At 43.8% G+C, this 59000-nt stretch overlaps 1 protein-coding gene across 1 annotated transcript; it reads right to left on the bottom strand.

Moving 5' to 3' along the window:
• Positions 1 to 20768: 20768 nt before the first annotated feature.
• LOC130317323 (kinesin-like protein KIF14) lies at positions 20769 to 57035 on the bottom strand (the record flags this gene model as incomplete). The annotated part of the gene is made up of 14 exons (XM_056552831.1): positions 20769 to 21496; positions 22805 to 22952; positions 23458 to 23538; positions 24625 to 24759; positions 25867 to 26025; positions 26506 to 26690; positions 30635 to 30817; positions 31693 to 31748; positions 43158 to 43243; positions 43348 to 43483; positions 51791 to 51884; positions 53662 to 53770; positions 53842 to 53940; positions 56888 to 57035. Coding segments are annotated over 14 exons (2023 nt in total), but the record flags the coding sequence as incomplete, so codon positions are not given.
• Between the last annotated feature and the right edge of the window lie 1965 nt (positions 57036 to 59000).

Below are 59000 nucleotides of genomic sequence, written 5' to 3'. Positions count from 1 at the left end.
ATGATGCATGTACAGTGTGTGTATGATGCATGTACAGTATGATGCATGTACAGTGTGTGTATGATGCATGTACAGTATGTAATGTGTAGTGTGTATGATGCATGTACAGTATGTAATGTGTACAGTGTGTTGTGTGTGTATGATGCTTGTACAGTATGTAATGTATACAGTGTGTTGTGTGTGTGTATGAAGCATGCATGTACAGTATGTAATGTATACAGTGTGCTGTGTGTGTATGAAGAATGCATGTGCAGTATGTAATGTATACAGTATGTGTGTATGAAGCATGCATGTGCAGTATGCAATGTATACAGTATGTGTGTGTATGAAGCATGCATGTACAGTATGTAATGTGTACAGTGTGTTGTGTGTGTGTATATAATGCATGCAGTGGCAGATCCAGGGGGGGCAATTGGCCCGTCCCGTGCGTGCGCCCATTGGAAAGCAGCGCGGAGGAGCGGAGCAGCGAACAGGACATGCGCTGGCCAGCATGGTAAGTGACCAGTGGCACATCAGCTTCAGTGCTCCGACCACCGCTCCTCCAGTCCCGGGACCTACTGCTATGGTGGCCGGACAAAAGGAGCAGTGGTCAGAACACTGAAGTAGGGCAGTAAACAGGCATACAGCCTCTAGCCATACGCTGTATGTCTGTGGAGGAACATACTACATCTAATGTGGGGGGGACTATACTGCACCTAATGTGGGGTAAACTATACTGGCAACCTAATGGGGAGAACTATACTGCCAACCTAATGTGGAGAACTATACTGCACTTAATGTGGAGAACTATACTGCACCAAATGTGGGGAGAACTATACTGCACCAAATGTGGGGAGAACTATACTGCACCAAATGTGGGGAGAACTTTACTGCACCTAATGTGGGGAGAACTTTACTGCACCTAATGTGGGGAGAACTATACTGCACCTAAAGTGGGGAGAACTGTACTGCACCTAATGTGGGGAGAACTATACTGCACCTAATGTGGGGAGAACTATACTGCACCTAATGTGGGGAGAACTATACTGCACCAAATGTGGGGGAATATACTGCACCAAATGTGGGGAGAACTGTACTGCACCTAATGTGGGGAGAACTATAATGCACCAAATGTGGGGAGAACTATACTGCACCTAATGTGGGGAGAACCATACTGCACCTAATGTGGGGTAAACTATACTGCACCTAATATGGGGAGAACTATACTGCACCTAATGTGGGGGACTATACTGCACCTAATGTGGGGAGAATTATACTGCATCTAATGTGGAGGAACTGTACTGCACCTAATGTGGGGAACTATACTGCACCTAATGTGGAGGGAACTCTTCTGCACCTAATGTGGGGGGAACTCTGCTGCACCTAATGTGGGGGGAACTGTGCCGCACCTAACGTGGGGGGAACTGTGCTGCACCTAATTTGGGGGCCTCGTATAGACGTTCGCTCACGTCGCGCTCCCAGCATTCAAGGGCCGGCGTTACTACGTCCTGACGCCAGCCCTAGAGCGTGACATGCGTGAAAGATCAAGGGGGGGGGGCTCCATGTCCATTTTGCTTAGGGCCCCCAAATTCCTTCAAACGGCCCTGCATAGACATAAGACTTTCTTTACATAAAGACTGTTTCTTTACTTAACCCCCAATGGAATAGGCAATTGAGTATAAAGCTGCTACAATTGTATTTACCACAATACTTGAATGCAATGATATATTGGAGAATACTGTGACTTTTACACACAGTATAATTCATCACATATGAAGGATATGGAAAATTTACCCGAACGTGTGAGAAATTGGGGGGGGGGGAGGGAGGGAGAGGGCATGGGTAGGAATCTGTTGCCTAATAAATCTTGCTTGCTGCTGTACTGGAAGGCCCCTATCTCCCAGCAACCAGATGCCTTCTCCTTTACAGTGCAACAAAAGCGGAGGAGATCCAGTAAACACAAGCACTTCTCTTACAATGGAGATGATCAGAATCACACTGCAATGTTACCAAGCCCTTTAACACACATATATACTGTACATGAGGCTAATTCAGATTCATAAGTGTTAGGCTCATTAGCTGCTGCAGCACAGACTGGCCCAGGAAATGGATTTAGTTTTACTAGAAGTGGGAAGATAATTTTCATATAAAAGATTCATAAAACATACAACTGCAGAACAAAAAGTCTGTAAACAGATAATAACAAGTTTTTTAATGTTTCCTGAAAGCCTCCGACTGCAGATGGTTAGTCATCCCTTTACTTTGTAAGGTTTATATATACAAAATATACTGTATTTTTTAGCTTGGATCGTATTCTAGTAGAATTACAAAATAAAAAATAAAAAAGGGGAGGGAAGCAGATTTTATTTTTCATATTGTGGTGTCCTGGCACCGGATTGCGTCCGTTGCCTTGTGGTGAGGTCCCCAAAGTCAGAGTCCCTAGGTATAGGTGGGGTCCTCATCCTTAGTTAGCCCCTTGTCACCCCTTTTGTAATTAAAATTATTTAAATATAATGTATATATTTATATAGAAGTGTACTTACCTAGTTAGTGTCGCAGGACCTGCAGGTCATGTGATCGGGTGAAACTCTATGGTTTATGGTTCAAGGACCTTTGGGAGGAAGTCAGGTGATCACCCACCATGCTTGGTAACAGTGGACAACAGCTGATTGGACCAATCCAAAATGGCTCAGCCCCTGCCCATATAAGGGAGCTCCAGCCATTAATCTATCTCTTGTTCCTGGGCTGCCAAGCAAGCAGCATCTCTTTCCTCGTGGGCTGTTAGAGAAGGATCGGCTCTGCTGTCATGTGTGAGTTTAGACCCGAGCCTTGCGGCGACGGCTGATCATTACAAAACCGTGAGTGTATCAATCCCTAAGCACTCTGCAAGATCACCAAACCATATCTAACCCCTAAATCCAGACGGATCTTCGCAAATTACCCTGAATTCTGAGACTTATAACAAAAGTCAAGGTCCGCAAAAACTGTCAGTCACTGAAGTGTATGGAGACTGTTTGAATGAGACTGTTACTGTTCATTGGATGTACCGCAAGCCTTTAAGTAAAGTTTACCCAAGTTCAACTACCTTGTGGACCTTCAGTCATTATTTGCATGCACCTATCGTTACTGGGAAGGGCGGGGATAGGCCGGAGAAATTACCTCAGCATACTAGCCCTCAGCCTGGCGTCACGAACAATAGGGTTAACCTTAACCCCTGATATACTAAAGCAAAACCCTGACCACAATACCCCTACCCCAGAGGCCTACCACAATATCTAATTTGTTCCTTCAATGTATAAAGGCCAAACACAGCAGGCGCTATGCAACAGGCCTTGGAAAACAGCAGTGACTGTAAGGTGGGCAATTATGTTTTTATTACGCCAAAGCACACTATACCCACACTTGGTATGCACAATAGAAAGAGGGATTGCATGCACCTTTCCAGCCACCGCACTCGAATCCGGGATCCCCCGAGACCACCTTATCCACGGCTGCACTACCGGTGCCCGCTCCAAAAAGACAAGTCCACAGAGAATATTGGTAGGAAGAAAATAGCAGGCGGCACTCCAGGTCTTTGTGTAAATAAAACCGCTTTTTTATTGCTATTCAGTAGGTCACAGCAGAGAGGAACACACCAACAGTTTCACGTTCCATAGAATGCTACATAGAGGCCTTGAGAAAGTGTTCTATGTAACGTGAAACTGTTGGTGTATTCCTCTCTGCTGTGACCTACTGAATAGCAATAAAGAAGCGGTTTTATTTGCACAAAGACCTGGAGTGCCGCCTGCTATTTCCTTCCTACCAATATACCCACACTTGGGTTTAAACGTTGCATAGTATGCCTTAATGGAATAAAGGATGTCACATTGCATTTGCATTTAAAAAAATTAAATGAGTGTTACTACAATTTCTATTTTGGACCCCTTGGACATGGGATGGTAAATGTGACTTGCTACTTGTAGTACTAAAAGAGCACTCATGGGAATTTCGCCACCTGTGTTGAATAGGGTACTAAAGGGAGTGCTATGCGTTGTTAAAGGGGTACTCCGACTGGATAACATCTTATCCCCTATCCAAATGATAGGGGATAAGATGTCTAATCATGGGGGTCCTGCAACTGGGGACCACCATGAGCTCCGCTGCAGCACCCTAGTCACGTAACAAACTCAGCTTCATGTCAGATGACTGGCGACTACAGCCGCCAAACCCCCTCCATTCATGTCTATGGGAGGGCAGCACCTCGTATAATTCTGTGAGGTATTGGTCTGAGGGGTGAGTCTTGGTCTCTCTGAGACTTTGGTTCATGCATATCACCCCAAGATGCCTGGGGTACAAGATGATCCTGTGTTGCAAGCCAGCAGTATTGCACCTGGTATCCACAAGCCAGTAGCAAAAAGGAAATATTAGGGAAAAACTACTGCTCCGGCGCTACCACTATGGAATAAATAAATGAACACTTTAAAGAGCACCTATCACCATCTAAACTTTCCCTATTACCCCCCTCCCTATCTGTCCCTGACTAAGTCTATACCTGCATTTATTTTGCTTTAAAACCTAAAAATACCTTTTTGCTATACTCTTCAGTAGCTCAGTTCAGAGCACTGTGAGGGGAGGTTGTCATAGCAACAGCAAGTTCTGCAGAGAGGAGATAAGCACAGCATATGCATATATAATTAGCCATGTGGAAAGTGGAGAGAGAGAGAGGGAGGAACAGAGAAAAAGAGTAGAGGGAATGTCCATACAGCCCTAGCTGCTGTGCTCTACAGGAATAAGGCACAAGGTGGGTCAGGAGCACTCCCTGCTTGTGTACAAGCTCAGCGCTCCCTCCTGCCTGTCTGATTGACAGGCGGGGGAGCTGCGCTGAGCTCATGTCTCCTGAATGTAGAGTGATTTCAGACTCACGCCCTGAGTCCGAAATGCTTGCGGCCAGGACTGCTAGGGAGACCCCTAGTGGAGGAGTTTTTAAAGTAAAAAAAACAAAAAAAAAACATGAAAGCAGTGACCATTTTTAAATAAAATCAGTTGAAAAGTTGTTCAGTAGGGCTTTATCTATATATATATATATATATATATATATATATATATATATATATATATATATATATATATATATATATATATATATATATTATATATAAAACTCAACGTGTGTGTGTGTATGTATGTGTGTGTGTATGTTCAAACATCACGTCCAAACGGCTAAAGATATTAACATAAAACTTGGCACACATGTTACTTATATGTCAACAACAAACATAGGATAGGTGATTTAACCCTTACTCACCCCCATTTGCCAGGGGCGGGGTTTGTTTAAAGTTCCATTCAAGTCAATGGGAAATATATGTTACTGCATAACTTCCAAATGGCTGCAGATATTTCGATAATACTTGGTCACATGTTACTTATATGTCCACTAAAATATAGGTTAGTTAATTTAACCCTTAACTACCCCCATTAGTGAGGGTCGGGGTTTTTGTTTAAAGTCCCATGCAGATCAATGGGAAATGTATGTTCCCACAACTTCTGTACAGCTGGAGATATTTCAATAACTGGTACACATATTACGGCCGGGATAGGAGGGCCGGGATAGGAGGGCCGGGATATGATGATGAGATAGGAGGTCGGGATATGACAACAATATATGAGGACGGGATATGAAGTCAAAAGCTTCCTCCTTTGTTTATTTTCCTCCCCAACAAGGATTAGGAAGGAAAAACTGGGCAACGCCGGGTACTCAGCTAGTCTTTAATATATAAAAAGTTTGTTTCATGAGAGGTACACTTTAAGGATTGAACACTGAAAATAGTGGCAGGGTCTACTTAACCCCTTAAGGGTTTTTCCATTTTTAGCACTTTTGTTTTTTCCTCCTTGCCTTTAAAAAAAAAAATCAGAATTCTTTCAATTTTGCACCTAAAAATCCATATGATGTCTTATTTTTTGCACCACCAATTCTACTCTGAAATGACGTCAGTCATTCTACCCAAAAATCTACTGCAAAACTGAAAAATTGAAGAAAAAACATAATTTTGTAACTTAGGGGCTTCCGTTTCTACGTAGTAAATTTTTCGATAAAAATGACTCTTTATTCTGTAGGTCCATACGAATAAAATGATACCCTACTTATATAGATTTGATTTGATTTGGTCATACTTCTGGAAAAAATCATTACTACATGCACGAAAATTTATACATTTAAAATGGTCATCTTCTGACCCCTATAATTTTGTTTTTCCGCATACAGGGCATTATGAAGGCTCATTTTTTGCTCCATTATCTGAAGGTTTTAGCAGTACTAAACAGACTTTTTGATCGCTATTTATTCATTTTTTCATGATATAAAAAGTGACCAAAAATATGCTATTTTGGACTTTGGAATTTTTTTTGCACGTATGCCATTGACCGTGCGGTTTAATTAACCATATGTTTTTACAATAAGGACATTTCCGCATGCAGCAATACCACATATGCAGATTTTTATTTTTAAATAGGAAAAGGGGGGGTGATTTAAACTTTTACTAGAGAAGGGGTTAAATGATCTTTAACTTTTTTTTTCTTTTTTTCTTGCAGTGTTATAGCCCCCTCTAGTGGCTATAATACTGCACTAACTGATCTTTTACATCGATCAATGGTATCTTATAGGATCTTAGGCAGTGAGCAGTCATTCGGTGATCGGCAACGCAGGAGGCAGGTAAAGACCCTCCTGGTGTCTGCCGGCTGTTTGGGATGCCGCGATTTCCCCGCGGCAGTCCCGAAAAGTCCACTGAGCTAACCGGCATTAGTTTACTTTCACTTTAGAGGTGGCAATCAACTTTGAACGCAGTGTCTAAAGGGTTAATAGCGCGTAGCACCGTGATCAGTGCTGCGCGCTATTAGCCACAGGTCCCAGGCCGTTGTTGGAGGCAGGGCCCAACATTATAGAACGGGAGTGGACTCAGGGCGTACAGGTACACCCTGAGTCCTTAAGTGGTTAAAGAGGCACAATCATTATGAAAATTTTTTATATTTTGTAGTACTACTTATAAGATGCCTTTTTTTTTTTTTTAAATTCGTTTTATTGAAAAGTAAATAACTGTAGACCACAGGCCCATTAAAGTGAACACGAAGCATATCTACAGTACATAGAAAAGGGTCATGAGACCATACATCAAGTTACAGAATGCAAGCGACAGGATACTCCAGGTTACATCACATGGTATACATCGAAGTCATAAAACACTACCCAACTGGGGTAGGTAAACTGAAAACAAAATAGAACAAGAAGGCGAACATTCGCCAAAATTAGCAATCGTATACCATCCCGCGAGGAGCACCAATACTATCACTAGTTAGTGGTACCATGAAATAACCCATGATAAATAACCCCGAAAGGCACCCACGCATCCAAGGAGGTAGAAAAAGAATCGACAAACGTACACAGAAAGAGAAACAAAGGTTAGTAGAGACCATAGACAGCAAGCATAGCAACAATGTATCTTACACTGTCCCAGAGGGGGTCACAGAGTACGAGCATTGAGTCAAGGGAGAGGAACACCAACCACCCCACACAGAATAAAATTTACCCGGGCACTTCCTATTTTTGTACACTATGTGTGAGAAAGGCAGTGTAGCATTCACCATAGCCTTCCATTGAGTCAGGGTAGGAGAGCCGGGGTCCATCCATTTAAGAGCAATAGCCTTCCTGGCCAAGAACAGAGTTTCCCGCAAAAACGTACGTACGTGATGTGTCCATATCTCTTCATCTAAGATACCAAAAAGGCAGATCAGAGGATCAAGAGATAGGGAAGGTTGAACCAGAGTAGCTAAAAAAGTGAGCACTGCATGCCAGAAAGCTGCGATATAGGGGCAGGCCCAAATCAAATGCCAAAAGTCTGCCCTGGCAGCGCTACAACGATGACAGGCATCGGAGTCTGAACGACCCATTCTATTGAGCCTTAAAGGAGTGATATAACTATAGTGTATAATGTTCAATTGGATCAATTTATTATTCGCTGCCGGGGACACTAACATGTGGGAGGAAAAAATGTCCTCCCATACATCCTTAGTCAAATTAGGGATATGGGATTCCCAATGCCGGACCGCCGGTACTGGATTGCGGGAGTTCTTGGCCTGAATAAGGTGCGTGTACAGGATGGACACCAGCCCCCTGGGACCCTGTGACTTCAGAACCCCAATGAGGGGAAACGCTGATATCAATGGGCTCCCCATTGGGAACTGGGCATTCAGGGCGTGTCGGAGCTGGAGGTATTTAAAAAAACTGTTTCTGGGAAGAGCATGACTGGATTGCAACTGATCAAATGAACAGAGCACATTGTCACGATAAACATGCCCCAAGGTGAGCACCCCCGCGTCCTGCCAGAAGACTGGGTCCAGAGCATCGCTCACTTGAGGAAGTTGAGGATTATGCCATAGAGGGGTATCCTCAGCGATGTCAGTATATCCATATATCCCCTTAGCAGCCCGCCATACCTTTATGGCCAGCTTATGAAGTTGGAGATAAGCTCTACCCCCCAGGACAGGGCTATCTAGCAGCATCCTAAGGGTCATTATCGGGACAGATCTAGCTAGGGACTGTTCGGAATCCGGCACCACATCCCCAGAGATCCAGTGCCTGATATACCGAAGTTGACCGGCCAAATAATATAAATAAAAATCAGGGAGTGACATTCCCGCCGCCAACTTGGGGCGTTGTAACGTGGTTAGCCGAATTTTAGGTCTATTGGGGCCCCAAATAAATGGTGAAAGAAGGGAGTGAAGAGAATCAAAGAAGCGTCTAGGTACAGGCACTGAGGCATGCTCCAGCGCGTAAAGGCACTTAGGTAAGACAATGAGTTTAATAAGATTGATACGGCCAGCGACCGACAATGGGAGCGTGGCCCACACCCGGAACTTCGCTTTAACATAAGGAAGTAGAGTGAGTATGTTGGCGGACAGGTCAAGCAAAGGATCTCTGTGAATGTGCACCCCCAAATACTTAAATGAGGAAACCACCGGGAGGCCATTCATTACCGGGGGCCAATCCCTAGACAGAAGCGGCATCACTGCAGACTTAGTCCAGTTGATGAGTAGACCAGAGAAATACCCAAATCGGTCCATGAGTGTCATGACATAAGGAAGCATCAATGTAGGGTCAGAGAGGAATAACACCATATCATCGGCATAGAGGCCTATGCGCTCCTCCCGGCCCCCCGTAGACATACCTCGGAAGCCAGGATCCTGCCGAATGCGGAGGGCGAGTGGCTCCACTGCCACCGCAAACAGAAGCGGGGACAAGGGACACCCCTGACGTGTGCCCCGGCCGAGAGCAAATGGGGAAGAACACACACCATTCACCAGGATCTGGGCCTGCGGGCATCTGTACAGGAGGGACACCCATTTTCTAAAGTTAGGACCAAAACCAAATTTAACAAGGGTAGCCTGCAAATAACCCCATTCCACGGAATCAAAGGCCTTGGCGGCGTCCAGCGACGCCAAAGCCCAATCTTCCCCCAGAGCGTTTCCCACCTGGACAGCCGCCTGTACCCTACGGATGTTATCGGATGTGGATTTGCCAGGCATAAAGCCGGATTGATCTGGGTGAATTATGGATAGGATTACCTTGTTCAATCGGTTAGCTAAAACTTTCGTAAGCACCTTATAATCCAGATTCAGCAGCGAAATGGGTCTGTAAGAACCGCACTCCACAGGATTTTTATCAGGTTTTAGGAGGACAACTATGGTTGCCTCATACATAGAGGCAGGTAAAATACCATCCTCAAATGCACGTTCAAACATTGCAAGCAGGGAAGGAAGGAGCATGTCGGAATACCGCAAGTAAACCTCCAGTGGAAGGCCATCAGGGCCCGGAGATTTACCCTTAGTCATGTCCCCCATGGCATCCTGAATCTCCAGTAAGGAGAGGGGGGCCTCCAACATCATCCGATCACTATCCGATAGTACCGGAAAGTCAATACCGTCCAGGTAGGTGTCCAACTCCTCAGCACCATATTGCACCTGTGAAGAATAAAGATTAGAGTAGTATGTGGCAAAGCAACGCGCAATGTCCGCAACCCCCAACAGCTCGGACCCATCCGAGGCCACTATCTTAAGAATCGCAGGGGCAGAAGAGTTCTGCCTGACTATATGTGCTAACAGCTTACTAGATTGATTGCCATGTTCAAAGTAGAATTGTTTCGTGAAAAACAGCTTTCTATTGGCCTTCTCTGAGAGGTGCAGCATATATTGCCGCCCCGCATACAGCCATTCAACCCTATTAGCCTCGGATGAGTCCGCAACGTATCGGGCCTCCAGCTCCGCACATCGTCCAGCCAGCTCCTCCTCCCGCCTAGACGCTGACTTTTTGAGAAAGGAGATAGTGGAGCGCAAGCACCCCCTCAAATACGCCTTCAACGTCTCCCATACCAGGATAGGGGAACTCCCAGGGGAATTGGCCTCAAGAAAGACTCGAAGCTGGTCTGGAATACGGTCGCAGGAGCCTATCTGTTCCAGCCAGAAAGGGTGGATTTTCCACCTCCGCGGTGAACCAGGATCTACCATGGAGACATCAAGCAATAGGGGGGAATGGTCTGATATAGCCCGCGGTTCATAGGAAACCGCTGAAACTTGGGGAAGAAGGAGCGAGTTGCCACATGAAAGGTCGATCCTGGACAGCGCATTTCTGCCCAGAGTGTGACAAGAGTATTGCCTAGCCTGAGGGTACCTGGCCCTAAAAATGTCTACCCATCCAACCTCCTCCAAAAACAGCGATAAAGGGCCACCCCCAACTCCCACCGGGACCCCCCTGGGGCTATGACGATCTAGGGACGGATTCGGTACCATGTTGAAGTCCCCCATACAGAGGACACGGGCAGAGGGATAACTAGCTGTGAAGGTAACCGCCCCGTGGAGTATATCCATAGAGGCAGGGGGAGGGTTGTATATGAATAAGAAGACAAAAGGCACATTATTTAAAAATGCGTATACAAAGATAAAACGACCCTGCGAATCCTTACGTACTGTAACTGGGTCCCACCTTACTCTCCGACTAATCAGTAGGGAAACCCCCCTTGAGAAGGACGTGTGATAGGAGTGCAAGGACCATTGGACCCAGGGTTTAGAAAACTGTCCAGCTTTATCTGGGGTAAGATATGTCTCCTGCAGTGCCACAATATGAGGCTGATACTTCCTAATATGGGAGAATATCATAGTGCGCTTGCGCGGGGTGCGTGCTCCTCTAACATTCCATGACATTATCTTAATATCAGCCATAAGAAGAGACAACACGTAAAACAGCAGGGGGAGAGGTAAAGACAGAGAAGACATACATGCCCCAGCCGGGGTGAGAAACACTGACAGGGATGCGCGGGACCATATATAGACCTTAGTACTGAAGTGGTAAGACAAAAAACCCTACTAATAGGCGACCTCGCTGGTAGGTATCTTGGAGGCAAAATGAAACCCCAAACTAAGTAGGGGACCAGTAAATAAACCAAACAGTAAACATATCTATACCAGTGTTGCATAAGCATCAGTGGAGCAACAGCTCCATCTAGTGGGGAGAACCTGCTCATACATGCTAACAGTGGAGAACCCTGAGTATGTTCATCAATCAGTAGGAGAATATTAGTCCAACTGGGACCCGAGAGAAGAAGTGGAGGAAAAAGGAGAAAGCAGGGAGAGAGAGGAAGGAGAGAAGGGGGGGGACGGGAGGGGGAAGAACAGGGGGTGGAGGGAGGGTCTTAAGAAGGAGAGAAGGATAGGGGAAGCAGGAGAAAGAGAGAGGAAATAGAAAATGATAAAACGCATATGATCAACAGTAAACCCCATCCCCTGCTCAGGAGATTGTCCACCCGTCACCCCGACCCCCCCACAAATGGAAAAAAGTAAAAAATAAAAAACAAAAAATAATAATCCCAGCAAACAGGAGTCACACAGCAAGGGACAGTCCAGGTAATCGAGGAACAAAAGGCCTAAGGCACCATGAGGGGGGGGGGGGGGTTTCGGTTAGGAAGGGAGAACGGGAAGGGGGGGGGGGAATTGGCACATCAGGGAGGGGGGAAGGAGACCAGATAGAGATCTTGTACTAGTAGTCCAGCGGCCGATGTCCTCCAAGTCTGTGACTAAAAAATAAAAAATAAAAAAAAAGGGGAAAAAAATGAACTGACCCAGGGGAAAGGGACAGGGTGACGTGGGAGGTAGACTGGAGAGGGACAGAGTAAATCCCTTCAGAGGGCCAGAGTAGGGCCCTCATGCAGTCCCGGAGGAACAGTCCTGAATCAGGGCACACAGCAGTCCAAAGTAAGCAACAGGATGGGGGCGAGGGAAGGGAGAGGTAAGGCCTGGGATCATCAGGGAGGCATTAGGTGCATGGGGAGAGTGGAGGGCCTGGGGAGACTAGGCTCCCGGGGAGGGGGGAGGAGGAATCACAGTACCTTGAGCTCCGCAAAGGGGTCCAGGAGACCGGGGCCATACAGGGGGATAGAGGCAAGGAGAGGGAGGGTAAAGGTCATGGCAGGAGGTCCTGTACCAACATCTCCATCTCACCACGTAATCCGGGGTCACCTACAGGATCCGGATCAACGTTGGCGCCGTAGCCAGTCATCCGCATCCTGCGGGGAAGTAAAGAAAACCGCCCGGTCACCATCCACGATCCTCAACCGGGCAGGGTATGCCATGGAGTATGGCACTCCTCTCTCTCTCAGCCGCGCCTTGATAGAAGTAAACGAGGCCCTCTTGCGTTGAAGATCAGAGGAGAAGTCCGGGAAAATGGACACCCTTGCGTTCTGCACTATGATCTCCGGCAGCCGCCGGGCAGAGCGGAGGATCAAGTCCCGATCATTGCAGTTGAGAAACCTCGCCAATAGAGGACGAGGAGGCGCACCAGGGATCGGTGGCTTAGATGGTACTCGGTGTGCTCTCTCCACGGCGTAAGCAGCTGAGAAGGAGGCATCCGGAAAGAGCTCTTTGATCCAGGACTCCACATAGGCCCCCGGGTTCTGACCCTCAGCCCGCTAAGGAAGACCGATCACTCTAATGTTATTCCGGCGCAGCCGGTTCTCGAGGTCGTCATTCTTCTGACGGGCCAAATCCAGTTGCTCCCGGACCTCGCGGAGTGAAGAGGGTAGAGGCTGTACCGTGTCTTCCAGGGTGGAGATGCGTGTCTCAGTCTCCGTCACCCGCTCCCTCAAGGTCTGAAAATCCTGCCGTAGGAGGCCCACGTCCACCCTGACCTCTTCAAGCTTGCCGGTGAGAGAAGTGCGGCATGTCTGGATCGCCATCAGGAGGGTATCGCTCACCTCCCGAAGGGTAAGGTCAGTAGAATCAGCGCCCTCTTCATGATGTGAAGCCTCTCCTCCCTCCGCAGCCGCTGGTGGAACACGCGCCCCGGCCTGAGCGGCGCCATCTTGCCTGACTGCGCGGGCATAGTCCCGGAGCTTTTCCACGGCCGGTCGATCCTTGTTTCTCGTCGGGTCTTGTTTAGAGGCCATAGTGCGGGTCCTCAGCCGAGTCTGTGGGGTCAGGGACTCCAGGATTCACCTCAGGATAAGTTAAATGCAGGTTCTAAGCGGGAGCACTCACAGCGTGCGACCGCTCATCTCAACCGCCAAGCCACGCCCCCTAAGATGCCTTTTTTAAATATACATTTAAAAAAAATTATTTTACTAAAAAAAAAAAAAAAAAAAATTATGAAAATAGCCACCACTAGGGGGTCATCTATCTTTATGCAGACAAACTACTCTGTATTTTGCAGCATACTGGATACCGGACGTAACGTATGTTGGTATCCAGTATAGGAGATCACCATTGCACCACTGCAACCTTCAGCTGTTCCTAAACTACAACTACCATGATAGGAGTTGTAGTTTTGTCACAAATGGGGGTACAATCTTTGTAAAACTCTGTTTTAGAGCTGTGTATTTTCCAGCTGTGTGCCTTCAGCTCTTACAAAACTACAGACAAAAGGATGTGTGGGGATGCTGGGAGTTGTAGTTTTGCAAAAGATAAAGGCAACACTGCTTTATAAACACTGCAGCTCCAGCTGTTGCAATGCAAAACTACAACTCCCAGCAAGCTTGAACAGCCAAAAGCTTTCTCTGACTCCTGAATGACAAAGAAGCTGATCAGACATTCCAGAGTTTGTGAAAGCTGAATGACACACAGTGACAGCTATGTTGATTAGCATCCAGCTTTACTAGGAACAGATAGAAAATGTATGCATAAAAACTACTGTGCAGCGATTTGCAGACTGCCAAGCTGCTCCCAGACTCAGATGAGCAGATGAGTCAGCACAGTGAGTGAGAGAGATGGACACGCCCCCTCCACAAGGCAAGAACAAACAGCAAGTGAGTAACATATAAATGCTATTTGTTAGTGATATATAGGTCCTAGACACAAATGATATGTACATTATCAGAATTAGGTACAGAGTAAAAAGTATGCTTTAAGTTCAATTTTTTTTGCACATGGACATTTCCCCAAGTTTCCCTTCCCTGGATCAGTATTCCCAAACCCTTACAAACTCCCAGCACATCACATCCTTTAGCATCAGTATACCACTAGAAGGGTTATGAAATAAGCCACCAATATAGGACATCAGCATAAGGAGGAAGAGTAGCATAATTAACCATAGCAACCAGATCGCTTTTTTCAATTAATCAGAAACCTTATTAAAAATAAAAGAGGCAATCTGGTTGCTATGGGCAACTGGTCAGCTTATCCTCTACACAGGTTTTGGTGTATCTCCCCTATAGACTTTCAGCTTTAATAAAAATAAAAAATAAAAATAAAAAATGAAAAAGGCAAACTGAGGCAATATGAATGTCCGCTGCTGCCTGTTACCCCTTTATTTCATGACTGATAAAACACTCTAAGGTTAATTTAAAAATATATATATATTGAAATAGTTTGTTACATCTTATATCAAACTTCTAGAACCTGAATGACTTTTCTTCATTATGTTAAGAGCAACATCTATTCCTAATCAAGTAGTTACCTCAAGTCAACGCTCTAAAACAAACAGGTTCTATCAGTACATTACATTGGTCCAAAGGTCATACGATGCATTGCTATATGGACGTGCCTGTGTTTATCCCTATACAGAACAGTGCCCCCCAGATGAACACAATGTAATATAATTAAACACCATCTAACTCCTTTATCACATTAGTTTCTGTGCCCTGTAAGTATCACTCCTTTACTTTGGATTTCGGGCTTTGTGCCTTTAACATAATGTATAATAGAGACTTGGAGCACATTTTTATTCAATTGAGTAAATTGAGGAATTGAATAAAAACCATAAAGGCAATTGATGGTTCTACACAGATATTCACACATGTAGCCTTTGTAATTTTTTTTAAAAACAAAGCAGTAGAAACTGAAGTAAAGTATCAGTCTTTCCCTTGTACTGTTCATTCTCTATTGAATCCACCACTGGCTTTGTCTCCAAAATCTTTAAAAAAAAAATCCACAAGACTCCAAGTGTAAGTGTAAGACTCCACTCTAATACAAATCTAGAACTAATAAACACAGGCATAGTCACCATACATGCAAGGAACACTTACCTTGGCATTTGTTAAATCAGGAACCTATTTCCTTTAGCTCAAAAATACAAGTAAAAGTGCTTTGTTTATCTGCCATGTGCCCTGAATAGAAAGCTGGAGGCGATCATCTGCATGCTACTGCATGCTATAGTTCCCTGTAATTCCAGTGCAAGTTATTTGTGAAGCAAATTTCATGTCATTCTGTAGCTCAGAGAGCAAAGGGATAGAAATAAGACCAGCAGTCTGGCTTACTGTGAGGACCCTGTCCTGTAAAACTGGCATCACCTAGAGCAGACAATGAGGGGAGGTCAGACTGGGCTTCTAATGGGTTAGATTTACTGTTCAATAAAAAAAAAAAAAAGACAAATACTACAACATGTTCTATTGTGTGTAGTAAGCTTAGCATAGATGAGAACTAGGAATGAAATTTGACTTTTTTTCGAATATGTGAATTGTTTTAGTGTTTTTCCGGTACAAAACCACACTGGATCAGGAAGGTGCATATTGCTTCAGTTTTTTTTTTTTTTTTTTTTTTTTTTTAAAGACCCATAGAATCCATAGATTATAAAACAGAACTTCTGTTTCAGAAAAAAAAAAAAAAAAAACCTGCCCCTTCTTTCCTAGTATACATTCATATAGGAGTTTTTCTCATAAGACATTTGATTCTATTATCATGTGACTGAAGGATTTCAAATGAAGAATAAAATACACCAACATAAATGCCCACATGGATTTTCCCTATCTATAGAAGTCTATGGTAGGAAACACCATAAGGAGGAAAAAAAATCTAGGAGCATGCCACAATTAAAAAATAAAAATAAATAAAAAACGACAACACAGCCTAAAAAGTATGGAAAATTAGCCAAGACCTCTGAAGAAGCTTTGAGGAGTGAAACATGTCAGGGGGCTGTGTGTCCGAGCTTTTAATAAGCCTGTGTCTTTTATCATGTTTTTTGGACTGCAGTCAAAAACGGTGATATAGGATGTAAAAGCACATTTTCTATGTCTAAGGGCCATTAGCTATCAGAAACTGGTCGGACTGGAGTTTTAATTTTTGGTTATTCTGGTACTGTTTCTAAAATACAAATAAAAGTTATGTTTTAGGGAGGATATATATAGAAAGGGTATTAATGATCCCTAGTTAGGTATCTTGTATTTCAAGATAATATGACATTTTATTATAAGGTAAATATTCTCTTTTAGAGCTGAGAAAGGGGTATTCCAGGAATTTGACTAGGCTACAGGGGCTGTAAAGTTAGTGTAGTTCATAATATAGTGTCTGTACCTGTGTGTGACATTTTTCTCACAATTCTTATGTGATTTTCACCCCAATATTTTTAACAGCATACAAAATGACTTCTCAGATTTTTCCCAGACTGCAATGTGGCAGAGACCTGACTCACTAGTCAGCTGATGACAGGGAGCCTGTCTGCTTCAATGGGCGGAGTCATCGCTTGGTGGGAGAGAGATCAACTGCAACTAATGCAACAGCTGTAGGCTCCCTGATTGAAAACCACAGGTCTTTTGAATGGATGCAGCTCATTTATGTTCCAATTGGTGGGGTGGCTGATGTGTGGGAGGGAAGAAAATGGAATTATGGGATTTGTAGTAAAAAAAAAAAAAAAAGTCAAACAGGAAATACCATTTCACAAAAAGCTAGCCACAGTGTTATGGTAATCTCACAACATAGCCATTTAGCCCCAAGACAAGTGCAGATCCTTCCTAAGCATGTCCATTACTGCCTGCCAGACACATACTAGAATCACCTTATGGTGGACAACCTATTTAACCCCTTAAGGACTGAGGGGTTTTCGGTTTTTGCACTTTCGTTTTTTCCTCCTTACCTTTAAAAAATCATAACCCTTTCAATTTTGCACCTAAAAATCCATATGATGGCTTATTTTTTGCGCCACCAATTCTACTTTGCAGTGACAGTCATTTTACCCAAAAATCTACAGCGAAACGGAAAAAAAATCATTGTGCAACGAAATTTAAGAAAAAACGCCATTTTGTAACTTTTGGGGGCTTCCGTATCTATGCAGTACATTTTTCAGTAAAAATGAAACACTCTTTATTCTGTAGGTCCATACGATTAAAATGATACCCTACTTATATAGGTTGGATATTGTCGTACTTCTGGAAAAAATCATAACTACATGCACGGAAATTTATACGTTTAAAATTGTCATTTTCTGACCCCTATAACTTTTTTATTCTGCGTATGGGGCGGTATGAGGGCTCATTTTTTGCGCCGTGATCTGACGTTTTTAGCGGTACAATTTTTGTATTGATCGGACTTTTTGATCGCTTAATGAGTTATTTTGGACTGAATTTTTTTGCACGTACGCCATTGACCGTGCGGTTTAATTAATTATATATTTTTATAGTTCGGACATTTACGCACGCGGCGATACCACATATTTTTATTTACAGGTTTTTTTTATGGGAAAAGGGGGGTGATTCAAACTTTTTATTAGGGAAGGGGTTAAATGACCTTTGTTAACTTTTTTTTTTTCACTTTTTTTTGCAGTGCTATAGCTCCCATAGGGAGCTATAGCACTGCACACACTGATCTCCTATGCTGATTCCTGCAGAGCCATAGCTCTGCACGGATCCGCGAGATAGGGGCTCGATTGCTCAAGCCTGTAGTTCAGGCTTGGAGCAATCAAACCCCGATCGGACGCTGCGGACACAGGTAAGGAGACCTCCGCCTGCGTCCCAGCTGATCGGAACATCGCAATTTTATCGCGATGTCCCGATCAGCCCGACTGAGCTGCCGGGAACCGTTTACTTTACTTTTCAGACCCGGCGGTCAACTTTGATCGCCGCGTCTGAAGGGTTAACAGCGTGCGGCATAACGATCGGTAGCAGTGACCGACGCGGTGTGATGCGGGGTCATGGCGTGACCCCGTTTTTAACAACGGGAGTGGGCTCAGGACGTACAGGTACGTCCTAAGTCCTTAAGGGGTTAAACAAGAGATGTTTTAAGGGACTAAAATATCAACTAAGGAATAAAGTGATCCTGTGAATAGTCTTAAAGATCCTTCGAGATTTTCCATGTTGTGGATTTCACATTGGAAAATCTCAGTTGCAGTGTGGTATTTTTCTAACGCCATTCCCATGCTCTAGGAGGAAAAATCCACATCATGCCCTCGTGGTCATATTGTGCATGCAAATTCCACTATAAAAACAATATACAGATTTAAAAGGGGTATCCCACCCTTAGACATCTTATCCCCATAGATCTGAATGGAGGGGCGTAGAGTGACGTCACTTCTCAGTCTCAGAATGCTGCACGGAAATCATGTGTGGTTCCCTGTGGCAGGACCGCCGCGTTCAGACATCTTCTCCCCTATCCCAAGGATGTCTAGGGGTGGAATACCCCTTTAAGGAAACCTACAGATGTGAAGCAGCATATTTTTGTGGATATACTTCTCCAAAAACATAGAAAAGAAATTTCAAGCTAAGCGCTAGTTTTGAAGGTTTCGGGGTTAAGGGGAAGGAGGAAAATTCCCCTATATGCGGATGATGTGGTACTGTTTGTCCATAACCCAAAGAGTAGTGTTATTGAAGTAAAAGAATTTGGAAAGAAATCAGGGTTTAGAGTAAATTGGGAGAAATCAGCATTACTCCCGTTGGGCAAAGCTAAAGAAGAACCAATTGGAAATATTAAAATATTGCATTTAAATGAGAATTTAGTATATCTAGGGGTGCAAATATTAAATAATATTCAAGAATTTGAGAAGTTGAACATCTGCTCGTTAAAAATGTTTTTAAATTAATGCTAGATATGGAGTAAACTTGATTTATATATGGCAGATAAGATAGACTTGGTAAAAATGGTACTCTTGCCAATGGTGCTGCATCATTTTAGGAGTTTCGGAAATAATTGAGTATACAAGCACTGGATTTATGGTGGCAAACATTTTGGAGAATTTTGGGGGTAAAAGGGAGTTTTGAGTTGATATGGGGTAATCTGCAAATGAAAGAATTTTGTAAAATCACAAATGTATAAATTGGAGAGATAAGGGTATAGATAAAGTGAATCATTTATTTAAGGAAGGGAAGTTGAAAGAGTGGACACAAATCTAATGAGTTTGGGTTAAGGGAAGATAATACATTTGGTTATTTACAAGTTAAATAAGCATAGTGGAGGGATATGGAGAATGAAAGGTGGAAAATTGGAACACAAGGAATAGTGGAATTTTTGATGGGGGTAAAAGGGCAAAAGGTGAAGAATTTGTTAGGGATAGCATATAGAAAAGGAGTGACCGGTAATGGGAACACCCAGAATTGAAAATGTAAAGAGCAATGGGAGGAGTAACTAGGGGCAATAACAGAGGAGGAATGGGAGGATGTTTTAAAAAAATGTCAAGAGGACGTTAGTTAACATGAACCATTGTGTCTCCTTTTGGAAATTGAATTACAGGATTTACTACACACCAAAACTTCTTTAAAAAAATGGGGGTAAGAAAAGATGCTTTGTGCCCTAAGTGCAGCAAGGAAAAAGCAGATTTATGTAATTTAGTGTGGGACTGTGGGAGAATGAAATAATTTTTGGAGAGTGTGTACAAGAAAACTACAGATGATTTTAAGGTTTCTCTGCTGTTTGAAGCTAGATGTGCAATTTTGGGGCTAGGACTAAACGTAAAAGGGTATGGAAAAGTGTTTCTGAAAATAATCAGACTAGCAAAGATGGTAATACTCCTGGTGCATCAATGGAAAAAGAATGGATAGGGCTGGTTAATAGGGTTAAAAAATATTAGGAAATACTATATAGAGACAGGAAAAAAGCAATAAAGGAAAAGGAGAGGTGGTCACTATGGAAAAAATAGGGTGCTTTCTTGTTTTAGAAACAGGTTTTTATTTGTTCTCTCTGCGGTATGGTAATAGTAGAGTAGGCAATGCCAGGCTGAAGGTTGTGTGTGTGTGGGGGGGGGGGGGGGGGATTCCTGGGGTATTAGGAATTGTAACTTTCTTTTTTGTATGGAATTTGTATGAAAATAGAAGAAAAAAAACACATCCTTGGGCTTAGATACATTTATAAACCCTATGGTGTCACCAAATAGAAGTTCTGTAAAATAAATTGCAAACACTGACTAAATGAGCCAGTTCACAGCAGAGCAAGTCAGTGTATGAATGTCAACCAGTCATGGTAGTGATACAACATTTTTATTATATAAATACAATATTACATAGAACAAATCAAATAGTGGATATGTGAGAGCAAAAAACATGAAAGCTATATAAATAGTAGTAAAAGTAGTAAAGAGAAAAGATGGATAAAAATCCCAGGCCAACATACATTAATTTATAATGCTACAACTAACAAGCATAATGTACATGACAAAGGAAATATTTACATGGAATTGAAAAGTCTTGCGAGAAAGAACTTTCAGCATTCTTTATAGACCCCCCCCCCCCCCAGGCCTTCATTATTATGGCAATTTGTCTCATTTCCATTGAAAAACCTAGAGGCTGAACTTATTCTGCTAATGCAAAAGTCCAAGTGGATGAGGTTTAAAGGTGTTATGGGGGCAGATTAACACATTTACCTCTCAGGGGTCTACAAATTCTCGACTGATTAAGATATTCGTGTTACACTGTTCTTTTTCTCTCAGAACAGTTTTCCCTGAGAAGAGCTTCATAGTTCCATTTTGCTATAGTCACTCTTACAGGCTCTCTGCTACTCCCCCACATATGAATGCCGAGGTCAGCTCTCGGACCCCCAGACAATTGCCTATTGTTGGCTGAGAGTAACATCCCGGAATTAAGACAATTCACACCTCCCAGCACCTTAATTAGCCGTAATAAATCTCCTGCAGAAGAATGCAGCTTAGGAACAGCTGACTCCATGTCCTTCATCACCGGTGACAGGCCAAAGTCTTCTTGATGGACAACAATCTCATTGCATAAAGAGGAGAACTCTTTGGCTGACTGAGAAGCATTTTTGAGTAAGCCCTCCAAGTCCTGCTTTATTGTCCAAAAGTCTGTAACACCATCTGTAAAGAAAAAGTTTGTACACCACTGGTTAATTTAACATGGAGCCTACTGGTAAAACTCCCCCCCCAAAGATTTAAGAGCCTAAAAAGTTTGCCATACACATAAAACTAAAATTGATGGTTAGCCATTGAACAATCGTCTGATAATGGATTAAACAGCCAATATGGACCAAAATGTGTATGACCGCGTATGTAAGTTCACACTGGTCATAGATCATCCAATCTCATTGATAATGTGACTGTTTGCAGGCTCCATTTTATAGACTATGGACTGTGACATATCAGCACTTTAAAAAGATTAGTCAATCGCTTCTATTTATTAATCTTAATCCTTCCAGTACTTAGCTGCTGTACGCTTCACATGAAGTTGTATAGTTATTTTCTGTATGACCACAGTGCTATCTGCTGACACCTCTGTCCATGTCAGGAACTGTCCAGAGCAGGAGAGGTTTGCTATGGTGATTTGCTTCTACTTTTGACAGTTCATGACACGGACAGAGGTGTCAGCAGAGAGCTCTGTGGTCAGACAGAAAATAACTATACAACTTCCTGTGAAGCGTACAGCAGCTAAGTACTGGAAGGATTAAGATTAATAAATAGAAGCAATTGAGTAATCTTTTTAAAGTGTTATGTCAGGCAAAAAAGAACTATACAACTTACTCTGTAGTATACAGCAGTTGATAAGTACTGGAAGGATTAAGATATTTAAATAGAAGTAATTTACAAATTTGTTTAAATATTGGCACCAGCTGATTGTAAAAAAAATAAAAATAAATAAAAATAAAGTTTTCCACTGGAGTACTCCTTTAATGCATCTAGCACATATTGTGCCAGTGTTTTACTTGACAGGTACACACTGCTGAAGATTTTGGCTGTGTTAATTTTTTTTCCATAGATCCTGGGAGAGATCAAAACCCGTCCAGTGGAAAAGTTGCTGAGTTGTCCATAGCAACCAGATTCCTTTTTTTCCCATTTTTGAAAAGGAATCTGAAAAAATAAAAGAAGCGATCTGATTGGTCTGATTGGTTGCTATGGGCAACTCAGCAAATTTTTCTCTGGACAGGTTTTGATTAATCTTCCTCTATTAGTCTAAAGGAAACTTTTCTGTCCCTTAACTTTGGAGGAGGTTGTTATACAGTAAAGTCTATCCACAATGAAAGCTAACAGCTTGTCAGAAAGCATACATTCTATAAAACAATATTTCTGCCAGATTCTTGACCTTTAGGAACTGGTTTTGGGACAGGTTAGTAAATGCAAGAACCTGACTAGTTTACAATCACTATTAAAATGGGAAACTTCATATCAAACCTGTCATGTAATGTATACTTGTTGCAGTTACTTCCTTCCAACACATGACAAAGTTTTTCAGATGGTGAGCAATTCTTCTATAAAAGTAATGGAGGGATAGGTCCTCAGTGAAAACTTGCTTCTGACACTTAATAGCTTGGAATTGCATCTAAATTGGGAAAAAACATCAAAACAAAAAAAAATTCTCAGGGGATTGTTAACCGAAGCCAATTTTTGTCTATTGTACAGCATACAGCACATTTGCGCTACTCCATAAAGGAGGGCATCATTGCTGCCCAGCACTTCCATGTGGTATTTTAACAGTATCTCTGTCCCTTCTTCCCACAATGCATCTGACAGGATCTAGTGGTACAGCAGCTCACCAGTTCCCTACAACACAAGGTTACAGGTGCACAAACAGGTGGGGTAAAATACAAAACATTGACAATATGAGAGATTTAACATGGGGTGAGGATTACCCCTCACCCTGCCACCCACCCACCACCACCTGATGCAAGACCTGTAGATTTCACAGGATCACATTCTCTCCTTGCCACTAAATCAGGGAGGTCTTCCCAAAAGCTTTTAGGAAGGCTTTTCAGGCCCCAAATGTTTGAGTGATTTTCTTAATATTTGTCAAGTCTGTAGAATGCATAAATTCGATAAAATCTCACCCAAAATTGTTTGCATTTGTTGAGGTAACCTTCCAGAGATTGTCCAAGGGGCAGCAAACATTTTCTTAAATCCTCCGCTAACTAACAAAACAGTTGTGAGAAAAGATAAATATATAATATGACATAAGTAATCATAAGATATGACCTTCTCCCATCCTCCTGACAGTAATTGACAGCTTTCTGCTCAGAGTCCAGTTAAATACCTTGAGACTCACTTCTGAGGTATAAGCTAAAGAAGCGGGCGCCATTGTGATCCACCCCCCAGCCGACTGCCAGATCTAACCTTCTCTCTACATAGACTTCTATGCAGAGATAAGGCCGGATCTGCCAGCCAGCAGCTGAGTAGAGCACAGTGCTGCCCACTTTCCGTGCTTATATGGCACAATCGTAGCAGGCCTCAGGAGTGAGACCCCTTGCAATCAACTTTCGACATATTTGAGCAACATGTCAAAAGTGCTTATGACAGTAATGCTTTAAAATTCAAGGTACAGACTTAATTTTATTTAACGGATTTGGTATGTGTGTGCTTTGTCTTTGTGAATATTTGCCGGCACTGGTAGGAATTGAGGTGTGGGTGTTGAGGGTTAAAACTAACATAGGTGTCCTATCTTTGATTATTTAATTTCCTCCACACTCCCTTCTTCCACCCAGAGGTATAGTTGCAGATAAAAAGCCAGCAGTCTGGCTATATAAATGTATGACTAAGGTTGTGCTAAACGACTGAAACGCGTCAAGTTCTGTATTTTATTCCTGTGTGTTTTGCTACTTAAAATAAATGATACAAGCTTTTACCGGAAGACACCTGTGCTGGACATTCTCTCTCAGTCTTGCTGATGTGCATCAGTCCGTGACACTGAGGACATCTAGGGGTGAGCTGGCTTGGACTTTCTCTTAGACTTAATTCATGTTTACTCTACAATCTGTAGTCTGTTGCCAAGGATACAATGGTGGAGATACCGACAAATTTTGCAGAATTTCATAAGCTTAACCAATGACACACAAAATCTCTACTAGTCTGAACTATTTTTAAAAGTTTACCTTGGCTTACTAACTACTTATTGAAAGTTTGGCAAACTTAATATAATTAAGAAAGTGTTATTTTATGTAACTTATTTTCACTTTAATACATGTCACAACAAATACTTAGGGTATAGTTTTGGTTAATACCTTATGGCTCTCCAACCAGGCTTTCTGGTATAGACTTTCTAAACAATGTACCTCGCCAACTAGGAAATCCATGTGTTCCGAGAGTGAACTTTCACTTCCCCTGAGGAAATTCTCCTTTATGCTAGAAGAGATGAACTGGTAAAAAATATACATATTACTCCTTCTGTAAACGATAAGCTCAGTACAAAAACATTTACCCAATATGCTTATTTAGGATACGGGGAATGGCAGTTTTCTTACAAAAACAGCACCACACCTGTCTACAGGTTCTGTGTATTATAACAGCTCAACTCCATTCACATGAAAGGGACCGATATGTCACACATCACCGGTTGCACTTTGATGCGAGAAATACCCTGAATAGATGTCTGAAAAAAATTATCTATTGCACTAGCCCTAGCTAAGAGTAAACATACCACAGACCTACTAAGCAGCTGCTATAGGACCCTTGGATAAAAGTGACGTAGCAGTTTAAAAAGGGGGCCCAGAAAAGGATTTCCCCTTCTAGTAGCAAAGAACATGGGACCAGAAGGAACATAACTGTAAGCAGGGAGTTAGTCAACTGATCCAAGGGCAATGGACAGACCATAGAGGGGGAACTAAACACAAAACTAGCAAAATACCACACCTTATGGGGCCGGCCCACTGATTTTGCTATCAAGTACTCTCAATGTATACACTTGACCATAGTCTAAAAATGAGTTTGGACATCTAGTCTGATATACATAGATATGGTCAAGGACCTATAGCCAAGAACTACTTGTTTAGGTTGGCTAAGTGCTAGACTTTTGACTCCAGTGCTGATGTAAAGTCTTTACTTTAGGCCAGCTTTGGACATACAAAATGCAGTCAGTCATAGGAAAGATGTAATCCACAGTCACAGTTCTTTTAAGTTGTGCATATATCATAGTTTTATGGTAAACCAAGTGAACAGAACCAAGTGGGAGGGGGCTTCTGCTATAATAGGAGGGAAAAGGCCTCTATAGAACAGCTGTCAAATACTAAAAACTTTAGGATTCATTCCTGGCTTTGGCTTAAAAGTTATACAAGTTTTACTGACAAGAAATGTTGTGCTTAAAGTTGTATACAGTATTTATATAATGGAAATCTTACATAGTACCGTGTAGAAAATAAACAATGCTCCATAGTAAAAGGAATCCTTAAATAGCCATAGAAATTAATATGCATAATTTTCTGTGTACACCAAATTTATCTGTGATTTATGGGTGTGTATTACAGTACCTCTGCCTGCTCCAGGCCACATTTTTCATCCGAGCTCTGACTGATGTTGGGTTGCCTGGTGATTGAGATCTGGCCGAGCAAACCGGCAATGACTGATACAGATTGGTTAATCTGTTCCTTGGAGTTTTTCAACATTGATGTAATGTCACATTCACAGCGCTGTGTAAAGAAGAGGATAGCTGGCATGAAACAAGACATCTGCAGCCGACAGACTACAAAATTTATACAAAGCTCAAAATAAGGACTGATTTGTGTCAAAAATCGTACTATGAAGACATAGCAAACGAGAAAAATAATATGTATACAAGATATATTAAACAGAAACTAGCAAAATTAGCATGAGCACATTTTTAACTGAGGTATGCGATGTGAAAAAAAGTGTTGCCTTTATTCCATCCTGAAGCTTGTTGAGACTAAACATTGCCATCTTCTTTCTTATTCACAGCATGTCAAATTTATGAGTTCTTCTCTTAAAATGTGCTTTTTGTTGTTTTATTGCTGGCCGCCACACAACTCCTTTCAGAGCCATGGAAACCAAAAATACTTTGCCCAGAGATGTGACTCAATACTGTGTAAAAAAACAAAAAAAAAACAACAAAAGGTGGTGGTGGGGGGGGGGGGGGGATGGTTGAGACGTACGTGTAGGAGAAATGCCAAGCTGCCCCCCAGTTTCTTCACTTCAGAAACTAGGTGCTGTTTAGGGTGCGCTGCCTGGGTGTCCGGAGCACCGAGTAAGTCATCAATCAACCGGACAGAGAAGCCCAGGTGGTTAAAGGCAGATGAGACAGTTATCAGATGTCGCTGAATGCTCACGTCATCAAGATCTTGAATACAAGGAAGAAACATTAGCATACTTCATGATGAAGGTGAAACCAGCCATCACTAGGAATACACAATAACACACACACAAAGGAGATGAGGAGGGCAGAGATTTAAAAAACAATGAAAGCAGGCAACATTCATTTTACAATCCAATACCAATCAACAACAGGCTTTTATCCCAGCGAACTGCAATAGCCTTTTGTAATTTTGTTCCCAGTGGATCCCAGCATGGTACTGTAAGGATGTCAAATCTAGATTGTGGAAATGTCAACACATTTTATATCTTACGTTTTTAAAGGGAATCCATTTTGATAAAAATATAAATTAATTAAATAAAAAAACATCCTTCAAGGTTCTTTAATACAGAGAAATAGGCTACAAGAGGACTCATCTGGCCAAATTTCAAGATGCCCCTTTTACATTAGTTTTCTATCTTTTAATGTAGTATTTCTATTAGTTTCTATTAGCCGGTTTACCTTATCAACCCAGGAGTCTGGAGCCTAAACCTATATTACAATTTTTTAGCTACATGCTCCTTTCTACGTACATATCCTCTACTTCTAGAGGAAAGAGTCCCCATCTGTGAGGATATTGAAGTCTTTTCTGTTACAGCAGTGACACATGAAGTTGTGATGGTAAGTTAATCTTTAAGCGTTTAAAAAGGGGCCTGGAGGATATCTTAAAAAAAAGAAATTATATATATAGGGACCAGTTGGAAAATTGATGCCAGATTTTGTTTACTACGTAAAAAAAAAAAAAAAAAAAATTAAAATAATTACAGATAGTAAACATTCAGCCCAACTAGTCTGCCCAATATACGAAATACTATCAATTGTCCCTTGCCCTATCTTATATGGAGGATAGCCTTATGCCTATCCCATGCATGCTTAAAACATCCTTCACTGTATTTGCAGCTGCCACTTCTGCAGGAAGGCTATTCCATGCATCCACTACTCTCTAAACTTTACCCCTCTAATTTAATACCATGTCCTCTTGTGAGTTTTTCTTCTATTAAATATACTCTCCATTTTTACTGTGTTGATTTTCCTAATTTATATAAAAGTTTCTATCATATCCCCTCTGTCTTGTCCTTCTTCAAATCTATACATGTCAAGGTTCTTTAACCTTTCCTTGTAAGTTTTATCCCGCAGTTCATGGACTAGTTTAGTAGCTTTTTAGACTCTTTCCAATGTATCTACATCTTTCTGGAGAAACTGCCTCCAGTACTGCGCACAATACTCCAAGTGAGGCCTCACTAGTGCCATATACAGAGGCATCAGCACTTCCCTCTTTCTACTGCTAGTACCTCTCCCTATACATCAAAGCATTCAACTAGCATTTCCTGCTGCTCCATTACATTGTTTGCATACCTTTAAGTCTTCAGAAATTATTACCTATAAATTCCTTTCCTCAGATACTGAGGTAAGGTCTACATCACATTTGTATTCTGCTCTGCTCATCCAAAGTGCATTATCGTACTTATTTCCATTAAGTGTCAGTGTCCAGAGTTCTGACTATTTTTCTAGTTTTTCCAAATCATTTGCCTCCAGGAACATCAACCCTATTACAAAACTTTGTGTCGTCAACAAGAAGACCAATATCCTAATATGGAGACCTTTTTCAAAATTATTAATAAATATTGATAATAGTTGATAATGTAGTTGCCTCATTTTATATTATTAATTCCAGTTTTCATCTCTCTTCCCTCCCCCCTCCCCAAACCTAGATATAAAAATACAGAAGAGAAACACCACAAATGTGAAAAATAAATAATTTAGAAATAATTCTCTCCTGTCAAACCAACATTCCCATTTTTTCAATGTAACCTGCAATATATTTTATCCTTTATACTAGATTATCTCCTAACTCTTTCAACCCACCTTTGCCATTTTTTAGAGAGGTTGCCATCTCTGCTGCAAACTATTTCCCCAATACTTTTATTCTTGATAACAAAATTATCTTTACTATAGTATCCTACAGTAAAGTATACTATAGTATCAATTGAATTGGCAACATTTAAATGGGCACTCATTAAAATTTTTTTTGCTATTGCACTCCTTATGGTAAATGAAAATGAAAAATATTTCTAATATACTTTAATAAAAAAATGAAGTTTTCTATGTTTTATTTGTGCTTAAAAAAGCTCAAGAGCACATTTCCCCCCAACTCATACACAGACTTTGGACCAAAGTCCAAACACAGGAAGTGCCGCCTGGAGTGCTGGGGGGGTCCAACCAACAGCATATGGCAGTTATGTGTGAGAGGAGCTATGATTGGATGAGGCTGGACACCCCCCCCCCTCAGCACTCCAGGCGGCACTTTCTGTGTTTGGACTTTGGTCCAAAGTCTGTGTATGAGTTGGGGGAAAATGTGCTCTTGAGCTTTTTTAAGCACAAATAAAACATAGAAAACTTCATTTTTTTAAGCAAAGTATATTAGAAATATTTTTCATTTACCATAAGGAGTGCAATAGCAAAAATTTGTTTTAATGAGAGTGACCCTTTAAGGGTACTTAGCATGTGATTGTTTTTAAAGGTAATATTTGGAACGTTCGATAGTGCTCGTCAAATGGCAAAGGAGGCGTAAATTTCCACCCCCACCCCTCTATAAAAAAAGAAAAAATAAATTCTCAGAGGGTAGCTCCAACCATCCTTTTTTTCTATCCCTGCCTATTACCCATCTATCCCTAACCCCCTCCCTGCTTTTAATTTTTTTTTTACTATGTTAAAAATGACTTTTTGTCTGCCTAGTAGTGTGCTCACTACCAGGCAGACTTCCCCAGCAGGTACCACGTCACTGATGCCTGCTGGGGAGGGCAACTTCCGCCCTTTGTTCATCGATATAGGGTGTCTCCAGCTGTTTCACCACTACAACTCCCAGCTTGTCCTGACATCTATTGGCTGTCAGGGCAAGCTGGGAGTTGTAGTGTTGAAACAGCTGGAGGCACCCTGTGCAGAAAACAATTAGTTAGGGCCATGGGCACAGCGCTACCCCGTTCCCTCCGTCTGTTCCCCGAGTTTGCTCTCATTAGGACCCCTATTTTTGACCTCTCTTCAAAGCTCCGCCTCATTTCACATTTTGTATGATTATAAATATTGTGGCCACAAGCAAATTTAAGGTCAAAAAGACAGAAAACTACACTTTAAAAAAAAAAATCTGTGTTATTAATAATAATAATAATAATAATAATAATAATAATAATAATAATAATAGAGTAAAGCAGTTCACCTCCAGTACTAACAAAGAACTGTTCCCCAACAAATCTTTTGTCAATTGCAGATATGTTTACTGGAGTGTTCATGTGGGTTACAATATGTAGGACGCACATCATATGTGACATGTCTCAATGCCACAACTCTGATTTTAATTGTGTTAGTGTGATCTCCAGCGAGAGTATCCTTACAGATAAATCACAGCGGTTCAGTACACTTAAAGAGAGCATAACTGGATTTACATTAAAAAGTCCACTTTGATTGAGAACACTACTCCTGACTTGGAATTCATTTTCATTGAGATAAGCATCTCTGATATCAGAAGGGTTCTCTCTTCACCTCCCTACCACATTCTACAGGACAATTTGCCCCGGCCCCAGCATTTGATACCCTATTAATAAGGGTCATAAGATCATAGGCTAGTTTTTCAGGTACAAGGTTAGCGGCCATTTTATAGAGGCTTTTATCTGTGTGGACCCCTGAGAGGGGGCATTGAATGCCAGGGTAATACACAAGGTGCTATCCTACAGTCTCTCTACCTAGTTACTTGTATGAGAATAGACAATTGAAATATAAAAGGTTGTACCTTTTAAATATAAGATCTTCCCTTTATATCCTATGCAGATACAGTGTATACAAATTAAGTCTAGAAAGGGAGACTTTCTAAGGATCAGAACTATGAAAAAAAAAAAATCAGTCAGCATGAATGGCTCTGTGGCCTGGCATTTGCTCACCAAATTGTTCATACACTTGTATAACATCATTGCTTGAGGTTAAGATGTCATGAAGGCCAATGAGCATTTGAAGAACTAAGCCTGGAGACTGGTCATCCTTGCCCAAAATTTCAGTCTCAGAGGTTACCAGTTGCTTGCAGACGGAAGAAAAAGTCGTACGGGGAACAAAAGTATCTGTGTGCACTGCAAGATATCAAAATCTGTGAGGCAGATTTACTATGCGCCAAATTTTGGCATAATTTGCTAAAAGAAAAAAAATATGACTTCTGCAACATTTATGTATTTTATAGACTTTTACCTTGTCCAAAAGGGGCAAGGCTTATTGGGAAAGAGGTGTGAATAATAAAATGGGCATCACCTTAATGCAAAACATTTGGGAATAAGATTCTAGTGTAAAGTAAGCAGATATGGCTATGCCATTCAATGTAGTGTAAAAACCAACAACCCTGATGTATTTCTCCAAACAACCAATGGCTTTTTAGTTAGATTCTGGAGTCATGAGCCTCCCTTTGTGTTCATCTCTGTGTCTGATTTAAAATGGTATACCATTTTAACTATCACTTTTCCCCCATCAGAGGAGATGTGTTAAAACGTAATGGGTCTGACTGTGGAATCCACAATAATGTCAGTGGGGGAGTTTAAATAGAGTGTCAAGTCACGTATGCTCCATTCATTCTCTACAGGAGCCGCTGAAGTTAAATGAGTGCTGTATTCCATTTCCGGCAGCTCCATAGAGAATGAATGTTGAGGCCATAGATAGGGGTATTTAACTTGGTAAACCCTATTAAAAGTTAAAGTGTACCTGGTCCGGGCAGCAGAATATCCTTTTAAAATTTCACTGCCACTTCTGAGCCCAAAACTATATTGAGTATTTGTCTGAAATCCCATGCAAGTGTGCGAAACTTCAGGCAAAGCGGTCTCTTGATGGCGACAGTCACAAGGCAAGTTTTGGGCTCTAAAGTTGCTGTGAAATTTAAACTGATATTTTGCCATCAGGACCATCATCAGAGGTAAGCTTTAAAAGGACCTACAGTGCATTGTGTTCTAACAGACATTACCTTTTCCAATTAGTAAACCAGACGTCTGTCTGGAAAGTGAACTTCTTCCTTGTTTCCTGAAAAGAAAAGAATAAAATATATGTGGCCACAAGTCTACAGAGCAACCATTTTTTTTTTCACTGAGGTCAACATATTTGTGGTGTTCTAGTGGGGTAATGCACATTTTGTGACGCCAGGGTAGCGTTAACCACCACCCTCCAAGGTTTAGGCAGTTCTCCTGGGGTAGGCGCTGGGGACAATGACCGCAGATGCAGGGTTACGGAAAACTTACTGAGGCAGGAGTGATGTAATATCCTTTATAGTACAGATCAGAGCTGGGGAAGTGCAGAGTAACCCTGTAGAGCCGGTTTCCTTGCTGGAACTTGTAGTAGCTTTCACTTGACTGAATGATAGCCGCTAGGGACTCTAGATTGAGGCCACCCACGCTGACTTAAGAGTGACTGTTGTAGTCTCCCCAGAGCTTTCACTTACCGCCAGACAAGGACTGTAGACTATGGGACCAAGAGTTGCCAAAGGCTTTCTGTCTCTTGTTATCAGAGACTGCAGACAAACTACTACTCATCAGGTCTCCTTCAGGTTATCACAGACTTCTAACTCTTCTCAACACTGTACCTCAGCTCCTAGAACTAACACTGACTAACTCCTCCCCCCCTGCACTACATAAGGATTAGCCTAAGGGGCATCAGGATCACATTTTTTACTCCCCTTAAATATACAGTAACACTGAAACATTTACATAAACTTGAATCAAAAAGTAATATAACACAATATACCCTGGAGTAAAAGTGCCTGAGGCAACATTTACCAGGCAGGGCAACATCCTGCACCTTGTCACCACATATGCAGTTGTATAGTTTGATGCATAAAAGGTAGATCACATGGCTACTATAAGGCCCCTGAAAAAAAAAAAAAAGGACAATTTCCAGTTTGAATCAAAACGTTTCTTTTATGTATGCTATGGGAATCCCATACTCCATATAGATACCACTGGTTTTAATAGTTTTTAAAGGCCAAAACCAGTATAAAGTGTAGGGTAACTTGTAGCGCATCTGCAGAATATCTCACAGTGTGGAAAATACTCTGCAGATTCGGCTATGAGCAGACACTGAGCTTTTACTGAGGGGTTGGCTGGACAGGGGTTATCTTTATTACTGGGGTGAGCAGTGGAAGGTGTGGGGCACAGTTCATCTCACTGGCCACTTATGTGTGGGGCACAGTTTATTACTCCCTTGAGTGTGGGCCACTGTTACTAATGCGGCTCCCTTCGGCAGCCGCGCCGTAACTATATTCTCTGCGGGCGCACATTGCGCGAGTCTTACTTTCACTTTCAGCAGCGGCGGCTGCCAGCGGCGTCGTCGCCCACTCCGTTCCCCGCGAGCGCATATGCTTTTGCATGTGCGCTCGGAGCAGAGAGCGGGCACCATTACTATTTCTCCGTGTCTTTGGCGGCCCGATGCGCTTTAGCTCCGCCCACCATGGCCACCGGAGCGTCTGCATGGCGCGAACTGGCCACCAATAAGCGCTGTGTGCGCGCATTTGGTGGCAGGGGCCAATGAGCGGCGCCCCTATTCCTAGCATGCCCCTCTCTTGCCATTGGTCAGCATTTCCCTCCTCTCTGACTGACCTAGAGCAGAGTTTTCCTCACAGCCTGCCCTGGGGACACAGACTTGGGTGAGATAGTTTTTCTTTTTACTATGTCCGTGCCCAAAACTGTTCCTCCCTCTAAACAGTTATCTGAAGTGTTAGCCACTCATTACATCTGTAAAAGTTGTAACTCAAAAATGTGTGGTTCTGCTTGCTCCACTGTTCCCCCAGACCCCCCTGCTATTCTACCCCGGTTGTTCTTCCAGACCCGGTGGGTTCGGCCGCCCCTCCAACCTGGGTTCCCTCCCTCTCCCAGTCTATATCGGACTTGGCTCAGGTCTACCGTTATGTGGTGACTGCCTTGGAGAGGCCATCCCTACACCGGCCCTCCGGAGGGTCCTGCTCTCTCCCTATACTGACGCTCTCGCAGAGTCATAGTGGTGTTTTCATCTGACTCCTCCCCGAGTCTTCTGGCAGGCACGGGCGCTCCCCTCACAGGCATCGCCCCGTTACTCTGGCTTGTAGCAAGCGTTGCTCTCCTAGAGGATGCTCCCATGGTCGCCGCTCCGGCTCTCCAGATCCGTGTACCAGGTCAGTCTCCCCCTCTTCCAGTGCCTCACACGTTTCCATTCACCTGGAGAACTGGTGGGTGAAGGTTCCGATTCGGCCTCTGATTCAGAGGATCGCACGGATATGTCGGACATGGTATACTCATTGGTTTCGCCCATAAAAGACACCTTTCCTCTAGAGGACCCAGGAACTTCGGATGTGGCTCCAGAAGTTTCCTTTCCTTATGCCCGACCTCTTCCAGGGCTGCCTCACCTCGTTCCCATTTACCTGGAGAACTTGTGGATGAGGTTTCTGATTCGGCCTCCGACTCAGAGGACCGCACGGATATGCCTGATGTGTTTAATTCATTGGTTTCAGCCATGAGACACACCTTCCATCTAAAGGACCCAGGAACTTCGGACGTGGCTCCAGAAGTCTCCTTTCTTCGTGCCCGACCGGCACCAAAGACTTTCAGCTCTCACGCTGAATTTTAGGCCCTGCTGGTATCTGCCTGGAGGCGCCCTGACAAGAAGTTTCAGGAAACGAAGAAGGTTCAAGCGCGGTATCCCTTCGCCAAGGACCTTATTGCTCTGTGGACCTCCTCTCCAACTGTGGATCCACCGGTCTCCCACCTCTCTAAGGTGCCTACCCTGCTATTGGCTGATGCGGCTTCTTTCAAGGATCCAGCGGACAAGAAGGTGGAGACTTTGGCAAACTTTGACTTTGAGACAGCAGGTTCTTCCTGCTTTTGCTTCTGCCTGGGTGTCAAAAGCCCTTTCAGTATGGTCTCCCAACTCCGCCAGGGTAGTCTTCAAGATCCCTCCATAGGATTTATTTAATCTAGCTCTCCGATGCTCCTCAGCTGGAGATTTTCTGTGTTCTGCTTCCATGCGCAGCCACTGTGCTGCCTTTGCCACAAGCTACCTGGTAGCCACCGTCGCTCCATGTGGCTTAAAGCCTGGAATGCGGACACCACCTTCAGGAAGTGAGGCGATGGGCAGAAAAGAGTTCTTCATTACCTCTGAATGAGGCTCACAGAACCGCTTTCCGTCAGAAGTCCTCCGCCTTCCGGTTCTGCGGACCTTTGGTACCAAAGGGTCAAGCCAGGTGCCTTCACGGGAAGAGGGCTCCCTCCTTCCGGACCCATCCCTCCCAGAGGTCGGTTATTCGTTCCGGACGTTTTGCGGCCCCATCAGGCACCCGCAAGCCTACCTCGGCCTGAAGGGTCGCCCCCCACCCGCCGACTTTTCTCTGGTGTTGGTCGTCTTACTCTTCCGGGATGCCTGGACCATGCACATTCAGGATTCCTGGGTCAGGGAGGTAGACGGGATGAGTAAACTGATACAGGATCGAATTTGCTTCCCTTCCATCGGATTGCCTTTTTCTTTCCCGGACCCTCTGGTTCCCCTCTCTAGCGATGGCAGTTCGGGGCGCGCTCCAGCTCCTTTTTATCCATGGAGTAATTGTCCCGGTTCCTTCAGGGGAACATTTTTGAGGTTTATTCCAACCTCTTTGTGGTCCTCAAGAAAGGCATTTCTGTTTGCCCAATCTTTGTTCTCGAGTAGCCAGCTTCCTCTGCTTTCCCATCCCGAATGGAACCTCTCCGTTCGGTGCTGGGGTCCATGGTTCAAGGGGAGTTTTCGTTCCTCGGTGGCCTCCACATCTCATTGTTTCCCGATCATAAGCGGTACCTCCGCTTTGCAGTTCCAGACGGTCATTCTCTATTGTGGCTCTCCATTTCGGTCTGCCCACTTCTCCACGGACCCTTACCAAAGCCCTGGCGTCTGTGATAGCCCTTTTATGGACAACAGTTGTTTCCGTGATTCCTTACTTGGACAACCTCCTGATCAGAGCTCCAGCCATGGCCCAGATCCTGGAGAGTCTTAGTCTCAACCTCCAGACCTTTTCTCACTTTGGTTGGATGGTCAATCGGGACAAGTCCAACCGCTCTCCTGGGGCTCCAGTTCGACGCAGCCTCTGCCCGCTTTAGACTCCGCCGAACAATCGGCTGACTATTATCTAGAGTCCGATGACTTCAGTGCCCTGCTCCAGTTTCCATTCGCTTTTGCATGGATGTCCTGGGTCGGTTGGTGGCGGCCGTGGAGGCCGTGCCATTTTCCCAGTTCCATCACAGACCTCTTCAACTGGCGATTCTCTTCCGGTGGGACAGGTCTCCATTGTCTCTCGACCATAAGATCGTTCTCTCTTGACAGTCTTGTCGGTCCCTTCTATAGTGGCTTTGTTTCCCCCCCCCTTTTTTCAGGGGCACTCCTTCCTGCTCCTCCCTGCCAGTCTGTCGGACTGGGGAGGTGTTTTCAGGGACCGGCCAGTCTGGGGCCTTGGTCCCCCGAGAAGCCCATTTCCCCTTCAACATGTTGAGGCCTAGGGCAATTCTTTCTTTGCTTGCTTTTTGGGAAATTCCCTTCCGGGCGGAACTCAGGTTTCTGGCCATCTCAGCTATCTTCATTCCGGGCATCTCTGGGATGTGGTCTTCTCCGCCGCTCCTCAGTCGTCCAAGGCGAGTGGTCCCCACATCCCCTAGGGTGCTCCAGGCATGGACCTCTGCTCGTCCCACCACAACCAAAGCGTTCCTCTCTCTTGGTCGGGCTTTGCCCTACCTTATCTGTTTGCTCCCCTTCCTCTCTTTTCGGGGTCCTGAGGAAACTCACAGTAGGGCGTTACCGCCATTCTCGTGGCCCAGCCTGGCCCCAGCAGGCGTGGTATGTCATCATGGTCGGGCTCCTGAACGACTTAACGTTGCGCCTTCCCTATCGTCCAGACCTCCTATCTCAGGTCTCCTGTGCCACCCCTATTTACCGTCTCTGCTTTTGATGGTGTGGCAGTTGAGCCAGCACTATGCTGAGCGCTCACAAGCCTTCCTCGGCAAGATTTACCACCATAACTGGCGGTCTTATTTTTGTTGGTGTGAAACTCAGCCTTTTTCTCCGGTCGTGGTTTTCCTTTCCCGACCCCTTTCCCTTTCCAGTCGGGGCTGGCCCAAGGGTTGACTTTTAGCTCCCTTAAGGGTCAAAGATTCGGCCCTTTCCATTCTTTTTCTACGTCCTCTGGCGTTCAATTATCATGTCCGAACCTGGTTCAGGGAGTGGCACAAGCTGTCCTCCTTATCAGTCCCCTTCTTTCCCTTGGGACTTACACTTGGTTTTAGGTGCCCTGCAAGGCGCCCCTTTTGAACCTCTCGGGGACATTTCTCTTTGCCCCCTTCCCCGGAAGGTGGTGTTCCTTATTGCTCTTACCTCTGTTAGGTGGGTGTCAGAGCTGGTAGCTCTCTCCTGATGTTCTATCTTCCTGGTTGTATACCAGGACAAGTTGTTTTCCGTCCAGGTCCGTCCTTCTTACCCGAGATTGTTTTGATGTTTTCATCTCAAGGAGGACATCATCCTACCGTCCTTTTGTCCGTCCCCTTCTCATCCCTGGAAGCGTTTGTTCCACAACCTGGTTGTGGTGAGGGCTGTTCGGTCTCATCTCTCGGTCACTCTTTCCTTTCGGCAGTGTGACTCCCTTTTTTGTTTTTCCGGAAGGTCATCGTACAGGACAACCTGCTTCTACGGCCACCATTTTTCGGTTGATCTGGTCTGCTATTTCAGGAGTTTACCGCTGCAAGGGGAAGATCCCACCCTTCAGGGTTTTGGCTCATTCCACCCGTTTTTTGGGGCATCCTGGGCCTTCCGCTATGGCCTTGCAGTTCTGTAAGGCGTCCTCGTGGTCGTCTTTGCACACTTTCTCAAGGTACTACCAGATTCATACCTTCGCATCAGCTGATTCTACTCTGGGCCGTAAGACGTTGCAGGCGGCGGTGGTCCAACAGTCTACCTGTCTGATTCCTTACCCACCCAAGGGACGGCTTTGGTACGTCCCATGGTCTGTGTCCCCCAATGGAGCCGATAGCGAAAAGGAGATTTTTATGCTTACCGTAAAATCTTTCTCGAAGGATCCATTGGGGGGGGGGGGGGCACACAGCTCCCACCGTTTTTTCTGGTGTTCCTATTTCAGTTATCCGTCTGAACGTGTGTTCAGTTGCCTTTTCTTCTGTTTGCTCGGACAGTTTGTGGTTTTCTCTTGACCTGTCTGTCTTCTCCTATTGCTCTGGGACTAAAACTGATTAGCTCAGTGGCCTGGAGGCGGGTATATCCTGCTGGGAGGAGCAGACTTTTCTTGTTGCCATAGTGTCAAGCCTCCTACTGACTGCAGCATACACCCATGGTCTGGGTCCCCCAATGGATCCTTCGAGAAAGAGATTTTACAGTAAGCAGAAAAATCTCCTTTTTCAAATCAACTGGTGCCTGAGGCTAAGTTTCCACTGTATTTTTTTCCTGCATTTTTTTTGTGTGACTTTTTTCTGGTGTTTTTGCATTTGAGTGGAAATTGCATTTTTGGTCCCTTTGGCGTTTTTTTTTTTTTCAAAATTTGTTGGGTACCAAAATTAAAATATAGAAGTGACACAGGTGATCTGTCAATTAGTACAGGTACTACTACTCCCATCATGAACAGTGTGTCATGCTGGGAGTAGTAGTACTACCTAAAAAAAAGTGGAAAAAAAAAAACACTACATTTTTAAAATTGTCAGCTACATTTTTAGTTCCCTGCCCACCCACATAAATTGATTCCTGTTTATTTGAACAAAATTTTTATACATTTTTAAAGATAAATTTTGTTCAATACAATTTTTTCCATCACTACTGTATACTTTTTAAATTATATTAAAAAAAAGGTATCTCCACTTTTTGGATTGCTAAAGTCCAAAAAAGAATAAAAACAGCCTGCAAAAATGCCAAAGTTAAAAACCCACATGTTGTTGTGAGAAAAAAGCCATGATTTCAGGGGAAAAAAGCCATAGGCTCATGCTTTGCAAAACCGCCAAGGAAATTTAGCGATTTCTCATCAATGATTTACAGCTAACATCTGGCCGCAGTGTTTTTTGGCCAAAAAAGCCATGCGACAAAATTTGCATTTTTATTGGTGTCCCCCCCACAATTACTTCTATTAAATAAATTCTTAATCCTTACAGTACTTATTAGCTGCTGTATAAAACAGAAATTTGTGAAGTTATTTTCCGTCTGACAACAGTGCTCTATGTTGACACCCCTGTCAGAGTCAGGAACTGTCCAGATTAGATTCATATCCCCATAGAAAACCTCTCCTGCTCTAGAGAGTTCCTGACACGGACAGAGGTGTCACTAGAGAGCACAAAAGAACTTCTCAAATTTCTATGTAGTATATCTGCAGCATACAGCAGCTGATAAGTACTAGAAGGATTAAGATTTTTTAATAGAAGTTATTTACAAATCTGTTTAACTTTCTTGCACCAGTTCATTTGAAAAAAAAAAATTTCCCCACCGGAGTTCCCCTTTAACAGCACTTACAGCACCACCCCCGTTACATTTTTTTTTCTTGGATATTGCAGCTTTGTGCCAGTGATATACATCACTGTTGATGCAAAAAGTTATGCAAGTGTATTTATAACAGATTGTAAAGAGCACAGTGCATATTATAATGAATTTCAGGGGGCACATGTAGTATAACGTTTTTAAAGTTTTCAAATGTGCGGCTACTCTTACATATTACAGTAATATATGTTGTTCTGACTGGGGACAAAGTCAATGAGAATTAATTGGGTCAGCACAATAAAAATTTTTGCTGCAGTTATAAATTTTAGGTGTTGGGTGGTGGGTGAAACATTCCTGGACTTTTACTGATACATAAGTGAATTAGAGGGTTTTTTCCCTCCTGGCAGCTGGTCCGAGGCCACTGAAGCTCTAATCTCACCTTCACAGACCATCCTCACTGTGCCCTCTATGTACTACCCAAATCACTTGTAAATGGCTTTCTGTGACAGGCGTATTGTGCAGTATCAGTAAGCCATAGCACACAAAACACTAAAGTGAAGAATAAAAAAAAATATCTTTGCTTCTAAAATTAAAATATAACCTAGACAAAAAAAAATGTTGGTTGGGAGCTCTACATAAAACAAAACCCAAACCGAGGATACTGTTATATACATGTGTCAAAAACATCAAGAAAAAACAAAAAACTGTTACAGTCCTGCTAGGGTGAGGTTAAGAGAGAAGATCAGGAAGAAACATTTGTAATTAGAAAATATGTCCAATAAATTTAAGTTTATTATACACTTACAATATAATATCTTCTGCATTGCCCTTGCATCAAACATAGGATAGTAAATGAAATATTACTAAAAAGTATTACTAAAAGGTAAATTAAAAATTGTACAGGAGATTACTTCCTATTGGCATAAGGTCTCACTAGAAGGGCTGGAGATGTGAATTTAAAGTCCTTCCACCATATGTAGTAACAGGATGATGTCTTTTCACTATAATGTTTGATTACTCGCGATGTGGCAGCGTTATTGCAATGCAATGGGTCGGTCAGCGCCGTGCCGTATTACAGACAGGAGATTAAAATCAGTGGGTGCTGGCAGGTGCGCTCAGCAGCGCTGTTGTCCCCCTAATTTAGTCCCACTGTACCCTGATGGCGCAGGGCTGCGTGCAATGATGATCTTGAGTGGGATGGGGATCAGATGTAAATGCCGGGCAGGTGCGCTATGCAGCACTGGAGTCCCTCTGTTGCGGTCCCACTTAACATGGTGGCACAGGGATATTGTGACAATAGTTCCAGATGGGGTAGGAGTTTGGCACCAGGTGCCTCTTACCAGTATTGCCAGTATCGAGTAAGTCTCCTCGGGGTAAGCTTCTATGTTGGCTGGACAGCGGAGTAGAAGATGCTTTGTGGAGCGCACACTGCACTTCTTTCGTGGTGGGGATTGAAGTGGTGTATATCCTCCTGATTATGCCAGAGATGAAATGCAACTATGTATAAACTGGGCTGGACGCTTTCGGGGAGCCAGGTTCCCTTTTTCAATAGCTGATGGTGTTAGCTGTAGTGATACACCTAACACCATCAGCTATTGAAAAGGGGGATATGGCTCCCCGAAACGAGTCTAGCCCAGTATATATATTAAATTTTTTTGCATTTCATCTCTAGCATAATCAGGAGGATATACACCACTTCAATCCCCACCGTGAAAGAAGCGGAGCGTGCGCTCCACAAAGCATCTTCTACTCCATTGGCCAGCAAACATAGAAGCTTACCCTTAGGAGTCTTACTCTATATCGGCAATACTAGTAAGAGGCACCTGGTGCCAAACTCCTACCCCACCTGGGACTATTGTCACAATATCCCTGTGCCACCATGATAAAAGTGGGACCGCCATAGGAGGACTCCAGTACTGCATAGCGCACCTGCCCGACACTTGCATCCGATCCCCATCGCACTCAAGATCATCATTGCACGTAGCCCTGAGCCTTCAGGGTACAGTGGGACTAAATTATGGGGACTACAGCACTGCTGAGCGCACCTGCCGACACCCACTGACTATAATCTCCTGTCTGTAATACGGCAAGGCGCTGATCGACCCATTGCATTGCAATAACACTGCCACATCGCGAGTAATCAAACATTATAGTGAAAAGACATCATCCTGTTACTACATATGGTGGAAGGACTTTAAATTGACATCTCCAGCTCTTCTAGTGAGACCTTATGCCAATGGGAAGGAATATCCCATACAATTAATAATTTAACTTATGTCTGATGCAAGGGCCCTGCAGAAGACATTATATTGTACTTTAAGTGTATAATAAACTCATTTATTGGACATTTTCTCTTTTTTTTCCTGACCTCTCTTAACCTCAACCTAGCAGGACTGTTAACATTTTTTGGTCTTTCTTAAAATATAAACTATTTAAAGACTTATGTTCTTGAATAAACATCTTCAGTAAGGATTTATTTTTAGGCCTCTTTTTTGCCTTCTTATCTGTCAATAAGTTTTCAAATTAAGTCGTTGTGACTATTTCCTGCTTACGTATCTTTGTACATAGAGCTTTTCGGACCAAACAAACCAACTGGCTGTAGTTGACAACTAAATGACAACATTGCCACCTGCAGACAAGAGCGGGGTATTAAACCTACTAAATTAGAGTAAGAGTCACTTCATACAATTGCTTTTCATTGCAGATCCAGATCTAATTGTAGCCAAATGACATCAAGATACCAACTTATACAAACCCTGATTTAGATCAAAAGTTTGCCAACATACATTTAAACACCTTAACAGTTTGTTCTCTAAAGCAGGTTTTGTGCCTACCCTGCAAGTTTTAAAGGCCTCAAAAAATAGTCAGAATTTTTTGTGCTTACAGCTTTTTTTTTGCAGTTTTTGTGATATTTTTCCAAAAGCATGCACTGATGTGTGTTTCTATAGTTTTTCATTATTTTTGTGTTATCTTTCCCATACGGCATCCAATTTAGGACATAGTCAATCGTCAGCCGTAACTCTGTCCCCCTTCAGGTGAAACGAAGTCCCACCTCCTCCCGTTATCCTTGAGCCACAACTCCCTCCTCCCTGTTCCGAAATCCCCCGTCCAAAACACAGTTATCCCTCAGATGAAGCTTTCTGCTGCAAAGCAGAGCCAACTCTGCACAGCATGTAAAGCAGAGTCGAAACTGGGAAACTTTCACGTGTAATACAGACACTACATGTCCTACAGAGTCTGTATAGGAGAGAAGACACTGACGCTGCTCTGCAACATGGCAGGAAGGTTTTTCGTCTGCGGGATGATGGAGTTTCGGATGAGGGAGTTGAGGCTGATGCCTGGCGGAGATTGGTGTGAGGCAGGACGCCATTTTGCCTGACGATGTCCTAAAATGGACACCACATTCCCATTATGTTATTAGTTATGACATAAAATTAAAGTATATGAAAAAAATTCCACTAGCTGGTTGAAAAGCATGCTGTATTTGTGAAAAATAAAATCAAAATATATGATCACCCCTTGTATTACCGACAAACCTGATGTCATACCCATATACGTGTAGATGACCGGGATGTAGAGCCCTGCATCAGGATTGGGTATTCCTTTCTAGGTGGTTCAGTTATGCCGCTATGATGGCAAGTAAGAAGTACCACCCTTCAGCTTGTTAACAGTAAACAAGTGTCACCCTGCTGTCAAAATATTTCATGGTTATTTTCTGTGAGACTTAATGGAAGACAAAGCAACATATGTGGAAACCCATTAAAGCATGGATACCTTCTATACACACAATTGCAGCATAATCTGGCCCCACCAAAACAAAACTCCTCTCTTGCTACTGCTTGATGTGCTTGTACAATGAGGAATGGGTGGCAAGGGGAGCATTAAGAAGCCAAGGGCAACGTTTTTTGATACAGAGTAAGAGGAGAAAAAAAATGGGTGTAAGGGGTGTAAGATCGATAGCATATGTGATCAGAAAACTATACTTGCCTTTTTGGAGATGGTTGTTTAATTTCTCCTTCCCAAGTATCAGCAGGGTCATAAAAAAGGTCATCTCCACTACTGTCTAAGAGCCCCTGCACAAAGAAAGGTATCCTTTTACAAAGCACGTATGTCATAAAAATGAAGTTATACTAGATATAGATATTTATATATCTATGTTACCAAGCGGCAAACTTACATTGTACAACTCTCTCATGCCTTCCAGCTTCTCTTCAAACTTTTCTAGGCTCCACATAGTAGAAATACCCAAATTGGTATTGGAAACTTTTATATACACAGCCTTTTCTTCTCCATTCAGAGCTGGTAGGTCATACCTGAGAAAAAAAAAAAATATTGAGATTAGGGATGAGTGAATCGAATCTGATGAATCCGAGTTAGTTAAGAATTTCAGGAAAAATTGGATTTTAATCGTGCAAGTCGCTTCATTAAACTCCATATAGTGCGGTCCAGGCTCCAGGACATCTAAAATGGCGGATCCACATGTGAGGACATGGGGCAAGGAATCCTAGGAAGGCAGGAACAAGGGTAGGTGGGATGACCCTGAATCAAATGCAGTCTAATCAGCAGCCAGCCACCCCTGTGATGTCACAGCCCTATATAAATCGGCAGCCATCTTGCGGCCAGTCATTTCAGCCTTTTATTGGAGAGAGACACAGAGGGACAGACAACGCTGTGCGTTGCACAGAAAAGCATTTTTTCCAGCAGCATTTCAACTCAGAGTCACATCAGTGTTCTATTACAGAGAGGGACAGAGAGCAGTGGGTTGCACAGAGCAGCAGTGATTCACCTCAAGCCCAAATCCTGCCTAGAAGCACTGATAGGGAAGGGAGTGAGATTGAGAGACAGAGGGAGACCTGTATCAAAGATTTTACCCCTGTTTTGTGTGTATTTTTTTGCGCAAAATTTTGCGCAAGCCCTTTTTTTTTGCGCATTTTTTTGCGCACGTTTTGGTAGAGCATGTCCTCCAGATGTGGCTGAATCAGGGTACCTTGGAGTGACATCTATAGTACACATGGATTTATTATTACCTGCGTTCTTTTCCTTTGCACTAAAAATTTTGACGCAAGTGCTTCTTTTTCCCCATAAATATAAGCCAACTTTAACTGCACGTAGCTTTCTGAAGGAAAGTTCTACTAAGGAACCACCAGAATGTTATAACTTTCCTATCTCAATTCCTCATTTGGTTTGCTTTATATTGCTTTTTACTCCTTGGTTATTCCAAAGCACTTTTAAAATAATTTGCATATAGAATATTTGTTTACAGTTCATTTATTTATTAGATCACTTGTATATTGGTTTTGTTATTTTATGATCCAACAATTTAATACATTTACATAGGAAATGTTTGATATCTTACTTATCATTGAACAAGCTCCGTCACATTAAAATAGCTTTGTAATCCACTTAACCCTGTAGATCATTCTCCTTTTATTTTTACAATTTACTGCTTTCCGTTATACTTTTCCCCAGCGCCCGGTAAGATGGTGGCTATCACCCCCCCCTCCAGCGATCGCTGCTATCAGCTAGTCAAATCTGACTAGCTGATAGCAGCGTTTCGCTATGAGAATACTTAGCAGCACGGTGTGCGAGTCCGGATCACGGGGATCGGGACACACACCGCTCTGCTAAGTGTCCCTTACCCGTATCCCAGCGTCACTTACCCGGCCATGCGGTGTCATGAGCAGTCCCGGTGCGAGCGGCGTCCTCCAGGCGGTCCCGGGGGTGGTGCTTCCCGGCGGTGAGTTTGCAGCAGGGCGGCATCTTCATTGGCAGCAGTGAGATCGCCGTAAAGCGATCTCACTGCTGCCTCTGGGAGTTTCAAAACTGCCATTCCCAGCATGCCCAGACAGCCTTTGGCTTTCTGGGCATGCTGGGAGTTGTAGTTTTGCAACATCTGGAGGGCCACAGTTTGGAGACCACTGTATAATGGTCTCCAATCTGTGCTCTTCCAGATGTTCCAAAATTACAAATTTCAGCATGCCCACTCTGTCGAGGCATGCTGGGAGTTGTAGTTCTGTAACATCTGTAAGACCACAGATTGGAGACCATTATACAGTGGTCTACAAACTGTGGACCTTCAGCTGTTGCAAAACTACAACTCCCAGCATGCCCAGACTGCCCAAGCATGCTGGGAGTTGTAGTTCGTCAACTTCTGACCCTTCAGATATTGCCGAAATACAACTTCCAGCATGTCTGCCCATGCTGGGAATTATAGTTTTGCAACAGCCGGAGGCACACTAGTTGGGAAACATTGTTCGTTTCCTAACTCTTTTTCCCAACCCGTGTGCCTCCAGCTGTGCCTCCAAACTATAACGCACAGCTGGAGGCACACGGGTTGGGAAAAAGAGTTAGGAAACGAACAATTGAAGTTGTGCAACAGCTGGAGGCACACTGGTTTGGAAACACTAAGTTAAGTAAAAAACTTTCAAGTGTTTTGCAACCAGTGTGCCTTCAGCTGTTGCATAACTACAACCCTCAGCAGGCACGGACTGCCAAAGGGCATGCTGGGAGTTGTAGCAGTATGCCTCTAGCTGTTGCATAACTACAAGTTCCAGCATGTCCTTCTGCTGTCACTGCATGCTGAGATTTGAAGTTTTTGCAACAGCTGAAGGCACACTGGTTGCGAAACACTAAGTCTGTTTCCGTGTTTCGCAACCAGTGTGCCTCCAGCTGTTGCAAAACTACAACTCCCAGCATGCACGGACAGCCAAAGGGCATGCTCGGAGTTGTAGTTTTGCAACAGCTGGATGTTTCCCCCCCTCCCCCCAATGTGAATGGACAGGGTACACTCATATGGGCGGAGGTTTACAGGGAGTGCTGCAAGATTGAGATGCAGCAAACTCGCTGTCAGCTACCGCCCGTGTGACTGTACCCTAAAAACACTACCCTACACTACACTTAAATAAAATAAGTAAAAAACACTATATATACACATACCGCTACACAGCCCCCCTCCCCTCCCCAATAAATGTGAATAACATCTGGTACGGCACTGTTTCCAAAATGGAGCCTCCAGCTGTTGCAAAACAACAACTCCCAGTATTGCCGGACAGCCACTGACTGTCCAGGCATGTTGGGAGTTTTGCAACAGCTGGAGGCACCCTGTTTGGGAAACACTGGCATAGAATACCCCTATGTCCACCCCTATGCAAAACCCTAATTTAGGCCTCAAATGCGCATGGCGCTCTCACTTTGGAGCCCTGTCGTATTTCAAGGCAACATTTTAGGGTCACATATGGGGTATCGCCGTACTCGGGAGAAATTGCCTTACAGATTTTGGGGGGCTTTTTCTCCTTTTACCCATTATGAAAAGGAACAGTTGGAGTCTACACCAGTATGTTAGTGTATAAAAATAAAATTATTTACACTGACATGCAGGTGTTGCCGCATACTTTACATTTTCACAAGAGGTAAATGGGAAAAAAAGATCCCCATTTTTTGGGACACAATTTAGCCAGAGTACGGAGATACCACATATGTGGGCGCAAAGTGCTCTGCAGGCGCACAACAAGGCCCAGAAGGTAGAGTGCACCATGTACATTTGAGGTGATTTGCACAGGGGTGTCACAGATGTTAAATGAGGAAGGACATTGGTATAATTGATGTGTTATAATTGGGTGCAAAAAGTGGTATTATTGTGAGATTAAAACTCTACATAATGAAGGAAAAAAAATTCTAAAACTAATAACGAGGACACAATTACTGTTTAGGTGCAGATACGCTGCAGACAAAGCTCCTACTAAATAGAGCTGCGGTGTAAATTTATGCTCTGAGGAGAATTCTAAATTTAAACGCAATTCAAGAAAGTAGCTGCACAAGAATGATAAATTTAACGCAGCTGCACCAAATTTAGACAACAGGCAGAGGGGTAAAAAACTTCTATTATACACTGGAAATGATACATGTCCCCCAGAGTGCGCAGTTTTAAGTGTAGTACACAGCGACTTTGTGCTGCAGCACTGGTGTGTACTGCTGGTGTTGTGCACAAATACTTTAAGCGTACTGTAGCGCATTGTCCTCCCCTCCCTCATAAGTGCATATCACATATGTACACCTAAGTGGTGTACTATTTTGTTGCTGTTAAAGTCTCAAGGGCCTAGATACTGTGAAAGGCCAGCCAAAAGTACACACCTGCTGGTGTTTTACACAAATACTGTTTTATGCGTAGTGGAGCGTATTGTACTCCCCTCATATACGCACTAAGTATGTCAGGCAGAGTAGTGCCAGGACATCCACATAGGAGTGGAAGACGCCTAAATTGATCAGGCAGAGGTCGCAGCAGACTAGGGGCGAGTGGCAGCAGGAGTCGCAGCGAGAGACTTGAGCTCCCGTATCACCTAGCGGTCGTGTCTCCACCAGCAACCCATCTGCTGGCATCAATTGGTTAACACTGTCATCCACTTCATCACAAGTGACATCTGATACCCCCAGTCAACAGTAGTTAGGTTCCTCAGACACAACCCTCAGTTGGTATGGCCCGGGAGCAGTCCCTGTCCTCCCATTGCCTTTGTCCTATGCTGTTCCCTCCCCCCACAGAAGTATCTTATGCTGTGGGTTCAGCTCCACTATTTAGTGAGGAAGATCTAGAGGATAATCAGCAGCTACTGCCCAGCCAAGAAGTGGAGGAGACATCTGCCGCTTCCTCCGCTAGGTGGGCAAGTAGTGATGAGGAGAGTGGGAGAGTGGCATGGGAAGTGGTGCTGCGAGCATACAGGTACCTGAAGCAGACACTTGAGGAGGACATCAGTGACATGCAGACATAACTATGATTAAGCTGATTGCTTTTGGGAGAAGGGTGCAGAAGGGGCTTCAGCATCAGGTGATGAGAGTTGCAGGTTGCCAGTGATGCAGCAGCTGAGCCAGTAAGGTGGTTGCATGGTTGGCAGTCAGCATGGTGGCAGAAGAGGAAAGTCTGGAGATCATCTGCTTTGCGGCAGCCTACCTTCCCGGGAGGTAGTGAAACAGGGGTTCCTGGAGTCGGCGGCAGTAGCAGTCAATTAGTGCGGACTATTGGTGGAAAAATCAGCTATTCGGCAGTGTGGCAGTTTTTCTCTAAGCATCTGGAGTCCTAATGTTGGCACCACGACCCTGCGTCAACATAAGCTGCGCCACCATAAAGCTGCCTGGAAGAACCATGGCTCCAATGTGGTGGTCCAGCCTGCTGCATCCCCCAGTGGAACGCCGCTCCCTTTTTCAGCCAGCCAAGGCTCCACCACCTCAGCCAAAGGGAGCTGTGTGTCATACCCATCTTCTGTCGCTCCAGATGCTCCTGCTCCTCCAACTTCGAGCCAGTCATTCTGCCAGCAATCCATCGGCGAAGCCATGTCCAAGAGACAACAGTATGCATCCACTTATCCAACGGCGCAGAAGCTGAATGTGCTCCTGTAGAAGTTGCTGGTGCTGCAGTCCCTCTCCATTCAAGTGGTTGACTCTGCACATTTCAGAGTAGGCAGATTTGTGCCGAGGTGAAGAGTCCCAAGCAGTCATTTCTTTGCGAAGGAGGAAGTACCAGCCCGGCACAATTTTGTGGAACAGAAGGAGGGCCAGTCCTTGAGCCTGTCTGTGTGTACCAAAGTGCACAGCAGCGCCGACATGTGGAGCTGTAACTAGGGTCAAGGACAATACATGCCACAACAGCACAGCCACAACAGCAACTTAGACAGGTCACGCCGCTTCTGCCTCAACGCTCTCAGGCAGTTGGTCCTCAGGCCGTTGGTTCGGCATTTAAAAAATATCAGCCAATCGCTGGCCCGAACCAGCACAGCAGCGATTGGCTGACATTTTTTTTAAAGACATTTTACCGCCACCAGCGGCAGAGACTTGATACCCGGACTTATACGTCCCCCCTCTGATTGTCTCACTCGATATTACGGACAGCCAATCAGAATCTAGCCCAGTATCCCCATGCCCATGTTTGGATGACATCCCCACACGAACTTTCCCCTATGACAGCGTAACTGTACACAGTCATGTACGGCACCTTCCTGATTGGTCACCTTAATACCATCTCACAGCGAGCGACCAATCAGCTTCAAGAGGCTCGTCTCCATTCAGTACCTGCCGCAGCAACCCAGTACAGCGATGACCGCCTCCGCCCACTGCCTCTCGATTGGTCCCACAGACACCGGCAGTTCTCTGATTGGTCGCCACTACGGAAATTTCTCGCGGTTAGGTTTCAACACCTAAATACTCCTGTAAAAGACTATACCTATGCATTTTTTCATGCGATTTTATTGAAAATGTTTTACTATGTAGGTCTCCATTGCCCAGTCCATACCTGGGCCCAGCATCCAACCCATACGACGTCACCAACTCACCTGGTTTTGGCGCCATTTTTTCCTGTATTTAAACTCTCATACCTGTCACCTTGCCATACAGCAACTACCTGCAATTCATAAAGGGAGCTGTGACTCCCGAAACGAGTCTTGCTTTATTTAATTTATTTTCTTAGATTTTTTTATGCTGTAAAAATAATTTTAATTTACTTTATACCAATACCCACAACTTTGGGTTACTTCCTTGGGAGCGCCACTGCAGCTTTTTTCTACATTTCTGCATTCTACATACGGACCCACCCCTGGGCTCCATCCTCACGCTGCAGGCCTGCATACCAAGCTACCATCACCGGCAAGGGATACGCTACCCCCCACCCGGGTACCTACCTACACCGGCTAGAGACCTACACCACACCCGATGCCACCTCCACTTTTTTCCGTTATATACTGCCAGACAAACCATGGCAGTACGCAGTGGAGATGAAGACAGGGAGTCCCTCCGAGTCCTTTGCGCAAGTGGCACAATGCATGTTCACTTGTTTGCGTAGTGACAGACGAATTGTCACCATTCAGCAGCGGGATGACTTCTGGCTCTCCACCTTATTGGACCCCCACTACCGGCACAAAATGGGGGCTTTTTTATTTTATTTTTTTAAACACCCACTGAGAGGGAGAACAAACTGACCTACTACAGAGACATCCTACGTAGTCAGTTGGCTGATGCCTATCTGCGCCACAGTCCATCCTCTCTGGGGGCTCTCTGCACCCAACGTCCACTGCCATGGCTGCTGGGGGGGGGGTGGCAGGAGCAGTACCAACCCCATCAGCAGCAGCCTGAGTCTACAGTCACTGATGAGTAGCTTTCTTCACCCGCATTGTGAAGCAACTCATCAGCAGCAGGTAGATCTGGAGCAGGACCTGAACCAGCAGGTGGTGGCATACCTTGACATGAGCATGTCAACACACCTTAAAGATCCGCTAAACTTCTGGGCAGCCAAACTTGATTTGTGGCCCCAACTAGCAGAGTTTGCCCTGGAAAAGCTGTTCTGCCCGGCCAGTAGTGTGTCATCAGAGCGGCTGTTTAGTGCGGAGGGGGCCATAGTAACCCCAAGGAGAACTCATCTGGCCATGAAAAATGTGAAGAGACTGACCTTTGTGAAGATGAATCAGGCATGGATCAGCCAGAATTTCCACCCACCAATGCCTGATGCACCGGAGTAGATTGATCATGGTGCCACACCAACACTTCACAAATATGGAAAGTGCTAAACATATTTAAGGTGCTGTTCCCCAGTTACAGAAATTCCTCCGCATCAGACCACAAGTAAGTATTGAGGATATGCATTACGTAAAACTTAAATGGGCACTGTCAGATACAAAAACCTTTTTATATGCTGTAAAGCATGCAAAAGCAATAGGTTTTGCAATTGCTTTCATTAGATCATTTTCAGTATTTCATACTGAAAAAGCCAGTCAAACAACTGCCTCCCTGCCTGCTTGGACACATACTATTCCTGCTGTGTCCATGAGTCATGGACACACTTCCTTGATTGACAGCTGTGAGCGCAGGGCTCAGAGTTGGAGGAAAAATCCTCCCACTGTCAGCTTGTGTCCCGCTACTGTCAGTGAGGACAAGCTGGGAGTTGTAGTTTTGCTAATGCTAGGGGAGATGTGAGCAGACAGCATACTGAGGGAGGGGGTGGAGACCTGCACAGTGAGGCCATGCCCCCTCCCTTTGAGAGTAATTCAGACTAGTGAGCTAAAAGGAAAGTGTAATAAAAAAAAAAATAAAGGTGCTAGACACATAAAAATTAGATGTACTTAGTCAGGATTAGGTACTGAGTGATATATTTAAAAAATGTTTTTGTTGGATCTGATGGGTACGCTCTAACTTTTAATAATATGCTTACGATAAAATATATATTTTTTTAATCAAACAAAGGAAAGGTGTGCAAAAAAAACACCATGTGCCACCTACACCACCAAATATTGCTGTGATGCAAAGACCTCTAAAAAGGTGGAAGGGAACAACGTATGGTCCATTGTAACCGGTGGGGGTAAAAACTTCCTCTGTTAGGCCCTACTCTCATATTATTAATTCCCTTCTTGGCAAGTGTTACTCGCCCTAAAAAGGATGGCCCAACGCAGGAACGTTTCCCTATTGAGTACAGCTTCCTATACTTTACATTGCACGAATCCCTCAACATACGATGGATTCGACAAACGATGACTCGTTTGGAACGAATTACACTCGTATGTTGAGGGACCACTGTATATATATTTTCAGTATCTGGCTCTAATCAGAAAAAAAAATATCTAGTTGGAACATATCCTTACATACTTTACCTAGAAAAGACCGTCTGTTTAGTCAGGCTTTTGCTTATTGTGTTTGCTTCTTGAAGACTAATAGAAAGTTGCAGAGCGGTCCACTGTTCCTGTTCTGAAAGAAAATATAGCATTACAAAAAGTTGAAAGAAAAGTATTTTTTTAGGGATGTTCAGTACTACAAAATGCCCAATTGATTGGATGTTTTGAGAATTTAAACTTTGTTGATTTTTATCTATGGAAGGGAACAACGAAAGCCATTGGTAAAAAGGTCTTCACTTTATTGGGGAAAATGATAATAAAAACGTGAAACAGGAAATCATAAGTAAAAAGCCAAGGTAACAGCACTGGACATCAAGCAGGCATGATGCGCTTCAGGTCATGTGACACTTTTATATAGAAAAAACAAAATGAAACATTTTTAGCCAGCACCTACCCAATATACGGGTGCATGCTGCTGTGGCAAGTACAAGACATGTAAAAAAAAAAAAAGAAAATAGCAGCAGCACACTTGGTCACTTTTTTTTTTTTACAAGTCTTGTACTTGCCACAGCAGCGTGCACCCGTGTATTGGGCTAGGTGCTGGCTACATTTTTGTTTCATTTTGTTTTTGCTGTGCAATATGGGGGGGGGGGGGGGGGAGTGGCTCCCTCTGTAGCCGTGCATCCCCTCCCCTATTTCACAGGAGGTGGTTTAAGGTTGTTAGTGGATCCAGCATGTCGCCCAGCCTGAGGTGAGTGAATGTTAGGGTCCCATCCTATATGAGGCCACCTCCACGTGGTGGATGGGGGACACGTTTTGATCAAAAAGTGCGCTAAGAGCCTCCATTTTGTTGACCAAGTGTGCTGCTGCCATTTTTCTTTTTTACATGTCTCATACTTGCCACAGCAGCGTACACCTGTGTATTGGGCTAGGTGCTGGCTAGATTTTTGTTTCATTTTGTTTTTGCTGTGCAATATGGGGGGGGGGGGGGGGGGGGGAGTGGCTCCCTCTGTAGCCGTGCATCCCCTCCCCTATTTCACAGGAGGTGGTTTTAGGTTGTTAGTGGATCCAGCAATCCAGCATGTCGCCCAGCCTGAGGTGAGTGAATGTTAGGGTCCCATCCTATATGAGGCCACTTTTATATGCATGATCACAGGTAGGAGGGGTTGGTTTATACGAGGTGGAACACAGGTGAGAATAAGGGGTGGGAAAAACCACATGATCATGGGGATGTGGTTTTTCCCACCCCTGATTGTCTCACCTGTGTTCCAACTCACATTAACCAACTCCTCCTACCTGTTATATGCATTTGAGAAAGGGTCACATGACCTGAAACGAGTCATGCCTGATTGACGTCCAGTGCGGTTACCTTGGCTTTTTACTTATGATGTCCTGTTCCACGATGCTTTATCAGTTTCTACAATAAAGTGAAGACTACATTTTACCGCTTACTTTCATTCTCTTCCATTGATACGGAGCTACAGCCCTGCGTTGGAGTTTGAGTAAGCGGACACTTTTTAAAAAAAAAAAATCTGGATTTTTATCTACTTTACACAAAGTTGTTTTGTTAGAAGGGTCTCCTAACCAAACTGCGGGGATTAAAGCAATCGACCCATGTTCACATGTTCAGTTCTTCTCGGAGTTTTTTTTGCAGGTTAAAACAGCGGCAGGATTTTCCGCAGTAGACCACATTCAAGTCATTGTAACCTGCTGCAGATTTTCCGCTTCAGAAATCCCACAGAAGATCCAGACTTCCGAACATACCCTATGAGTTTACTATTGCAATGGTAAGCATTTTGAATATAAAAATGCAGGTTTGTACATAAACTCTATAATAAGCAGTTGCCAAGGACCAAATCACCAATGTTGCAAAAAAAAAAAAAAAAACACTAAATATTATATTTACTTACTTTCAGATGATCTACTTTTTACTCTGTACTGTATTTTTTCCACCTGTTTAGTGATAGTGTCTTTCTCCTCTTCTAAGGCCTTTATGAATGTGTTCTGCTTTACACCCATCTGAACAAAAAGACAATTCTAAGCCAATTTAATCTCATCGGAGGTGTAATTGCACTCTTCTGAAACATTACCTGGGTGTATGACCTCGATGGAGGGAGATTAGACCTTGAGCAAAATGCATCATCCTTCTGGTTTCTCTTGAAGCTATTTCTCCGAGTCTGTTCTTCTTCCTGTCCCATAACATATTGTAGATAGTGATCCCAAGTGACAACTGCTTTGTTAGTATAATCAAACTATCTATGATGAACTAAAAATGTGCCTGTAAATTCCAATGGAGACCAAGGCACCAGCTACACACAGGGCCTTTGTATATTTAAAGAAAGATTGTCCTTCCTGTCCACAAAAGTAATCCAGGTTTGATTACTTAGTTTAAGACCATGCTCACATCACAACGATGCCTTCTGTGGCACGTTTATATTGGCAGAAGGTCCAAAAGGGATCCGATTGTATAAGAGCAAAGAAAGATACAGGCTTTTTTTTACTTTAACAGCCAAAACAGTCTGCTAATGATAAGATTTAGGTAATTTCATTATACAGTGTTTATACACTGACTCGCAGCATACCCTGTTTTTAAGTCAGTGACAAAACACATGTTTTGGACAGGACCCATACCAACTTCATAGACTACTTTGTTCAGGCCCATTGAACTTACTGGGGCCCATGTCTGTATGTGCTTTGGAACTGTCAATGCTTATGCATACAATACGTACGTACCAGAGGGCACACTTAAGATGGGAAGGTTTCCTAACCACGTTTTAATACATGAGGCCCTTTGCCCGCCCCCATAAAAGTCATCTCAATTCTTATTTTTAAAGGAGAACTGTGGCGAACATTTTTTAAGTCCCCCTGTGCCTGGGCTGCAAAAACAAACTTTAACTCCCCTTCTTACTTTCCCCAGTTGCGGGTATATCGGCGTCCCATTGCTCCTGTGCTGCTGGCTTCTGGCTTATTAGACTCAATGTCACAGTGCAGGCAGTGTATTGCTAGCCGCAGTGATGTCCTGCCTCGGCTGGTGATAGGCTGAGCGCACTGTCATGTAAGGAGCCCAGGCAGCAGCCCATCACTAGGCAGGACATCGCTGTGGCTGGCAATGCTCTACCTACCATGTGACGTTTCGAGTCTAAGCCGCCAGAACCAGCAGCACCTGAGGAACAGGATGCTGATATCTCTGCAATGGGGAAAGTAGGAAGGTGAGTGTTTATTTTTTTATGTTTTTGCAGCCCGGGCACAGGGGGACTTGAATTTACGCCGCAGTTCTCCTTTAAATGTAAAAACGAAGAGTCACTAAAGGTAACAGTATAACTAGGGTTAGGCACCTGCCCATAGGTGCCAACAAGCTTTGCCACTCAAGCTCTGTATTTACAAGACCCACTAAAGCTGGCCATAAATATTAGATGTGCCATTCTAACTGGCCTCCCTCTCCCTTCATAAGGGACAGGAAAATAAAGGATGGAGCAGGTGGATTTTCATCTTTCCTATCCTTTTGTTCCAGGGCAATAAGCTGCCACCATAGGTGTCTGCCAGCAGCTGTCTTCTAAGGTAAAACACGTGTATGGGAAAGGGAAGTGTGTGTGACAAAAATGGCCTTTAGTAGAACACTATTTGTCCTCCATATGTTTGCTGATTTTTATGTAAATGAGAATAAAACCATTCCCCTTGGAAAAATAAAGTGCTAACTGTCTTAAAAAGGCCCTTTTTCACCTTAAGGACTGAGCCCTTTTTCGCGATTCTGACCACTGTCTATTTACGAATTAATAACTCAAAAACGCTTTTACCGAATATTCTGATTCTGAGAATGTTTTTTCGTGACACTCTACTTTATTTTGGTGGTAAATTTTCGGCGTTACTTGCATCCTTTTTTGGTGAAAAATCCCAAAATTTCATGAAAATTTTGAAAATTTTGCATTTTCTAACTTTGAAGCTCTCTACTTGTAAAGAAAATGGATATTCCCAATAAATTTTATTTTTATTCACAAATGCAATATGTCTACTTTATGTTGGCATCATAAAATGGACATATTTTGGCTTTTTTTTAAATTAGGGGGCTTCAAAGAAGAGCAGCAATTTTCAAAAATTTCATGAAAATTGCTAAATCTGAAGGGACAGATGTTACAGAACTACAACTCCTAGCATGCCTGGGCAGTCCAGGCATGCTGAGAGTTGTAGTTTGGCAACATCTGGAGGGCTACCATTTGGGCACCACTGTAACAGTGGTCTCCAAACTGTGACCCTCCAGATGTTGCAAAGCTACAACTCCCAGCATGCCCAGACAGCCTTTGGCTGCAGTTTGGCCTTCCTCGTGGTTGCAACAGTAGAGATGACTTTACTTTCACTTTCATTCCCCCCCACCGTCCCCAGGCATCTTCTCCTCCAGGTACCGGCCTCCATCTTCTCCCCACGTTCCCCATGACATCCAGGGGTGGGCAGAGCGGGGGTTGCCATGGCAACCCACTGTCCTGCGCTGCCATTGGTCAGAATCAGTTCTGACCAATGGCAGGGGATAGGAGGAGATCGCAGCACTGCGACCTCACTCCTAGCCCTCAGGATGATTGGGGCTGTCACTGACAGCTCCGATAATCCCTATTTTCCAGGTGATCGGGTCACCAGAGACCTGATCAGCCCAGAATAGCAGAAAATTGCATGTCTGAATTGACTTCATACATGCGATTGAATGATTTCAGCAGGCATCCCGGTCCGGTCCCCAACCGGCTAGCGGCGGGGACCGGAATTCCCACGGGAGTATGCATACGCCCCACGTCCTTAAGGCTCGGGATGCAAGGCGTATGCATACGCCCGGCGTACTGAAGAGGTTAAAGCCAAATAAGGTTTTGATTATAATGAATTTGATAAACATATGCTACTATTGTTTTCTTTCTAAATCCATAAGGCTGCAATCATACTTAATGGCTAATTTGCAGTACCGCAACTAATTACCACAAGCATTTTTTTTTTGCCACAAATGACCGAAATTGCGGCAAAAAAATTGATATTTTACCATGATTATGCAAATAGTGACTAATGCAGCACCTGTATGATTTACACCTGGTTTTGGCTTTAAAGCTGCAGGAAAAAACAGCTTTGTGTAAGAGCACCCCAAGTATTGTTGCATTTACAAACCAGCTCTTTCTCTAGTTGTTTGATGTGATTCTCATAAAGCTTTTTCTGCTCCATCAGCTCCAACTGAGCTAATGCTTTTGCTGTTTGAAGTTCCTGCATCATTTCGGTCTGTGCCTGCAACTTGGCATCTCCAATCTCATTTTCTATCCTGCAAAGAAAATTTACTACATGAAATTGAGATTTTACACAAAAAAAAAAAAAAGCATGCCCCAGACAAGTAAAGTATAAAATTATAAAAGCCATTAACTTTAAATTGTTACTAAGCACTACAAGTCAGGGGGACTGACTGTAAAAGCTGCTCTGGACTGCAACACTAAGGTAGAGCCCCATGTAGCGCTTATGCAGCATATTTCACGCTGTGCAAAGTCTGCTGCATATTCTCTGATTAGCATACACACAGGGCTACCCAGCAGCAGCTCCACTCCAGCGTGACTGAGGCGCACATGGGGCAGTGGCGAGAAATGTGTGTATGTTCATTGAAGAATGCAGCGTATTTCTTGACGTGCAGCAGATTTTGTGCGTGAAATACGCTCCATAAGTGGTACATGTATTCACAGCCCATTTTGGGCATACAGCAGCAAGAGACGGCAGAGGACTTTGAAAACCGGTTGCTGCCATATCACTGCTGGATCTGTACCGTAACATACCCCAGATTACCTGACTAAAGAAACTGACTCCATTCAGCTTATTGAAGAGAATAGGGTATGTCACAGGTCCGGCAGAAGCCAGTTTCAAATTCTCCTGCCAAACTAAGCTGCCATATTCCCCCAGTTGTGATATGAATGAAGCTTAACTGCATGTACTCACTGCCAAATAATTCATTGAAATACTACACTGCTCAAAAAAAATAAAAGGGAACACTTAAACAACACAATGTAACTCCAAGTCAATGACACTTCTGTGAAATCACACTGTCCACTCAGGAAGCAACACTGATTGACAATCAATTTCACATGCTGTTGTGCAAATGGAACAGACAACAGGTGGAAATTATAGGCAATTAGCAAGAAACCCCCAATAAAGGAGTGGATCTGCAGGTGGTGACCACAGACCACTTCTCAGTTCCTATGGTTTCTGGCTGATGTTTTGGTCACTTTTGAATGTTGGCAGAGTTTTCACTCTAGTGGTAGCATGAGACGGAGTCTACAACCCACACAAGTGGCTCAGGTAGTGCAGCTCATCCAGGATGGCATATCAATGCGAGCTGTGGCAAGAAGGTTTGCTGTGTCTGTCAGCATAGTGTTCAGAGCATGGAGGCGCTACCATGAGACAGGCCAGTACATTAGGAGACGTCGAGGAGACCATAGGAGGGCAACAACCCAGCAGCAGGACCGCTACCTCCACCTTTGTGCAAGGAGGAGCAGGAGGAGCACTGCCAGAGCCCTGCAAAATGGCCTCCAGCAGGCCACAAATGTGCATGTGTCCACTCAAACGGTCAGAAACTGACTCCATGAGGGTGGTATGAGGGCCCGACATCCACAGGTGGGGGTTGCACTTACAGCCCAACACTGTGCAGGACGTTTGCCATTTGCCAGAGAACACCAAGATTGGAAAATTCACCACTGGCACCCTGTGCTCTTCACAGATTAAAGCAGGTTCAAACTGAGCACATGTGACAGAGTCTGGAGACGCCGTGTAGAACTTTCTGCTGCCTGCAACTTCCTTTGGCGGTGGGTCAGTAATTGTGGGGAGTGGCATTTCTTTGGGGGGCCGCTCAGCCCTCCATGTGCTTGCCAGAGGTAGCCTGACTGCCATTAGGTACCAATATGAGATCCATATGATACCTTGTGAGACAATATCCTGGTGTGGTTCCTCCTTATGCAAAACAATACTAGACCTCATGTGGCTGGAGTGTGTCAGCAGTTCCTGCAAGAGGAGGGCATTGATGCTATGGACTGGCCCACCTGTTCCCCAGACCTGAATTAGATTGAGCACATCTGGGACATCATGTCTTTCCCCATTCACCAACACCACATTGCACCACAGACTGTCCAGGAGTTGGCGGATGCTTTAGTCCAGGTCTGGGAGGAAATCCCTCAGGAGACCATCCGCCACCTCACCAGGAGCATGCCCAGGCATTGTAGGGAGGTCATACGGGCACGTGGAGGCCACA

Source organism: Hyla sarda, unplaced genomic scaffold (assembly GCF_029499605.1).
Source record: "Hyla sarda isolate aHylSar1 unplaced genomic scaffold, aHylSar1.hap1 scaffold_1988, whole genome shotgun sequence".
NCBI classification, from domain to species: domain Eukaryota; kingdom Metazoa; phylum Chordata; class Amphibia; order Anura; family Hylidae; genus Hyla; species Hyla sarda.
This window is presented reverse-complemented; position numbering and strand designations above follow the sequence as displayed.